This window comes from Euleptes europaea, chromosome 1 (assembly GCF_029931775.1).
Source record: "Euleptes europaea isolate rEulEur1 chromosome 1, rEulEur1.hap1, whole genome shotgun sequence".
NCBI classification, from domain to species: domain Eukaryota; kingdom Metazoa; phylum Chordata; class Lepidosauria; order Squamata; family Sphaerodactylidae; genus Euleptes; species Euleptes europaea.
This window is the reverse complement of record NC_079312.1, coordinates 138253053-138323761: the sequence shown is the minus strand read 5'-3', so window position 1 is coordinate 138323761 and position 70709 is coordinate 138253053. Positions and strand designations below refer to the sequence as shown.

The 70709-nt window shown below is 43.8% G+C and overlaps 4 protein-coding genes across 4 annotated transcripts; 3 read left to right on the top strand and 1 right to left on the bottom strand.

Annotated features, from left to right (window-relative positions):
• Positions 1-2371: 2371 nt before the first annotated feature.
• Positions 2372-3607, top strand: SSTR2 (somatostatin receptor 2). Its single transcript, XM_056861363.1, has one exon. The coding sequence runs from the start codon at positions 2427-2429 to the stop codon at positions 3543-3545; it is 1119 nt and encodes a 372-aa protein (XP_056717341.1). The 5' UTR covers positions 2372-2426; the 3' UTR covers positions 3546-3607.
• Positions 3608-29446: 25839 nt separating this feature from the next.
• Positions 29447-50154, top strand: COG1 (component of oligomeric golgi complex 1). The gene is made up of 14 exons (XM_056848741.1): positions 29447-29776; positions 32161-32405; positions 34439-34620; positions 35406-35576; positions 35694-35850; positions 36807-37017; positions 37773-38549; positions 39088-39234; positions 44987-45148; positions 45756-45883; positions 47084-47192; positions 47575-47684; positions 47781-47859; positions 49997-50154. Exons 1-14 carry the CDS (start codon positions 29447-29449, stop codon positions 50132-50134), a joined length of 2946 nt encoding a protein of 981 aa, XP_056704719.1. The 3' UTR covers positions 50135-50154.
• A 356-nt stretch (positions 50155-50510) lies between these two features.
• FAM104A (family with sequence similarity 104 member A) lies at positions 50511-57026 on the bottom strand. Its single transcript, XM_056858233.1, has 3 exons — positions 56892-57026; positions 51965-52061; positions 50511-51158 (listed from the first exon to the last, which is right to left on the bottom strand). The coding sequence occupies exons 1-3, from the start codon at positions 56936-56938 to the stop codon at positions 50916-50918; spliced, it is 387 nt and encodes a 128-aa protein (XP_056714211.1). The 5' UTR covers positions 56939-57026; the 3' UTR covers positions 50511-50915.
• Positions 57027-62498: 5472 nt separating this feature from the next.
• On the top strand, positions 62499-66500 carry C1H17orf80 (chromosome 1 C17orf80 homolog). The gene is made up of 5 exons (XM_056848729.1): positions 62499-64108; positions 65170-65178; positions 65443-65550; positions 65811-65927; positions 66437-66500. The coding sequence occupies exons 1-5, from the start codon at positions 62611-62613 to the stop codon at positions 66463-66465; spliced, it is 1761 nt and encodes a 586-aa protein (XP_056704707.1). The 5' UTR covers positions 62499-62610; the 3' UTR covers positions 66466-66500.
• Positions 66501-70709: the final 4209 nt, after the last annotated feature.

Genomic DNA, 70709 nt, shown 5'->3' with positions numbered 1-70709 from the left:
CTCTGAAGATGCCTGCCACAGCTGCTGGCGAAACATCAGGAAAGAAAATACCAAGACCACGGTCACACAGCCCGGATAACCTACAAGAACCAATGAACTCTGACCGTGAAAGCCTTCGACAATATCTTTTCCACACCTTTCTCTTGCTTCATTTTGCCCTCTTCCTTTCATGATCTGACATTCCCCACTTCTAATTTCTCTCCCCAACCCTTATTTTCAGTCTCAGTTCCTTCTCATCCATCCAGGTTGAAAACTTAGAACATATTTAATAGTTAGGGCTGCCAGGTGGGTGGTATTGGTGGGCAGTTGCCCACCAATCCACCCAGCCGCTCCAGAGCTGCGGCTGCATGCATGCACGTGTGCGCACACACGATGACGGCACTTCCGGTTTTACTTCCAGAAGCGGCGCATCACCACGGCTGCTTTTGCTGCGGCGATGCGGCGCTTCCAGAAGTAAAACTGGAAGTGCCGTCATTGGGTGCGTGCACCCTCAGCCCCTCCCCCTAAAACCTCCCGCCAATCGGGAGGGAGGACCTGGCAACCCTATTAATAGTAGTATAGCAAACCTTTCTTAATGTTATGAACAGCAGGGAGGAGTTAATATTTCCCCATAATCTATCAGAGTAGTAAAAATACGTTTTCCCTTGCCCCTCCACTCTTTACATGCCTGATAATAAATGTTAATCTGCCTTGGCGGTAACAAATGAGGAACAGAAGTGAGAACTTCTTTATTTATATCCCACCTTTCTCCCCTGGGCGGGGGGGGGGAGCCAAAGGGGCTAACATCGTTCTCCTCTTCTGTGTTTTATCCTCACAACAACCCTGTGAGGTGGTTAGGCTGGCAGTGTGTGACAGGCCCAAGGTCACCCAGCAAGCTTCCATGGCAGAGTGGGAGTTCAGATCTGAGTTTCTCAGATCCTGGTCCAACACTTGAACCACTACATGTTTCGCTTCGACTGCAAATAGCATAAGTGTGTGTGTGTGTGTGTGTGTGTGTGTGTGTGTTTTCTGGAGATAATCTGGACCAAGACATTCCAATTCCTTTCATGTGTGGCCCTGGAACTCCCATGGTCATCCTGAGGCTGGTAGCCAAATTTGAGAGTCCAAGTTTTATTTTATGTCGAGATATGCCTGCCACAAATGTGGATCCTTTTATTATTAGAGATGTGTGATAACAGCCAGCCAACGGATTTGTTTTGTTATGATATTTGTTTTGTATCAGGATCATATGCCAGTGCTGGTTGCTGGCCTGTATAAGCAGTCACAGGATTGGGCTGTTGGACACGCTTTAAGTCAGCGGTGGGGAACCTTTTTTCTGCCAAGGGCCATTTGGATATTTATAACATCATTCGCGGGCCGTACAAAATTATCAACTTAAAAATTAGCTGACCAAGCCCCAAGCAGGCAGCTGCCCCAGATGACCCACACACACATGGGCAAGCGGGCAGGCATCAACCGGTGGCACACTCGCCCACCTGGTGGCACAAGATGGTCTGTTGCACCAGTTGGGCATAGCCGTCCAGCCGCACGCCGGAGTTGCTCCTGCTCCGTATGGTCAGGGCCGGATTCTACAGCCGGTTCCTGCTACCTGCGCCTGCAGGGGTGAAATGAGGACACATTGGCTAGGAACCGCCCCCCCCCCGCCCCGGTGCATTCTGGCCCTGCCTCCTTTAACCCCTCCATTGTCGCCACTTCCACCCCCAGGCCTCCTGTAGTACAGACGGAATACGTTTCTGGGTGGGAAAGGGTTAACACAGTTTCTTGGGCGTTCCTAGCAGCTCCATAGCTAACGACTCTTCTCCAAGGGGGGAAAAAGGTTCCTTTTCTCAGCAAAACAAATTCACACCTGCCTTGAATAGAGGCTATTCCTGTCCATGGGAGGGGGCGGATCACCAGTCTTGGATCCTTCTGAGCTAGAGATCTGCCAGGACCCATGAAGGGCCAGACCAAATGACTTCGCAGGCCTTAAACGGCCCCTGGGCCTGACGTTCCCCAGCCCTGCTTTAAGTACTAACCCAGAGACTAACATAAGGATGCCATTAATCCGCACCTTGCCTTGTGATATCTCCTCTTCTCCTGAAGGTTTTGGTCTCCTCTAGAGTCAGTATACTGTAAGAAATTCCACCTAGCATGACTGTTCTGTTTAAAGGAAAAATCAAGACATCTTGGAGGAGATAGTGGTCTGTGGTGAGGAAAGCTGGTCTCTGCTACAGAAATATTAATTTATGCAGTAAAATGTTTGTTATATACTAAATGTTTGTTATATATAGTGTATTTTTCACTATATGAAGATGAGCTAAGCCTTATTCCCTCTGTATTCTGTATTCCAGATCTTTCTGCTTACCTGGGAACACCCTGAGCCAATTGACATGACCATTTTCTTTGCCTGAAGTGCTTGCTTGGCAAACAGTAACACCAGTTGCACCATGGACCTAAAGTATGAGTTGCTCAACACCACCGTGTTCTGGTTTCCCTCTGCCTCTCAGTTTGACAGCTTCTCCCCAGAGACTCCTACCACGAATGCCTCCATAAACATCACAGGCCACCATTATGACCTGACTAGCAATGCCATACTCACCTTCCTCTACTTTGTGGTTTGCATTGTGGGACTGTGTGGTAACACCCTGGTCATCTATGTCATTCTCCGCTATGCCAAGATGAAGACGATCACCAACATCTACATACTCAACTTAGCGATAGCTGATGAACTGTTCATGTTGGGGTTGCCTTTTTTGGCAATGCAGGTGGCTCTAGTTCACTGGCCCTTCGGGAAAGCCATTTGCCGAGTTGTCATGACAGTGGACGGGATCAATCAGTTCACCAGCATCTTCTGCCTCACCGTAATGAGTGTTGACAGGTACCTTGCTGTGGTGCATCCCATAAAATCTTCCAAGTGGAGGCGGCCAACAACAGCAAAGATGGTCAATGTAGCTGTATGGGTCATTTCCCTTTTGGTCATCATGCCCATCATGATATATGCTGGAGTAGCCCATAACCACGGGAGCACTAGCTGTACCATAATCTGGCCAGATGATTCTGGTGCTTGGTATGCCGCTTTCATAATCTATGCCTTTATTCTCGGCTTCTTGGTGCCCCTTACCATCATCTGCCTTTGTTACCTGTTCATTATAATCAAGGTCAAGTCCTCTGGTATCAGGGTGGGCTCCTCTAAGAGGAAAAGATCAGAGAAGAAGGTTACCAGGATGGTCTCCATTGTGGTTGCTGTTTTCATCTTTTGCTGGCTGCCCTTCTATATCTTTAATGTCTACTCAGTCTCTGTCTCAATTATACCCACGCCAGTTCTCAAGGGCATGTTTGATTTTGTAGTGGGACTCACCTATGCCAATAGCTGTGCTAACCCTATCCTCTATGCCTTCTTGTCCGATAACTTCAAGAAGAGCTTCCAGAATGTTCTCTGCTTGATGAAAGTCAGTGGGATTGACGAAACAGACAGGAGTGACAGCAAGCAGGATAAATCTAGGTTAAATGAAGCCACAGAAACCCAAAGGACACTGCTCAATGGAGACCTCCAGACAAGCATCTGAAAGACTTTTACAGCTGTCCACTCATCTCCTTCCTACTCCTTCATAGAAGACAGCAGCCCACAGCAAGTTCTCTTAATGGAATGGTAATGCATGAGATGGATTGGCTCATGGAGAAGGTTTGCTTCTTAGCCAAGAAAAGACAGCCTTTTGGAGGGATTACGCAAAAGGAGAAGTTAATATGTATGGGTAATCAGAAGCACATACAGGTGTGTATAGACTTGAACATGGTGCAATCATGTATTGAAAGGATCCCTGTGGGCAAATCTACCAGAGCGAATCTGAGATACAAGAGCCCCTCACCGATTTCCCAATAGGTACATGATCTAGAATATTTGAACTAGACTTTTTTAAAAGGATTTAGGTGATACAAATACTAGTGAACCCCCTCTTCCCCCAGTCAGGCTTAGGCCGCAGGTCTGCATTCAAAAACATTACCAAGCTAGGAAAATAGAGACCTGGAAACTCCCTGGTCCCCAATTGCAGGTGCTTTGAAAGTCCAGCTTTATGTGCTTTTGAGTAGGCAAAATGTAAAATTTATACATTGTACATTAAAACTGAAAATCCATATGGGCGTAAGGTGGTGTGTATGTGTAAAGGCAGGAAAAGTAAAATATCCATTGTCTTGCTGACAGACCTGTTAATGAGATAGTACCTTCAGAGTTAGGACTGGAAACTTTCATTGCTTAAATCAATGCAGAAAGTATATAGCATGCCATTGGGGGAGGAAAGGCTGTCTAGCTGTAATTAAATCCTTTATCATCATTTGACAGAGCTGACACATTCTGCCAAGTTCCATCCCCGTTGCAAGGTCTAATGTTTAATTGTTTTCCCATTAAAAGATCTTCTGATAGGGTGTGTATTGTCAAAGCATGAAAGTGAATTTTTAGTAACTAAAATGAGTGAGAGTGATTCACCTTGGATGCGGTTCAAACTTACCTTCACTGTTACAGCCCTGTGCCAGTTTGAAAAGAACTATAGTACTACTTCTTTCATCCCTTACTTTTTTTTTTTTTACCAGAGGTTCACAATCACATGTGGATCATTTGATAGCCAGTGTGGTGTAGTGGTTAAGAGTGGCAGACTCTAATTTGGAGAGCCGAGTTTGATTCCCCACTCCTCCACATGAAGCTTGCTGGGTGACCTTGGGCCAGTCACAGTTTTCTCAGAACTCTCTCAGCCCACGCGGAGGCAGGCAATAGTAAGCCGCCTCCCAATGTCTTTTGCCTTCAAAACCGTACAGGGTCACCATAAGTCAGTGGTGACTTGATGATACTTTCCACCACGTTTCAAATAACAATCACAGATCAAGCATCAGACTTAGAGTACTAAGATTGCCTCTGACAGACAGAGGTAACCACAATTTCTTAAAACAGGAACAAGGCCAGTAAAAAAAAAACCGGCCAGAACAATCAAAGACCCTCCAGGCTGAAACCCCAGTTCATTTAAAGGAAGAGCCTTTGTAATATATGGGAAAGTTTGCTGGAAACTTCCCCCAAGAGGGCCTCTTGCCCCAGCAGACAGGCCTACCATGTTTGTTGACACTGCCATAAGGCATCATGAAGTGGCTGTTTCTGGTGGTAGACTTTTTTTGATGCCGCTAAAGAACAAAAAAGTGTCCTTTAATGGCTAGAATGGATAAATTAGCAACCACAGACCAAGAATCAGAGGGTGCAATTGAATTTTCACCCAGACCTCAAAATATCTCCAGTCCTACCATGGCCTCCCTCTTACTAATGGCACTTCTACCCTTGTTTGGCTGTCAGAGTTCTGGCATTCTTCAAGATGGGATTCCTAACTTGGTCATGGAGTCATAGCTGAATTATGGCTGGTCAGAGAGCTGCATCCATTGTACATTTAACCCCCACATGTATGGGTGGGGTAAAACCATTGACTCTCCTTTCCATTGGACTAATGCCAAGACAGATGTTTATTTGCAAAAGCAGTACAGCTGGGACACTGTGGGGAGAGGTATGAAAAGCCCAAATTAAATAGTTGGGAGTTCTATGCTTGAGATAAAAGCTTGACTTAGCCTAGCTGTGACTGCTACCATAAGTATATTGCTTTAATGCAAGCTGAGCACATCAGATTCTCAGAATGGGCAGTAGGGTTGCCAGAACCTGAGGAGGGCGGGTTTTGGGGAGGGGAGGGACTTCAATGCCATAGAGTCCGATTGCCAAAGCGGCCATTTTCTCCAGGTGAACTGATCTCTTATCAGCTGGAGATCAGTTGTAATAGCAGAAGATCTCCAGCTAGCCCCTGGAGGTTGGCAGTCCTAATGGGAAGACTTATCCCAACCATGTTAAGTACCACTGATATCCATGGGGCTTACTTTCATTGAAACATGAGGCTTGTTTCCTGTAAGGACTTAGTAAACTTTAGTAAGCAGCAAATTGAGTGAACAGTCTAAATGCCACCAAAATATGTGTCCCCTTCCAAAGCAAAACAGTATTTTGGCAGTAAAGAGAAGTCCTACCTCTCTGCTAACTGAGCTTGTTAATATATTATGTTTCAGCAATATGAATGTCAACAATCCACATGGTTGTGATTATCTTGTAAATCTGAGTTCAGGGTCAGAATCTGGCACCTTGTGGGAAGGAAGAATGGGTCTTTAAACCATACAGTCCTTGTCTGATAAAAGTTCAGGATAGAAAAAGGGAAGCAGATGGGTGTTCTAGAAATGAAGGACAGGAGGACACAGTTCCACAGAGCTTGCCAGGTCTCCTCCCCCATTTTCACAGTGTCCTAAGGGTGCTACTTCCTTCTTTCCCTTCTCTATCCATATTCCTGATCACATGTTATTTCTTTGCATTAGTTAATGAAGTTTTGCATTCAGAATGAAGTATACAAATTGAACAAACTTTATGCAAAATTCTCCAGTTTGCTATGCTCATTGTAGTCAGTCTTTTGGTTCCCTGGCTGCATAATCAGGCTTGTGTAATAAAGAGAAATTCTAGTTCCCATAATTATAATGAAACATAAAACATGCCCTATCAAGGAAGGCACAGACTGTTTTGCCCTGTGACGTGTGAACATTATCTCATTGTCTCTGTCCTCTGAATGGGTTGTCCATAAAATTACTTCCACATTTGCTAGTAAGTTTCAGGCTATTTTAGAATAGACTATTAAGTTTTATGGCCTTGGGGATATCAAAATGGCTTTGCTTGTGGAAGGGCATTATTACTTGGTTCCGGGCTACAAGCAACCAATGCCGCTCTGGTCTTGCACTGTGATTTTCACTGTAACTATAGGCTCTTGGAGTCATAAGTAAAGGAAGCTCATAAAAACGATCTGGACAGCTGCCAAGAATTCAGTGCCATATAGTTCTTTTTCATTTATCCAAAATATTTGGATAATTAGAAACCCGGCAAGACAAAATGTCTTTGTTTAGGGCATTTGTTTTCCTTACAAACTCTTCTCATCAGCGCCAGCAATTAGGTTTACATAAATAGTACAGGAGAGGCTCAAAAGTGATCTAAGTCTTAACATGTAAAAACACTCTGTTTTTATTCTACCTGAAGACTTCAATGGTATTTTAGATTCTAATAATGCGTTATGACTAGTGATTCCATTATGCAACATAGGTCTAAAATGCATGGTCACTTAGCCCAGTTCCAGCCCAGTTCCATCCCCGTTCCACCCAGGATCAAATGAACCCACATTACCTGGAATGAGCAGGGACGAAACTATGTGCAAATGGATCCATGTAAACAGAAAATGCGGGTTCCCGCTGAGTAAGCCCTCCCCACACACACACCCCAGCTCCTGGTGATTGGTCCTTTCGAATTGACTAATGGAGGCTTCCCGCCTCCTCTTGTAATTTTAAAAGCATTTTAAGTACTAAAAAACAAAAAAACAGAGCTACCTGAAAGAAGGGGGGGGGGAATCCAAGCCTAGTTTTAAAAAAGACTTGCTTTTTCTCAGAAAAAGCTCCCAAGTAGCAGCAGGCAGGAAGCATTTGAATCCCTGCCACTTCAAACGCTGCATCGCATTTGGTTGTGAGAGATGCCAATCATCTGTGTTTCCCCCTGTTTCTGTTTCTCCCAGAAGAGGAATGGGAAAAGGCGGGTTCATTTCGCTTCGACACAGGGCTGAAAGAAGAGTAAATAAGGTACCGTCCGTTTGCGAAGATTTGATCCTGGGTGAAACTGGGAGGGAACGGGGCTGGAACTGGGCTGGAACTGGGCTGGAACTGGGCTAAGTGACCATGCGTTTTAGACCATAGTCAGCAGCTAGTTTTCAAAAGAAGGCCACTTTGAAGAGATGGCGGGTGGTGGGACCAAGGCCTCACCTGCTGACCCTAAACTGGACTTCCAGCAAGTCTTCGTCATCTCCCACACACCTCTGGTGCCTTCAGATTGCCTGCTAGGGGTCAGCAACACTCCTTTAGAGGCTAGATTGCATCTTGCCTTAAAATCCGATGCAACACCAAATTATTTCTTGCAGACACAGCACCATCGCGGCCGTCTCCTTTAAAAATTGGGAAGTGAAGAACTAGATTTTGTTCACGACCCAATCTCTGTGTAACATTTCACCCTTCATATGGTAGGGCTATATGATTATCACTTTTTGGAGTCACAGAGGACATGTGTCCTTTTGGCCTCTTTATTAAAGGAAGTAAATATTAACTAAGCCTTTGTGAGGATTGTGTAGGATCTGCCTCTGAGAATTACATGGAAGAACAGCATGTTACATTAAGATGAAAAATGACCTTGTGGTAACAGTACTGATAGAGCCAGGTGCCCTTTAATTAGCTTGTGGCTGAACGTTATGGTCATTCTGTTGCTTCAGACTGTCTTTAGGGGCTTAATGTGAAGAGGGTGGCATAGCGGAGTGTATGGTATAAAGGGGGGGGGGAGATTTGCTTCCACACTTCTCTTGTGATTAAAGTACAGTTAACAGAGCCTTGCTCTTCTACTCAGAGATTTGTATATCTTTGAGGAAACATTCCCTTAACCTACTTTTGTTTACAGACTGAAAGATGGGGGACCTCATGCTGTAGGGAGATGACAAAAAGTCCTGCGAAGAATTTCAACCAAGGCCTTCATATTTCCAGACAGAAAATGAATTTTCAAAAAAAAAAACCAGTCGCCACCAGACATCCCCAACTTTCTACAGCCTTCTCATCTATACAGAGTGGCTAAAAATCAATTTTTTAAAAAATTAAAAATCAGATTAAAAAAATTAAATCAGGGTTTTAAAACTATAAATTGAATTTTTAAAAACAAAATGCTGTTTGAGGAAAAATCTGTCTAAAAGAGCTGATATTGTATCGAAATAAAACTTGACTATCTAAAGATGGTTTTCTATTTAAGATATATTATAGTCCAAAGGTTATTCATCATGAAATAAGGATTAGTTTTTAATAATGTAGCATGAAGCTGTGTTTAAATTTTTTGGTAATTAAATTCCATTAATCAGTACACAGTGTGATGCTCTTCCAGAGGTTTCTGTAAGATTATTTTGGGCAGTTTTTCTATCTAGAAGATATTATCACAGATGCTTGGTTTTGCAGTTCTCAAAACTGTGAATTTGTGTCTGCGGACACAAAGACACATGCAAAAATATTATAAAAGAATATAGAGTTGAAAAAAATACCTTAATCCCATTGTTCCTTTGCAAATCTATGTACACAGAAACAATCCCTTACCTCTTAAGTGCTAAGCTTCAAAAAGTTCAACGAACAGAAGATGGTTTGGAGTGGAATAGATCTGCACCAGGAGCTAAGTATGAGGAGGGTGGGGCAAGCAGTAAAAATGAAAATGAAACCTTTTGAGCAGAATACTCCACAAGTCTTAGGATCTTTGTGTGTATAGCCTGAGGTTTATCATATTATTCTCTCCCTGAAGGAGAAAATATATAATGGCAGCAGGCCATAAAAGAGACCCAGTTTGGGAATATTAAGATTATAACAGCAAGAGTCTTTATGTAGAAAACCATGATTTAAATCTAGCCTTACTGACCAGCAATTTAAATCGTGATTTAAATCAATTTAAATGAAATCAAATCCACCCTGCATCAAATCAAATCCACCCTGCTTCTACATGTATCATAATGCCTCTTAATTGTTAGCATTAGAAATATATACTTTAGATAGAAACAGTTCTTTAGGAGCTTTAACCTGCTTATAATAAACACCTTTCTTAATTAGATAGTAGCTTGCTTAAATTACTCCTGTGCTTTCTGCCCTAGTAGTTCACTTAAAATTTAAAGGTGATTGCAGTCTTAAAAAAACCTTCCAGAGGGAATTTTATGTGGGAGAACTTTGTGGATTTTGGAGCCCTCCTGCTATGGTTGCCAGCTCTGGGTTGGGAAATACCTGGAGATTTGGGGGGGCGGAGCCTGAGGAGGGTGGGGTTTGGAGAGGGGAGGGACTTCAATGCCTTGGGATTTTTCACGGAGCTTTGCAACGGTTTCACAGCGGTTTGCGTTGCTGCAAATTTTTGGTTAATCATGGCTGCTCCGATTTTTTTTGGATTGAGCAATAAAAGCCGCATTATAACCGGGGCAAGTCAAACCACTTTTGCGCCGTTCTTTCCTGTTGCTGCGCAGTTTTTGGTTCGGAGCTCCATGAAAAAAACTGCCTTTGTTCCTTGGTTTGGAACAATTGTCCCTGCCCATGCCGGCTAATTTCTCCTCCCCCAAGAACGGCTATTGGCTGGGGGAGTTCCGCACTCGGACAAGAATACCACCCCTTTTGCTGCCTGCCTGCCTGCCTGCCTAGAGTCCTGTCACTTCTCTCCCTCCGTCCTGGAGGCTGGCGGGCGGGCAGGCGGCACGCCTTCTCCGCCCCTTGCCCGGGATGGGCCTTGGAGCTGGGCCCACACCTCCAAGCACAGGGGGACGTGGGACTGACGGCTCCAGGGGCCACGCCATGTGCCACGCCATGTGCGCCTCGCGCTCGGGGTGGTGGTGGTGGCAGCTCGGTCTAGGGCAGCTGGACCCGTGGGGGGATGTTCAAGGGAAGGGGCTGTTGGCCCCTCTACCCCAGCGGGGAGGGGGATTTTTGAGAATTCGGATGGGAAAAATGTGCATCCTGAGAGCAGAAAACCCAAGGCAAAACTCCCTCCCATCACTCTTCTGAAGAGGGGCGGCCAGTCTGCTCTGGGTCTCCCTCCTCTCTCTCGATGCACTGGGGCCGGATCAGGGCCGGTGCGCAAGCCAGGGGCCTTCTTTCCTCTCCCCCCCCCCCCCGCCATGCACACTGGCTGGATAGGGGCCGGCGCGCAAGCCAGGAGCCCTCCTCTCTCTCACGATGCACTGGGGCTGGATCAGGGCCGGCACGCAAGCCAGGGGCCTTCTTTCCTCTCCCCCCCCCCAAAACACTGGCTGGATCAGGGCTGGCTTGCAAGCCAGGAGCCCTCCTCTCTCACGATGCACTGGGGCCGGATCAGAGCCAGCGTGCAAGCCAGGGGCCTCCTTTCCTCTCCCCCCCGCCATGCACACTGGCTGGATCGGGGCTGGCGTGCAAGCCAGGAGCCCTCCTCTCTCTCACAATGCACTGGGGCCGGATCAGGGCCGGTGCACAAGCCAGGGGCCTTCTGGGGGGAACATACTCTGGGAAATTGCTTTAATGCAAGAGGTTTACAGTGGCCATTTATGCACGGGAGGTTTTTCCTTGGATTTGCCGCTCTCTAGATGCACCCTTTTCCCATCCAAATTCTCAGAACTCAACAATCAGCCCCCAAGAAGAGTTTTGAGGATTAGGATGGGGAAAATGTGCATCTAGAGAGCGGCAAATCCAAGGCACACCTCTTGAAGTGGCACAGGTTGGAGCTGCTCCATTCCCACTTTCAGATAAACACTTCTCTGGGCACATGGATGCAATTCCTGCCCCCCCCCCAATCCTGTCTTTCATTAAAGGGCAATGGGTTCCACACCTATAGAAAATAGAGGGAAGCTTTGAGGAAACCGCTGCCTTGCCCCCCCCCCCAATTTGGAATCTGACTGTTCCCAAAGCAGAACAGAGCGAGCGTGGAAGAAAAATGGAGGAGACCAGAGGGACCGGTGCTTGTTTTTTGCGCTGGGGCTGGTGAACCGCAGGAGGTAATCTGCTGGGCGGAGTTAGGGCGGAGCTGGGGGAAGGCATAAACAATGAGCTTGTTGGAAGGGGAGGCCTCCTGCAAAAGGGACAGACCAAACTGTTGTCAAATACAGCGTGCTTTGTTCCCATGAAAAACCAAAACTACATCGACATTGATAGGGATAAATCGCGGCCATGAAAAAAACATTTAAATCGGGGGGTTTTTGGTCCGTGGCAAAAGAGAAGCAAAATCTACCGTGAAAAATGCCCCACAGAGACCAATTGCCAAAGTGGCCATTTTCTCCAGGGGAACTGATCTCTATCGGCTGGAGATCAGTTGTAATAGCGGGAGATCTCCAGCCCCCACCTGGAGGTTGGCAACCCTACCTCCTGCTTTTGGGGCCCACCAACTACGGCCCATTTCTTTAATCAGAAAGGCTGCTGTTCTAAAAAATATTTGCTCGTTATCCCACCCACATATTAAAAAGCCTGAGGTTTTGAAAAAAAAAAATTAGATGGGGTGAACTGATATTCCATGTCGTATGATGGACCCACTTTGGCTACAGCCCTGAGTTTGACAGCAATGTAAGGAGGCAGGTAATGAATGAAAAGCAATAGCCTATGTGACTTAGGGGCCTCAGTCCACTGACAAGCACGGAGGGAAGTAACAGCCTCCTCCTCAGCTCAACAGCGAGCAATAGAATTTCTATCTCTTGAAAGCACATAATGACTGTAAAGGGATTTTGTCACATCCCATAGTTTTAGCTCTCTAGTGTCCCCAAGTTGTATGAAGGGGAATATCACTCCCATTTAATTTTGCAGCATGTTAATCTACCTGAAATGTGACTAAGGGAAAGTCATGTATGTTCACACTGTGTTGGATGTACCAAGAAAAGGAGGGTAGCATATATACTTGACCGCAATGGTTACGGTAATTAATCCTTCTCTGTCTTAACTATGCTTCTCATCAGATTATAGAAGCCTTGAGAGTTTTCTGGGCCTGAAAGAGAAATAGCATAGACATCCTGAGCAATCTGTAAACCTCCCTATTATTTCTTTAATGTTATTCCAGGTAACCCTGGGATTACTTGGAAGCTTATCAGTGGTTCCTTAGTAAGAAAAACAGTAAGTGTGGTCAATTAACTGAATGACAGCTCGTCCACAACTACTGTTTCCTCTCCTGGAAAATGCAATTACATGGGAATATTGCAGGTCCTTTCAGCTTAATGCATAGCAATGGTGAGTGTTCCATATGAGTGGGCTATGCACCCTTCCTAAATTGTATCCCTGAATTACGTGCAGCATACAAGGAGTCCACTGGAGTCGTGCAAGTATTCATTGTCAGCTAAACTGTGTAAGAAAAGGGGTGGTTTTGTTTTAAATTTAGCTGGACTCAAGTTAGCCTCTGGCCCACTCACAGGGTCACTCCTCTGCCTTAGACCCTTCCATTGGTGAAACAGGCTCTTCTTCCAGAAGGCCCTGTACTTAGCGGAGAGGATACAGCCCACAGCCTTTAAGAGTACTGCTGCTACATTAACTATTTTTACCAAGCTCGAGTAAGGTATTCTCTCTTTAAAATCACTACAGTAAACTATCAGTCATCACCAAGAAGAGGGTTGCTATTAACAAAATCAAACACGTCAAAGGATGTGGACGAGTATTAGATATGGCAAACCTTTTTTTAAAAAAGTGTCCCGGTGTTCTTGCTGTGGAATTGCTAGGAAAGCTTATTTCCATCTTCTAGTCCTGCCTAGAACTGACCTGTTTGTTGAGTGGGGAGAGAAGCCACAAGTTGCATCTCCAAATACCTGTCTCTGTAGTGCTAGTCTCTTCCAGGCCCAGCTCCATAACCAACTCTAATCTAGACTAGTCCCATCAAGCCTTATATAGACGTTGCTTCGTCCTCCTTTAACACTGAAGCCTCAATCTCAATAGAGTGATTTCCAGCTGGCCTTTTCCTTCCAGGGGCATGAGCATGAAAGATGTTCTTAGTGACGCTTCAACACTGGCATGAGTGGGATAGTTATCATCCGTTGAAAAAGAAATGAGGTAGTTTTATATGCACTAGCAAAAAAATGGCATGGCGTATCATCCCACTTTCAACACTACTTATGAAGATCAGTGGAGAATAAGGTTCTTGTATGCTTTAGTAGTTGAGTGGCAGGGGAAATTTTAGAATGCGCTGCCTTTTAATGCTACTTAGATGGGGAAAGTTGCAGCTGCCAAAATGTCCTCTTTTATACCACTATTACAGATAACAGGAGCCCAGTCATTTATTGCACCTGGCCAACTTCCTATCTTAGATGAACTGACTGGAGTGCCTAGTTTGCTGGTGGTATTTGTGTAGATTTGTGGCTAGTTATTAATAGGAGTGTGCAGCCAGATATCGCTGACCCAATAACATGCAAGATATTTGGGGCACTGGGTCAGGTCAGCAATTAGCTGACACCGCTGCTTTCTTCCCAATATTCCTTTCCCTAGATTTGACAGCAGAATCTATTTGACAGCAAATAACACAGTATTCGCTTCTCAGAAAGTGTCTTTAGCTGTTTTATCCAGGGAGTGATATATTTATTTCGTGCAATATTATTTTGTGGTCATGCTAAAACATTGTGGGCTAGGGAGTCTATTTGATCCAGTGTGGGTTGAAGGTCCTCCTCTCTGCATGCAGCTGGCTTACCAGCAGGGGAATCTCAGAATGTGTCTGTCATAAGTCCATGTGCAGGACATTATAGCATGTGGAGTGAGTGAACGTTTAAGAGGAAAGCGTTTTTTTGCAGCATTGTAGCACTGAGCCATGACAAAACTGCATTGCCAAATACCTTTTTCCAGGTCAACCAGTTAAAGATACAAGAAGCTGATGCTCTATTATGTCTGATAATGGTTAAATAAAACCTCAAAACAGTTGATAATCTTTTGCATTTTAAATATTAAAGATAATAAAAAGGCTAGCACTGGAAGGCACCCCAATATAGATTTTCCACTTTTGCATTTCCAGGCAGGACATCCTAGAACTTGAAAGCTCTTCCATGAGATGCTACACAAACTGTTTCTTCAAAACCTCCAAAAAGAACTGTCACCTTCAGGGAATATTTTTCCCACTGATGCTGTTAAAGTTAGGAATTTCCTTTAATTATCTAAGTTAAAATTTCCTTCCTCTAGTTTAAAACCCACAGGCTCCTGTTCTACCTTGTTAAGAGACAACCGATCCCATCCTTTTTTGACATTTTAAAACATTTGAAAATCCGACAGTCTGTATCCTACAAATTAGCTGTCCTGTCTTTGAACTAAAACATACCTGTCAGTTCTCACACATTAAAGGCAGTGTACAGTTATGCAGCTATCAAAAGAATTCTAGTAAGGCATACCCAGAAATAGATTTTTTTGTTTCAGAGGGTTTTTAATCTTGCTATGTTTTGAAAGAAAAGGGAACTATAATGTGACCTTCTAAACTGGTATCTTTCTAGACAGGTAGGTAACTACATTTCATTTTTTCAAAACCATGGGCACTATCTGGTTACAAATAAGCACATTAATTTCAGTGGCAGTTAAGCAGAGGCTTAAAGCTTTCTTATTCTCCATAGCAAATTTACCTTCTATGCAGCTGTCAGGGTGAGGACAAGCTAACAATGCCACCATAACAACATTTTCCTGGAAGTGAGCCCCATTGAACAGACTGGAGTAGGATTCTGAGGAGACCTGCTTAGAATTGCTCTTAATGTTGCAAAAGAACCTCTAGGTCATTATTGACCCATGGGATGACGTCACATCACGACGTTTACTAGGCAGACTTTGTTTATGGGGTGGTTTGCCATTGCCTTCCCCAGTCGTCCACACTTTACCCCCAGCAAGCTGGGTACTCATTTTACTGACCTCGGAAGGATGGAAGGCTGAGTCAACCTTGAGCCGGCTATCTGAAGCCGACTTCCGTCGGGATTAACTCAGGTTGTGAGCAGAGCTTTGACTGCAGTACTGCAGTTTACCACTCTGTGTCACGGGGCTCTTATAAAATAACCTCTACTGCTCTGTAAACCAATGCAAATTCTTCTTTCCTAGGGTGAGCTCTGGGAAAAAATGGTTTTGCAAGATTTTGGAGCATTTAACTTCAATAGGGAAAAGATGGATGTTGAAGGGTTTTTTAAAGGTTATGGGAGTTATTTTTAGAGTGGGAAGGTTGAGTAAAGGATTAATGTATGTCCATATAAACTTACATTTGCACTCTGAGAGGACAAAAGAAGTGGGCAACCGATTTGAAGTATAAAGGGATGGCCAAAACTCTTGGCTAAAATGTCATGCATGTCTGTAATGCAAGTTGTCACAATATGTGACTGCTTTTAAAATCTTGTATCTGTTCACCTTCAAGGCAGAGGATGCCTGTCTTCCATTGCTTCTGGTCACTCACTGTATTGATGAGTAAATCACACAGCAACATCACCAGTTCTTGGGTATAGGACAGAAAAATCTGCAGAGTTACTGTTCTATGGTTCTCCAAAACCAGGTATCTGTAGCATTCTGGATTAGCCCCCCCCTCCCCACAATTATGTCTGTTTTACCAAGGTATGAATTATATACTTAGTTTCTGTGTAAAGTGTATTTCAAGTAGCGAATGGATAAGTACCTATTTACTAGACCCAAAACATTGTGCATTTTGGACAGCATCCCTGTTGAACATAAAAAATGCTTGATGGGCATTTGAGAGTGTTCAAAAAGCATGCTCATAAAATGCATGCATGTACATTCACACAGGTGCCAGTTAGTCCTCCCCTACCCAAGCTACACACCTTACCCTTCTAAATAAAAATAATAATAACTGGCTACTGGGATGGCTGTTTGTTTCTTGGCCTCCCAAATAAAATTAGAATTCAGAGAAAACCATAATTCCCATAATCCACAGCAAAAAGTCATGATATCTGAGGTTATAAGTGACATTGTTGTATTTGCAAATTATATTGAAGTGGCTCAGACACTCAGCTATGACTTAGGAAGTCCATGATTGAATCCTATTTAAAATATAGGTAAACCCACCTTTCTAGCATATGAGTTTGCACCCAAGGTGGGGAACATTCTACCTGCAGATGGAGGAACCTAAAAATCCTGCACAAAGGCATGGTACCATCTGTGCCTCTAAACCCATCAAATCTTTCCTGCCTCTCATAGATGCCTGAGCACTCTCTGAACCCTAGTGAGTTCATAGATTCTGCCATGAACTCTCTAGGGTTTAACTTTAGATAATCCACTATAAGTATGTGTTGGAAAATGGATCATTATTGAATAAAACACAGTTTCTAAATACACAAGGAAAATATCCTCCAGCCATGAAAATGATTTTGGAAGACCTTGGCCTGGTACTGATGTCACAAGGATGGGAGGGGTCCCAGAATGGAGGGAAAGGAGCTCCCTGAATTATGTCAAAAGATCCTGCCTTCCCAGCCCTTCTTTTGGATGTGGGTGCCTTATGTTTCTGCACACCAGTTGCCTAAGGTACAAACTGAGAAACGATGCCTTATAGGGTAATGCGAGCAAAAGAAAACCAGTCCCGGACCCTGCATTGAGGATAGGATTGCCAGGTCCCTCTTCACAACTGGCGGGAGGTGTTGGGGCGGAGCCTGAGGGGGCGGGGTTTGGGGAGGGACTTCAATGTCATAGAGTCCAATTGCCAAAGCGGCCATTTTCTCCAGGTGAACGGATCTGTCAGCTGGAGATCGGTTGTAATAGCAGGAGATCTCCAGCTATTACCTGGAAGTTGGCAACCTTACCTGAGGAGGAGATGATTGAAGAAGGAAAAGGAGAAAGAACAGGGATAATGAGATGCCTGTCAGCACCAAGCCTTCTTTTCCGTTAGGCATAAGGTCTAAGAGATAATTATCTATAGTCTTTGTTCACCTCAGCTACTGAGGAGAAATGTGAAGTGAAACAGGTGGCACCACAACAGTGTTCTGGGAAAGAGATATAGGTACAAGTGGAATTCTTTGTGCAACACTTCCCTCTAAGTGTGCACAGAGCACACTGTTAGGCATTGCAGTACACATACTTAATAGTGACATCAGTAGGATGTGGGGGTGCTGCTGGAGCCCTCTTTAAAAACTGAGCGTTTCGTGACTTTCTTCCCCTCCCATTACCATTTAAAGCTGGGTTTTAATTTATACCTTTTAATTTTTTGTTTTTATTATTTTTTATTTTGTAAGCTGCCTGGGGCAGGTTCCTAGAGAGGCAGCATAAAAATGTTCCAAATAAATAAATAAAATGCAGGGAAAGTTTGGAAAGAACAGTTTGCTGGAAAGACAGACACCAGTTGGGTCCCATCCCTGGTTTGAAGAGTTCCTCCATAAATACTCTTCCCCCGTCTGGAAAGCAAGCTTTGTAGCTAGGGATCATGGAATCTAGGTAGAAATGGATGTTGGCAAGTAATTTAAGAATCAAGCCTTGAGCATGAAAATGCTATAAGCTTTTTGAGCAGAGGAAATTTGTTTTGAAGCTTTCCTGCTTGAAAAATCAATATCATCAGTATTGCTAATGTTACAGTATCATGAGCATGAGATACTGTGTCTTATTTGCCTTTTTTCTGAACAGCTGTTCCTCGAGCTTTAGTAAAAATAAGATAAAACACCTCACCCCTTTTGAAAGGACAATGGAGAAGAGACCTGGATGCCTTTGGAAAATGACATCAGTGGGTTCTGTGAACTTGCAAGGAAAGAGGGAAGGTAGGGTACTTGAAACCAGAATGCCCTAGAATCCTCTGAATTGTAATCTCACTTTGCAGAGTCCAGTTCCAGCTGAACACTATGGTGTGTACCTGGTCCTTTGACCTCATGCTACCCCAAAGCACTCAGGGTAGTGAGTTCCCTTCACAGAGGGAAGAATCATTCATTTGGAGTAGGATGCTCTAAATCAAGTCATGGCATCTGCCGACACCTTTTCTGGCACCCAACAAGTGTTTCTAGGAAGTGGGCGTGGCCAGGTAGGACTTTTGCCTGTAAGGCTTCTGATTGGCTGTGCAGATTTTTAAAATGTTGCTTTAGCAGCAGCTGCTACCTTGAAGCACAAGGATTTACACTGTGTTACGGAGGTTAAGCTGTGGCAATCGTTTTGTGGCTGGCTTGGCCTCCTGTGGCCGCCGTTTTATTGCTGTGCCTACCATGCTGTGTCAGAATTCCAAATGGGCCTGCAGGTTTTTGGGGACCCCTGCACTAAAACGATCATGGGCAGTGTGAGGGAGGCTTGTGCTACTTCCACTTTCCCTAGGTACCACACAGAAAATAGTAGAACTTTCAGGTCCACGGGTCCTCAACAAGCGCCCTTCTTGCCAATAGGGTTGCCAAGTCCCTCTTGGCAACAGGTGGGAGGTTTCAGGGGCGGAGCCTGAGGAGGGTGGGGTTTGGGGAGTGGAGGGACTTCAAGCCATAGAGTCCAGTTGCCAAAGCGGCCATTTTCTCCAGGTGAACGGATCTCAATCGGCTGGAGATCATTTGTAATAGCAGGAGATCTCCAGCTAGTACCTGGAGGTTGGCAACCCTACTTGCCAATCATTAGCATCATGTCTAAGGAATTAATAATTATTGATTAGCTACATTTGTCTTATCTAAACTTGAGACAGTGTACCTGCTTTCCACTTGTGGTGCAACAGTAGCCTGTATAGTGGACTTATCTAGAAGGAGCTGGTGGGTGTTTGGGCATAGGTCATGATAAGATTGCATTGCCTTAAAATGTTGCAAAAAGTCTCATGGCGTCTGGCTGGATTGGCACACAAGAACTCAGCATGCAACCCACTTTGGGGAACAGGAGCTTTAATCTTGAGAAATTTGACTGCTTGTGTGTTTTTATATTGCTTTTCACCACAGACTGCATATAAGGGGTGCATACTCTATGACTTGATCAGAGGCAGAGAAATAGACTGTGTGTATCTATGGCAACACGATGTATTATCCCAAAAGGTTTACACACTTCACAAAGCCGCCTTTATTTGCATATGATTCCTGGCATGTTATAGGGCATGGGACAAGATCGACAAAATTTCATCTCTCTGCTTAGTGAATGCTTTATTCTTCATTGCATGCATTTTCAAACACAATTTCCAGCTAGTTCATGAATTGGATCCAGGCTAAATTTTCCATCAGTGGAAATGAACTTTCCTGTCCTCTCATCCCTCCCACTGCAGCCCTCTGAATTTTTGGGTTGGGTTTTATTACCCCCCTTTTTTGGGTGTGTGTGTGTGTGTATTTGTATAGAATATGTCAGTGGACTAAGGTGACCATTTATCTCACAGCTAGAACAACATTCTTTCTGCCACACCAGTACATGTAGGAGATTAATAGAACAACCTTCTGGTATTTGCTTTCTTAGGAATTCTTAATTCTCCTAGGAAAGGAATGGTGTTGCAGCAATGTGCTCCTGCTCCTATCCGTAGACCCTCACTTTCAGGATAACCTTATTCATCTATTGAGTAGTTTACTGGAATACAGAGATCATTTGGGAGAATTTAACATAGTAGAATTTACATTTGAATCATTTGTGTAATAAAAAATGAAGAACATGCCCTCTTCTCCTGCAAAATAAGGCTCAGTTCCTGGACGTATCAGTTCACATAACCCTTTTGGGTACCTGTTTCAAAACGTTCATATGCACAAGTCCATTCCATACCCAGGTTACTGTCATATGTAACTTTCTACACACAAAGAGTAATATGTGTGCTGGCGATCTTCACAGGACTAGTCACTGAATACCAACTGGGCCACAAGTCAGCCTGGTCTGGGGCAAGCCCAGGTCATGTGAAATGGCCCTTAGGGCTGCTTCATGCACCACATACTTTCTGCACAACTTGTGTATTTGTGGCAATTTAAAAAAAAAAAACCTGCTCTTCATGAATATGTGCATTGTTTCCTATACATGACTATTTTAATGAAGAAAAATGTAATTATAAAGAGGCCCTAAGTAACTGATAAGCAATCCTTTTTGAGGGTTGTACCACAGCAGCCTCTGTAACTCCATAAAATACACAATTTGCCATGTCCTAAACATTAAAACAGTTCCCGAGTTTCACAGAAGAACTCCAGGAATTATACTCAGTCTTCCACCTGATACAAACAACATATTACAGTGGACAGGAAGAGAGAGGTCAAGGAGTTCCAATAAACTAATCATACGAAACCATGTTTAAACAAAACCTAGTTAGAATAAAACCAGAAAAGCAGCTTTCAAGCAATATATTCAAATGCCTAAGTAATAGGGTTGCCAGGTCCCTCTTCGCCACTGATGGGAGGTTTTTGGGGTGGAGCCTGAGGATGGTGGGGTTTGGGGAAGGGAGGGACTTCAATGCCAAGTTCAATTGCCAAAGTGACCATTTTCTCCAGTGAACTGATCTCTATCGGCTGGAGATCAGTCGTAATAGAAGGAGAACTTTCACCACACTTCCTAAAGATTAATAATGATGGGCTGATGTTAATTCCAATGAGAAGTTAGTTCTGCAAGGTGAGAGCTACAGAGGAAAACACTCTGTTGTATACCTTCTAACTGCACACTTCAAACAGAAGAGACCCTAGAGAAGCTCCCTGTTTTAACTGCTTGCCTTTCTTCCACTAAGCTTCTTGCACACTGAAACTTGTTTTAATGGCTACATGATCAGCAGGCCACACAGAGAAAGGATCAGACAATGGTCTTTTATCCATGGGTTGGATCTCCCTGCTTGGACCTGGGTTCATCGCACATTAAAGTAACCCGGGTTGGGGGAAACTGTATGCATTGGCTTGAATGATCAGGGACAAAACTGTGTGCTAATCAAACCATGAATACAGAAAAACAGTCTCTCTCAAGCTCAAATCAAGTCCCACCCCTTTAAATGCTGCTCTGTAATTGGCTTACTTCACAGTGCTCCCCATGAGAGAAGATTTCCTTCCCTCCAAACCCAACTGCCGCACAAAAAAGCATTTTAAGAACAAAAAACGGAGCTACCTGAAAGAAGGCGGGGGGGGGGGGATAAATCCAAGCCTCATTTTTAAAAAGCCTTTCTTTTGCTCAGAAAGAGCTCCGAGATAGCAGGAAGCACTTGAATCCCTGCCTCTTTACATACTGCTTTGTGATTGGCTGTGAGACAAGCCAATCTTCTGTTTTCCCTTGTTTAACCATCAGTATGCTGCTTTGAGGAGGGGGTTGGAAAATGGTGGGGCATGATGGTGCGGGGAAGCTCAACTTGAGAACAGAGTATGCACGCTCTGTGACTCCGGAATGAGCCAGGATGAACAGTTTAATTCATGCCAGAAAAGGAATGGGGAAAGCCGGGTTCGTTTTGCGTCAAAACAGTGTTGAGCTTCCAAGGAATGAGATATTGTGCATACTGAAAAATTTGATCCTGGCTGAAACCTGGGAATAAAGGAGGTTAAAGCGACCATGCATAAAACATCAAAAGATGCCCACCAAGCACCTTGGTGTTTGTCTGTTCTAATTCTCTCCAGCTCTAAGCACACTCTATGAATTTACCAGAAAAAAAATCCACTGAATTCTAGTCTAAATTTAACATTAATTGTGCTTGGTCATATTAATATTTCATGTTGCCTCTTCCACTCTTTTCTTCTTAGCCTCTCACTGATTTTTTCTACTTTATATGATAGATTTTCACTGTGGATCCTTGTTTATAATATCATATACCGCCACACCAAGAGCTAGTAATTCTCCACCTATAACCTCAGACTAGCTGATGACACTTTTGTCCAAGACCCACCTTTCCCTTTCGCTTTAGGAGAAAAATGGGAAGAAAAAAAAAAAGGAACCACAGGTCTAGTCTACTGCAGGAATTATACACTGGCTCAAATGACAGTAGTCAAAAGGAAAGCAATATACATATTTTTTACATATCTGGATGGTTTTTTCAGTTGTGGATATGCACTGTGATCTTGTAGGTCTCTAATGTTGGCCTCATTGACAGGGTGTCAAAAACTGCATTTGGAACTGTAGTGTTTAAGTGACACATTCTGCTGTTGATGTTTAAATTTTTCTAAATTGCCTCTGGCCTTGTCAGATTTCCTTGGGGATGTTGATGCCATTTAATTCATCCTGTGTGTACATGAAACAAGAGGCAAGAAGTTGGTATGAAGGTAATATACAGTTTGCAGAACAGCAAAGAGCTACCTTATTACTATAAAAATTTTTATTGTTTAATTAAAGGATTATTACTTTGTCATAAACAACAATAAAACTAAAGCAATTTCCTTTAGGGGGGCTTTAGCAAGACATATTCATACAAATGGATTTTTGGAAATGCATAATATCTACTTCTAGTAATATTCTCCTCAACTTCTGTGTTGCCACTACAAATTTAATAATTCTGCATGATACATTTTTTTCTTGACTATGCAATAGATATTCTATCTTGATGATCATTAGCATTTGATAAAACAGATTGACAGTTCAGATATAAACTTCCTCCTTGGCACATTGTATATGAAACAATGTAACACAGGCACATAAATCTAAGTTATTTCTATTTGCATAGTCACTGATTTAATGGTACTTTATGGTGGCATCTCTCAAAAACTTTGAAATAGTAAAGAAAAGTCCCTATGAACGAATCTAGAAATTAAATTGTGAAAGGTACTCTCCACAATGCATGTGTAATTAGTTTATTACAAATTTGGTCTTTGATCTGAACAAGGTGATATTGGGGGCTGGTTTCTTGGCACCAAATTAAGTTAAGCAGCAAACATTGAGGGGTGGTGGATCAAAGTCCAGCCTAATTATCTCTGCAGAATACCTAAAGCACTCAACTGAACATTGCTGAACTGCTCATAGCTGTGGCATTTTCCCCCTTTATGGTGAACCTGCCTTTGTGCATTTTAAACTCACTGCTCTGTTTGAACCCAGGAGCAAGATGACAATCCATAGAACAGCTCTTTCACTTGACTAAAAATATATCTTGCTAAAGAAACCTTTATTTTACTACTACCATCTTGTCCTGTGATTACACATGACAAAACTTCCTTTGGGCTTCTCTCCAAGCTGAGAAAAGACTGAATTTGTGATATCTAAAAGTACTTTCTCTCACTTACCCTAATACTTATTGGAAAGAAGCACCACAAATATTGATCCATTGGATAGGACAGTCAGACTGAGGTACCAGCTAAACAATAGTTTACTCAGAACTGAAAATGTAAATATTCATACTACCCATATGACATGTACAGACATTTATGTTTCTTGTATGTATTATATGTGTGCTTGCTGTACTATATGCTGTAATAGCTCAAGTTGGTAACACCAGTGTTACAAGGACTTATCTGTACCAGCTTGATTTTACTTTGTTCTTTTTGACTATGTACTTTTACAAGGCGTCCTTGCTGTGAAACTTCCATTCTGCAAGGAAGAATCGTTGTAACCGTCTCTAAAGACTATGAAAGCTGTTTGGGAAAGCCTATGAATGGTGTAAATGAAGTAACATTTTGCAAACAAGAGTCTGATTTTCCAATAAAGTTGTGTGAATCAAAGTAATTTTTTTCATTATAAGAAAGTATGTAACAAGATTGCCTGAATTTTAGTTCAAAAGATGGTTTTGCTAACAATGGTGCAAGTATAATCCTATGCTCCAGTGACATAAATATTACTTTTTCTAGGTCTGGAGTAGCCATTGTACTAAACTGAAATATTACATGGGTTCACAGAAAAACAATGCTCTCCTAATCTGGTTTAATCATTTGGAAGTTGTCTGTATGGAGATTTTTTTCACCAGAGTAGCCAGGTTTATAGCAGGCCTGCATTACATTAAAAATTAAGTTATCATAGCCTGAACTTCAACAGGCAAGAGCCTAATTTATTACCTGCATCAATCCTTTGTTAAAGCAGACAAACTCATGCTGCAATCAATACACCAGTCGATCTCTTGGGTAGTAGGGCCCTCTCCCTTTTTGAGGGACACTGCAACGAACAAAGCCAAGAACAGGATGAATTTGTACAATATAGAAATATATAGACTTTTCCCTTGTCATGCAACAAAATGATAACTTTGACCATATTCCCAATTGTATAGTGGAAGGATTTGAAAAAGGGGTTTGAGGTAAGGGGTAAAAATGTTTTTAGTACACAGATGGAAGAGTGAAGTGTAGGGAATATACATGGAGAATATCCTTGGCTAGTGACTTTGTTCTGAAAATCTAGTTGCATGGGAAATGCAGGTCCCGGGCCTTAATGAAAAACATACAAAGAGCTGTTTTTTGTTTTTAATTTAGTGAAATTCTGCAGTTGAGCAAGTAGTAGTTGTCTTACATTTTATCAATCCCACTCTGTTTGTGTGTGCTAGAAGTTTTCCAATAGATGCAAATTGATAACCCATTGTAAATTAGAGTTTATGGGTGACTTTAGGCTAATCACTTTCTTTTGGTTTAGTTTACCACACAATGCTGTTGTGAGGATAACACAGAGGACTATTACTTTTTTGCTTCTTGAAGGAAGTGGCATAAGAATGTGTTTCCCAGATACAACTCCAAAGAAACTGAGAGGTCCTTAGGAGGGAAGCAGAGGGGGAATAACTCCCTCACTATGTTACTACTCTCTTGCAGTTTATCTTTTACATGTTAAACCTAGTGTGAAAATCCAAGTGTTATACTGCTAGTACTATAATTGCTTTGAATGAAAAGATACATTTACACACACTTGTGCCACACAGCACACAGTGCAAATGCTTCTATTCAACCCTAATAGTCCACGTTAATCCAGAATATGTTGTGTTCTGTTCGTGAGTTGCCACATGTACCGGTATGTGTATTATCTGTGCATATGTTTTCTGAGGATTTCCCTCACAAAAGGTGCAACTATTCATTAAAAAAAAAAAAAAAACCTTTGGTGGTTTAACTTTTCATTCTCTTTTTAAAAGCTTGATACCTAGATTGCTTTGTGAATTTGGGATACAGCAGACTGTACATTTTGTGAGTATTTTCAAATAGCTGAAGTTTTCAAATACCTGATAGTAAAGTAAGTTCCAAAATATATAATATAGTTAACTGGGGTCAGCAGACTTAAGCAGCAGCAGCAGAATCTTACTGTAATTCTTGCTGGCAATTCTCCCACATCAGCCTCAATGTTATCAGCGTTTTCCATGCACTGGTCACTACAGCCCTTCTAATGATATGGAAGAGGGCTGGGGGTTATTTTCAGCCATGCCTGGCAGTTAATGCCCTTGATGTAGGAAAAGCATGAAAGCACATTAAAAAAATGCACTTTCAGTCAGTCGCCATCTCAAAACAATTTGAGTACACACTCACCTCTTTGAATTACTGCAACATTCTCTGATGTAGACTAGAATCCCTACTTCACCTAAAGACATACATTGGATTGGGGGAATATTTATGAATCTTAAGGAGTATCTCCGTTTTCCACATGAGCAATCAACTAGATCATGATGGGTAGCCGTATTACTCTGTCTGTGGCAGTAGAAAAGAGCAAGAATCCAGTAGCACCTTAAAGACTATCAAAATTTCTGGCAGGGTATGAGCTTTTGTGAGTCACAGCTCACTTCTTCAGATACAAATTACCGTTGTAATTTATAATAGCATGCATATGAAAACCATTTCTAAAAAATCGAATGCGCTGGAAAATAACGTAGCTGGTGTGTTTGCCACAAGGAGAAATGCACTGGTGGGGAAGAATGATAAGGTTTTCTGTTATTTAAAAAAACCTGGCCTATGTAAATAATAAAAGTACAGATAACAAAGTCACATCTCTAGATCAATGATTATAAGAAGCTCTGAAGTGAGAACAACTATATAAAGAGAAAGCACACATACATTTGCTGCCATCCTGCTTATTCTGACTATTTGAACGTAATTTAGTATGTGGCATATGCCAACATAAAAAGCGACTTTCCCCATTGGCAGTGCAGTCCTAAAGTTATACCCTTCTACATTCATTGAAGTCAATGGTATTACGTTTTAGGATTGTGTTGCAATCCTAAATAGGATTACCTGGGAATAAGGCCCAGTGAATACAGTTTGACTCACTTCCAACAGTAATTCAAATTGGGTTGCCGAAGAATCTTAACATCCAAAATCTGCAATATTTGAGCTATTTCCTCGAAACTAATCCTGCAAAGATTAATCCAGCTACTCTGCAGTGAATGGCTTGGAAAGTACTTCAAGTGGCACTCTTTGAAGCACTTACATTAACTGAACAAGAGTGAATTTGCCTTCTGCTGATAAAAGAATCAGAGTTTATTAGGTTCCTAAAATCACATTCTCATTACCACGCTTCTATATTTGCATCATAAAAAGTTACCAGTTTCAGTCAGACATCATATAACTAGGAATGGGTACTTGTTACGCAAAAAACTTGTGAGTGGTCAAAGGTATTTTTCCCTTTTCTGATAACATATTCCAAATCAGCATTTGTACTGATGCAATGGTTGGTCCTGTCTGAGAGAGAATCAACCATTGCATTAACACAAATGCTGAACTTTCTAACTCATGAGGTTTCTTCCAGGACATGGACGTGAATGAAACCTGACAATCCAAGCACTTTGCTGCCTCAATCAATATGTGTTAAGCCTTTAGATTACAGGAACTTCAGCAGGAAACTCTGCCAAACAAACAAATAAACTGATACTGCTTCTCTTTTGCTTTCACATAAGGCAGAATAGCTTTCAGGCTATTGACTTATAGTACTTCTTGATTAAGATTCAGTAAGGCTAATAGCTGTTTATCCTTTGAAAACTATGGGAACAGATTCAAAGATGTTTTTGGCTCTCACTATGCTATTTTAAATAACTTAACAGCTGGGGACTGGTGCACCACAGTTGCATTAACAATAGTCCAGCGGGAAGGTTCCTTCTGAAGACTGGTGAACACTTGGACATTTTCTAACTATGAACAAAAGGTCAAATTGTACATGAGGGGCTGCCTCCATACCTGCAACTCTTGCTTGTTTTGATCCACTTTGAATATATAGTTTTGTATTTATATGTTATTTGCTAATATATAAGTGACAATCAATAAAAAGCTATTTAAAATGGTTTCATAAGCATATTTTTCTTTAATCCCCATTTAAATATCCCAGCCTCTTCCTTCCTCCCTCTTCAACATGGCATTTTATAAAAGTTCTTCCCTTTGGCTCTTGATGTGGTCTTCATATATATTTAAGTTTACTATCTTTATGTATTAAACAAATATAAGCGGAAGGCAATTTCAGAGGTGTGTGCATGTGTGCTAATTTTTCATCTAAATTCCTGGAATCACTTTGGGAGGGTTTTTTGCAGAGAGACTAACCAAACAGTTTTGAGTCCTTCTCCACTTAGTGGTTTAGCCAAGCAGTTAGGAATGCAGTTTACGGAGACTGCTTACAGAATGTATAGAGGCAGGAATGTCTCATGGTATGCACATACAGCATTGTTTCTGCTTATCTGTAATGCTTCAAACCTTTGCAAAATGTATATGACTAGAGAGAACAGAGGAGTAAAAATGAGCGAGTATACAATGAGAAGTGATCCCTTTATCATACCGTGTTCAGGTACATTTAGCAGCACCTGTACTTTTTTGTTCTTCACTGACCCAGTCTCTAACATGAACTTTGAAATTTTACCATTTCAATACTAAGAAAAAGCCTATGGTCTGAAAATGTAACCATCTTTATGCATAGAATAAGAGTAATAGATACATCCTTGTCCACTGATTAAAGTTAATAATAATCTCCTGTCAAGTCACTGGAAAAGACAACCATGTTTGGAAAAGTTGAAGGCAGCAGGAAAAGAGGAAGACCCAACAAGAGATGGATGGACTCTATAAAAGAAGCCATGGCCCTCAGTTTGCAAGATCTGAGCAAGGCTGTCAGAGATAGGACATTTTGGAGGACTTTCATTCATAGGGTCGCCATGAGTTGGAAACAACTTGACGGCACTTAACACACACACGCACAGAAACACATTTATAAAAACTGCACACACAGACTAAATAAACCTGCAGCACCTAAAAGGCTAGCAAAATTTTATTTTCATAAGTTGAGCTCACTGTACCAGGCATGTTCGGGGAAACATTTACCTGGCAACATTCGTTTGGTTTATAAGCAGAATTACAAATGGAAGAGTGGTGAGAGAGGACACCTGTTTAGAATCCCGCTATAAATCATAATCTTGTACCACACCCTTTCTGAGGGATTAAAGTCAATACAGTCGTTCACAAGTTTAATGTCTAAGATGCTCTCTAGAGGCAGGGCTAGGATATCAGACTGGTTTCTCTAGGAGTTGGGATTTTAAGTGTTTAAAGCGGGTGCGGGGGAAGAACGACACAGCAAAAACAACAGATAGAAAGTCTACACAGAAGAAACTGTGTGCGTGTGTGTGTGTGTGTATTCTTAATTATGATTTTGTGTGTGTATTCTTAATTATAATAATGTGTGTGCGCGTGTGTGTATTCTTAATTATAAGAGTAATTTTCAAAGTTGTCTCAATTATGAGTACAAATTCTTCTTTTTTGAAGGCAAATCTCATGTAGTAAAATAGAGGCCACCAGCAGGTGGCCTCTATCTTACTGCATGAGATTTGCCTTCAAAAGAGAAGAATTTGTACTCATAACTGAGACAACTTTGAAAATTATTCTTATTCTACACATGAACATGCATATATGTCTTTTGTAGGTCTGTGGTGTACATTTTGTGTTGTCTTCATGCAGTAGCTTATAAAGAATTTCTGCCCTTCATTTAAATGGTTTTCGCTCCTGTACTGGCTACCCGGCCGTTGGCCACCTATTTCTACCGTTGAGGAAAAAAATGGCGCCTTTGAACGGGAGGGGGGGGGGCAACGAGCCTTCCGCCTCGTCACCCGGAAGTTCGTTGCCCTCCTCAAACATGGCGGCCGCGGCACGCCGAGGGCAGCCGAGGAGGGCGGTTCCGGGTGACTGGGGGAAAGGCGGCGGCGGCGATGGCGGCGGCGGCGCTGGACGCCTTGAGGCGGGGCGGCGCGGGAGCGGCCGAGGCGCTCTTCGAGGCCCACACGGCGGCCGAGCTGAGGGCGGCCGAGCGGCAGCTGCGCGCGGGCATCGAGGGGAAGCGCGAGGAGCTGCGGCAGATGGTCGGCGAGCGCTACCGGGACCTCATCGAGGCGGCCGACACCATCGCCCAGATGCGCCTCAGCGCCCAGCGCCTCCTCGAGACCGTGCGGGGCCTCCAGCAGCGGCGGCAGCAGCGGCGGCGCGCGCGGGGACGAGCCGAGCCCGCCCCCTCCCTGGCCCGGGAGGCGGGGGCGCAACAGGTGTGGGGGGGCAGACCCTGGGGGCGTGGCCAGGCTGGATGGGAGGAGACTTCATGGGGGTGGGGCCAATGGGGGGGAGGCTCCCTCCCCAGGCCATCCCCTCTGGCAGAACCTCTGCGGCTTTCCTGCTTGAGGACGAGTAGAAATTCAACCGGTAGAGTTCTCCATAATATTGTTCGAAGGCTTTCACGGTCAGAGTTCATTGGTTCTTGTAGGTTATCCGGGGCTGTGTGACCGTGGTCTTGGTATTTTCTTTCCTGACGTTTCGCCCGCAGCTGTGGCAGGCATCTTCAGAGGAGTCACCCTGAAGGACAGTGTCTCTCCGTGTCAAGCGTGTAGGAAGAGTAATATATAGTCAGAAAGGGGTTGGGTTTGAGCTGAATCATTGTCCTGCAAAAAGTATCAAAGATAATGATTCAGCTCAAACCCAACCCCTTTCTGACTATATATTACTCTTCCTACACGCTTGACACGGAGAGACACTGTCCTTCAGGGTGACTCCTCTGAAGATGCCTGCCACAGCTGCGGGCGAAACGTCAGGAAAGAAAATACCAAGACCACGGTCACACAGCCCCGGATAACCTACAAGAACCAGAGTTCTCCATCTCACTCTGCCTCTATGCTGGGAACGTCTTACACCAGTGTCTTTATTAGTAGAAAAGGGCAAGAGTCCAGTAGCACCTTAAAGACTTAACAAGAATATTTTCTGGTAGGGTATGAGCTTTCGTGAGCCACAGGTTCACAAAAGCTCATACCCTACCAGAAAATATTCTTGTTAGTCTTTAAGGTGCTACTGGACTCTTGCCCTTTTCTACTACTGCAGACAGACTAACACGGCTACCCACTGTGCTTTGTCTTTATCGCCGTCATTGGGGGTTACCGCACTTTGTATTCCCAGCGATGTATTGAGAGATTGAAAATTTTGTAAAAAACATCGCTTTGAAAGGGTTTCTGGATACCACGGCTTATAAATGGTGGGAAGACGTCTTCACAGCTAAAGGGGCCAAACAAAGTGCGAACAGTATTTTTTATAACGTTTTCAAACTCTTAATACATCGGTAGGAATACAAGTGCGGTAACAGCCGTTGTTTATTACAATGATACGCTGTATGTCTTCTATCATGAAAAGCAATACAGAGAATTCCTAGAAGGTCTCCCAGTCCTGTTTAGTTTCAACAGGGTCGCTGAGTCAACGTGTGTGCCATCTAATCATACTCTTATGCTTGCTTGCATACATTCAGGCCTTGAAGACAAAGGAGCTCAGCCCCCCTCCCTAATGGCTGGAATCCTAATGGCTGGTGAGATGAAGGCCAAGACGAGGTGGGGGAGGAGACTGCATAGCATCTCTGTTTTTTATGAACTGCAACTGTCACTCTCGGGTCCCTGAGCAGGCTGGCCGTGGAATAGGGTGGCCAGCCTCCAGGTGGTGGCTGGAGAGCTCCTGAGATTACAACTGATCTCCAAGTGCCTGAAATCAGTTGCCCTGGAGGAAATGGCTGCTTTGGAGGGTGGGCTCCATGGTATTATACCTTCACTCCCCAAACCCCACCCTCCTCGGCCTTCACCCTTAAAATCTCCAGGTATTTCCCAACCCGAAGCTGGCAATCCTACCTTTGAAGTGGGTGCTGAATACAATGGCAGGGGAAAGAGCCAAGAATCTAGAAGCTGCCCATGTAGGCATCTGTCCCCAGACCTTCCGTTCTGCCCTGTAACATCACTTTATCAAGCATAAAGTAGCAGTTAAGAGTGTCAAACTAAGATCTGAGATACCCAGGTTCAATTTCCCACTCTGCCATTGAAGCTTGCAGGGTGATTTTGAGCAGGCACACAATGTCATCTTAGTTTATCTCACAGGGTCATTGATAAAATGGAGGAGGGGAGAATGTTGTAACCTGAGAAAAGTGGGGTATAAATAAATAGTAAGTTGGCTGGCTCCTGACTGGATGACAAAAACAACTAACGTGAGTTATGCACAGTTCCCAGCTACTGTGTTGGGCCTAAACATGTATATGAAAGAATATAATCTTTTGAATTAACCTAAAGAAAAAACAGCCCTTTAAGTAGGGGGAAAATGTGCTCTTAGAAGGGACAGAAGGTTGAGAGCAGTTGAATATAAATGAAAGGATGGTGGAGGAGAGGAAAAATCAGCCTGTTCAAGTTCCGGAGCTCGTACAGAATCCTAGAGAAGGAATTTTGAAAAGAAGCGTAGGATTTTTTAATTGCCTCCCCCATGTTTTTTCCACAGTCAGTTTTATGACCGTGGATAAAGCCGCAAATGCATATTGCCAGTAGTTCTCCCTACGGTGTTTTGAGATCTCGCATGGATAGGAGTCTTCTTGGTCAGGAATGTCTTTTACAGCTTGTGCATGTTTCTCTCCAATCAGATAGTTCTCCCGTCACAGGAAAAATTCTATTCCTTGGCAGCACAGACCCAACTGCTGCTGCAGATCCCTGAGAAAATCTGGAGCGCAATGGAATCTTCCCAGTACTTACAAGCTACACAGTTGTACCTGCTGTGCTGCCACCTCCATGGCATCTTGCAGTTGGATCTGTCTGGCACCCACTACAGCCCTATCCTGGCCCGTTTCCCCATCCTTGCACGCCAAGTGGCAGCAAGTAGCCACTTCCGGTAAGCAGCCCACCAATTTTGCCATTGTTTCTTATCCCGCTGTTGTAATGTCTTTTTTTGAACTGTAGGCTTTCCTGCCTCAAAGAGGGGAAATGGAATGATAGCCATAAAAGATGTATTGGGTAGGGTCCAACAATCAGCTGCTTTCCCCTTCGTTGGCCAGTCCAGTGACTGGAAAACTTTATCCCCAGGGTCACAGAACCCGCAAGTACTAATTGCCTCATGGGTCCAGAGGCTGCAGTGTGGGAGGCGGGAGAGGAAGAAGGGAGTGGTTTCACCCCTCTCTTCACTGAAGCCCACTAACCCATGGGGCTACTGCTACTGTCTCGGAGTTACAAATGGCTGCTGGAGGGAGGAAAAAGCAGGGGAGATCTCCAGTCCTTGCACTGGGTCCAACCCATTGTATCTTCTGGTAGTTAATCTAGAAACTATAGGACTGCAACTGTATCAGTAAGCATAGAACAAGATAGCTAACTCTGATGATGCTAATTTCTACACAGTTCTGAGAATTTCTGATTTCAGATTTCTAGCCCTTAGCATTGCAGAGAATTCCTGAAAAACAACAGTTATAATTCTTAAATACTTTGAAGTACAGTAGTGGTACAGGTGGGATACAGTTCTTTGCTCTTTGGCTCAGAGCAAGATGTTGCTTTGATCAAGTGCCTAAGCTTCCTAACCTATCTGTAAAACCAGAATCTTTGCTGTTTGCACAAAAGGAAGGAGAGACCAAGTTCAGGAACTTAAGCAAACACTTTTTTTTAAAAAAAGTGTTTACTCAAAAGAAATGCATGAACAAATGAGTGCTGCAGGTGCATTGCTCCAAAATGAAAAGCCTATTCCAAGAGTGGATTCTGTGCACATTAGAGTTTCTGCAGTAATACTAACCATTTGCTTTCCCCCTTCCTTGGACAGAAGAGATCTTTGTTGCTATAAACTGGGTTTCTAAATGCACAGGCCTGGGTCCTGGACATGAACCTTTGAACATGGGGAAACATGTATGTAGCCCAGTGCTTGCACACAAGTCATTATGTCACAAGTCATTACAAGCAGTGTCCCTGTTGGGTCATTAGTGCAGATTCTTTTGATAATGCCAGAGGCACAGATTAAAATTCCCCTTAGTGTTGTATGAACATTGTGCATCAAACCTACTAACAAAAGACAATCTTAAAACTGAATCACTATATAATAAACACAAAAGCATAGTAAGGCTGGCTTCTAGCCTTGGATTAGCATCTGGCTATCATAATATGGTGCCTGGGCGCTTTGGCGCATTACATATTAGTAAGACATTCACCTGAATGTCGATTAGATATTGTAGTCGTGTCAAGATGGGTATCTTTTCTTTGACGGTACCAAATAGTGTAGTATGGGGGTTACAGTGTCATTGTAGGATCTAGTACACCTAAGACTGAATCCAGTTCCACCACAGAAGCTCTCTGGGAGCTTTGGCCCAGTCACTCTTTTTCAGCCTAAACTTCTCACAGGGATGTTGTGAGGATAAATTGGAAGTGGGAGAACATGAAATGGAAGAGGGGATTAAAATGTTGTAAAATGGTTTAGGCCCCTGTTGGGTGAAAAGCAGGGTGTAAAGACTTAAATAAAAATCCAAGTATTTTTACACCCTAAGATTAGGAAAATGTGGACAAGTATGTCCTGTTGGCATCTTTCCCCAACCTTTAATGGAATGGCTTTAGTCCTGAAGCATTATAATTTAATGACTTTGGGTATGACACTCACAGAAAAGGTTACATACTTGCTCAGTTTAGGACTTTATTTTGATGTTAGGCAGCCCTAAATGGCAATTTCTCCCCTCTAGTTCTTGCTTTGAACATGCAAGGTTACCTTACACTAAGGCAGACCATGGTCTAGTCTGCTTTCACAAGCAGGAGCTGCTGTTCAGTATTCTAACTGGAGATGCCAGAGATTGAAACTATGATCTTCTGCATACAAAGCTTATGCTCTGACACTGAACGACAGCTTTGAAGTTTAAAGTTCTCCTTTGAGGAATGTGTCTCCTCCTATGTCTCTCACAGGTCCACTATCCTACAAGAGAGTAAGTCACTGTTGAAATCCCGGACTGTTTTGGACCAATCAGTAGCAGAGGCCTTATGTTCAATCATGCTTCTTGAAGACAGCTCTCCACGCCAGGCTCTGGCAGACTTCCTGCTGGCCAGGAAATCTGCAATTCAGCAGCTTTTGAACCAGCCCCATCATGGTAAGCACAAGCATCTTTATCTTACATCAGTGCAAATGTTGTCCATTTCTTTTCCTTACCTTTGTTTTTTTTCTTTCCCCACTGGCTAGTGTGATCAAGGTTTAGCCAATTTTTCAGAGTGCTTTCCTGTTTGTATCACTATCTTGAGGGTAATGTGACAATATCAGGGATGGAATATTGCTTCTATAAAACTATAGCAGCCAGATGAGTATATCTGATGTCCTCAGAGAAGACATTATCAGCAGCTCTGGGTTAACTTAAACTTCTGTAATGTTGATCCTACTTAGTATTCTGGATAATGTATAGATGTTTCCACTTCTAAGGTGAGCTCCTTCCAATTACTAGGGCTAGAGGTAATACAGTAATTGATACCTATTGTTTTAGGAATTTTAAGTAGAAATACTGTATTTATGCCATTAAAGGTTTTTGTATTTACAGTAATTGAATTGGACCTAGATGTGAACTGCTGCTTCATCAGAAATGATTATGAGGGTACAGAGGTTTTTTCCCCCAGCAGCTTTCTTCATGACTGGCTGCATCATCCAGGATTCTTGTATCTAACAGTTACATAAAATGTACATGTTTAGTGTTTTCCCCTACTTTGAAATATTTAAATGCCGAGGGTATGGAAAGACATTAGGTTATCCAGTGATGACTTTCTCTTTGCCAGCAATACTGTGAAAGGCTTATCTGTCCATACCTTTCACAGGAGTGATTCTTAGTTGCTGAATAGGAACGTGGACCTGGCTGCCCCTCGTTAATCCACTATAATTTCTTCTAAACAGATGCAGGCATAAAAGCACAAGTCTGCTCCTTGGTGGAACTCCTAGCCACCACTCTGTATCAAGCGCATGCTCTCTTCTACACCTTGCCAGAGGGGGTGCCCGCAGACCCATCCCTCCCTTCTGGCTTGCTCTTCTTGGCACTGGAGACCATCACAAGCCAGCATCCAGCAGGTGAGCAGCAAGGGAGGCAGAAGCAGAGATACTGCAAAGAGGCATCTACTTGTCCGGTTAGGACACAGTACAGTCCCCAGTGAACCAGTCTTTTCTCTCACTGTACAATTCTCTTAGGTAAAGGCATCTCAGTTTTGAAAGAAGAAACCGTGTTGAGCACCTGGTTCAAATACTTGCCTCCTTCCATAACAGAATTCCAGCCGACCCTCAGAACTCTGGCTCACCCCATTAGCCAGGATTACCTTAGAGATACGCTGCAGAAATGGATCAACATGTGAGTCCGTGAGAACCTTCTCTTTCTGGAGGCATTTGTCATTGTTTCCCAATGAAAAAGCTTGTTGGGTGTTTCCTTGTGGGCGTATGGTCGTGGGAGAAACATAGTGATTGAATATTATGCAGCAGACACCATCTCTGTTTTGCCAGTTGAGTGAATTATAAAAGACTCACATATAGCACAAGCGTATGTGTAGATTTCTAATTATGTTGGAATTTGGTCCTGTACTAGTCATTCTGGCAGGGCAGAGAGAAGGTCTGTCATTTATTGTTACTTGGGTCCCCTAGGCAACCCTAACATACATTGTGTCCTAGTTTTCTGTAGTTACAAGAGAGAGATCAAGACTAAAGTTGACTTTTAAAAACATTACTACCAATGTTGAGCGTCCCCCACCCCACCAACCACTCAAGAAGAGGAGGCTCAAGGCACAGTATTTTTGAACCCCCTTCCCAATGCTCCCATCTGTAGCAAAGATGAAAGGCAAGCACTTCTTTGAATTCCCTGTTCACCCTTCTGCCAATCAAAGGTTCATCAGTACAAAATAAAAACCTGTGAGCGGGCACTTTTCTCAGCTGCAGGCAATTGATATGGGGGGAGGGCATCTTAACCATGTTTTCTGTTGACAGAAGATGCTTCCACCAGCAGAACAGTGGTGGTAACCTTCACCTTCCATTATGTTCCTGGGGGTCCACTGACCCCATAGCAATGATTTCAAGGAGCATAATGGGAGAGTTTGCTTCTGCTTGTATTGCTCTGATCACACTCAGTGGGATTCATCCCATTGTCAAGTGGTTGTAGTAAGATGTCCTTGGGCCTTTTCTCGGCTGACTTGGTTGGTGTTCTTTCCGCCTGTAGTAGGGATGGCAAAACAGGAAGAAATTGTATAGGAAGAAATGGCATTTCAATTGTAAAGGGAGCTGTGCAGTTAGCTACTCACTGACCTGCATTTTTTTCAGGTGTAATGAAGATATCAGAATCGGGATTACAAACTTGCTGGTATATGTGAAGAGCCTGAAAGGTCTGGCCGGCATCCGTGATGCAGTGTGGGAGCTGCTCACCAGTGAATCCATGAGCCAGAACTGGGAGACAGTGTGTTGCCGGCTCCTAGACAAGCACATTTCTTTCTGGGAAGATCTGTTACAACAGCTCTTCTTGGACAGATTACAGGTGAGAAACTGGTAGAGCTTGGCTAGGTATCTGTAGCATTAGGCATTTGGCTCAAATTTATTCTGATTCAAGGAAATTGAATTTCCTGGGAGAAAATAGCTCCTCTGACCAGGACTAAATTAGAACTGTTGGTATTTGGTTTTCTCGTTGGTTATGCTTGTGGTATAAAAGAAACTTGGTTCATAAAAGTAATAACATTGTACATTGTTGGGAGGAACATTTCAGGGAGCATTTTTGGACTGCAGTGGGGAGAAGATGAGAAAGTTGTGCTCTGCTACTGGAAATGTTTCTGTTGCTAGAAATGCTTGGTGGGACAAGCCATTGGGAGGAAATTTGCTTTCTATGAACAACCTGCTTGGCACCCACAGCAAAACCAGCTTCCTGTTTGTCTTGATCCCTCGTTGTTTCTGTACAACTCTTAAGTCATTATGAATGCATTTCTCTCCCTTTGCAGATCTACCTTTCTGCCTGCCTGCCTCTCCTTGCCTTTTTTTTTCCCCCCAGGGAAAGGAACCCTCAGCTACAGTAGCAAGGAATCTTCCATGCTGATCAGCTGTCTGACTGATTAGTCAGCTTCCCTTTTGAGCCACAGCCACAAGAAGAACCTTGGAGGTCAAGGAAGGGGCAGAACTGAAAGGCATTTCTCACAATCCAAAATAGAGCCCCCTTCAGTATTGCTTGCTACCCATAAAGCCATCCCCATGCTTCTACTGTGCCAGCTTCTGTTCTGTGTGTAATGAGCTTTTCTTTTTCAGACTCTGACCAAGGAAGGATTTGATGACATTGCCACCAGCTCTGGGGAGCTCCTTACGCTGGCTGTACAAGAGCTCGAAGCTAAGTTTGGCAGCCCAGCCCACAGCAAACACATCCTATTTGAACAGAACATGGCCTCTTTCTTGTGGTCAGAGAGCCCTAATGACTTGCCGCCTGACGCTGCCTGGATCACTGTGGCAAACCGCAGCCAGTTCACCAAGGGTGGGTTGTCCATGAAAGCTCAGGCTCACAGCCCTTGTGTCCAGAGCTTCTGCAGCACTCTGGATTCTAAACTGAAGGCCAAGCTGGAAGACCTTCTGTCCTACTTGCCCTCAGACTCCACCCTATCCAAGGAAACTCTGAAAATGCAGCCTGGGAACTCTGCCTTTGACAGATATGCTGACACAGGCACGGTGGAGGAGCTGTTGCGCAGCCACTGCGTCTGCTGTGTGGATTACTTGTTGGGCAGCATAAGGAAAGAGCTGCATCGTGCTGAGGGTGTGCTTCAAGGCTTGCACAGCCCCATGCTAAACACTGTACTCTTCATGGCACGGCTCTGCCGGTCGCTGGGGGAGTTGTGCCCACACCTGAAGCAGTGCGTTCTGGGTAAATCAGGCAGCTCAGAGAATGTGACAAGGGAGTTCTGGCCTCTGAAAAAGGTGGGCAAAGGGAAAACTCCAGAAGTGAATCCCATAAAGGCGAAATGGCAAGAGCTGAATGAACGACTGCAGCAGTGCAGCCTGTCTGCCTATCAAATATGGAGCAGCGTTGTTGCTAAAGTGAGTGGCTTCTCCGAGGGATTTTCTTTCCCACGCTGGTTTGCTTTGGTCATTTGGCAGGTTGAACACTGCTGCCTTCCATCTTATAGACAGCACAGTGCCTTATTTTATGTACTGGGACATTGCCCCTGTACTACTGAAATCCGCAATGACAGGACATTGTTTTGACAGGACATGGCATTGGGTAGCAGAACGGGCTGTGGCTAAAGTCAGAACTGTTGACACCCAGTTCTTTTTCCTTGGTATTGGCATCTGTCTCCAACAGGCAAAAACTAGTTATTTTGTAGAGCTACCAATTTGGAGTGTATATAGTAAATTAATGATTTAAAGTTAATTGGAAAAGTCAGTTTAGAGTTGGAAAGCTGTTAATGAGGTCTAGACAGCAAAGCTTGTCAGTCTGTAGAAATTTCAGATTTAGATGTTGGATATGCTTGTGGTTGCTGTGCACAGACTACTTCAGGCACAGAATCTTATTCAGGCATAACTGGCTTGGCTCCAGCACTGTCCTGCTACTGATCTTGTTTGTGTTTCTCGCTAGGTCCTGGTTCAGAATTTCACACAGTCCTTGCTGAAGGATGAAGCTGGGTCCATTCTAGCCACAGCTACCAACTGGGAGGAGATTGAAATTGAGGAGGAGACTGAGAGTGGAAGCAGTATCAAGTCCAAGATACGACTGCCTGTCCAGGTGAGATTAAAGGCAGAGGCAGTTTTTAAATGTACCTAAAATCTACATGAGCTCAGTATTATGAATAAAGGTTAGTCTGTACTGTGTTTACTGTATATATGATGGAAAACTGACATGCAATGTTACCCAATAGCCCTTAAGTAGGCCTATCACTTTCACTACCACAGCAGGGTATTGTGAGCCCGCAGCCCGTTTCCCACCCTGAGGAACAGGAGGGGGAAAAGGCCTCCACACGGGGACAATCTAGGAATGTAGTTATTACTTAGAAAAATGGAGCCTTGCTTACTCACCGAGAGGGTTCCTTCCACTCTGAGGTAGAAGGCCATCTTGCAGCTTGGGTTATTACTGCCTATTGCCAGGGGAGGCAGGACTAATTTTTCTATTTCCTGTCTCCTGGGCAGGAATAGCCCAGGCTTCCAGTTGACTACTAACAAGCTACTTGAGACAGGAGTACAAAAAACTGGTAACATAGATAACAACAGCTAACAGTAGTAACAAGAATACTGAACTGAGTTAACTAACTCCGGAACCTGGAGAACTGATTTAAGCAGACTGGTTTGGACTATTAAGGTCCCTGATGCCGCCCTGGTTATGATTGGGTGTGCAAGATGGCCTTCTACCTCAGAGCGGAAGGAACCCTCTCGGTGAGTAAACAAGGCTCCATTCCCGCTCTGAGGGAAGGCCATCTTGCAGCTTGGGATGTCCAAGAGCTAGGTCCCAGGTGGGAATTGATCCTCCACTTCGATGACATGCTGGAGTATCCTTTTTCCAAAGACCGCATCCGCAGATGCAAGGGTGTTAATTTTGTAATGTCGAACGAAAGTGGAGATCGAGGACCAGGTGGCCGCTTTGCAAATTTCATCTATGGATGCATTGTTATTGTAAGCTACCGTGGTGGCGGCGCTTTGAATGGAATGGGCAATAAGGCCCTCTGGTACTGGTAATTTACATGCCATGTAGGCTTCTGAGATGCACTGTTTAACTGCCCTACCTATCGAGGGCTGAGACATTTTGCAATCTCGGCTTGGAGTTGACATGGATATGAATAATGATTCCGAATTTCTAAAGGAGGCTGTGCGATTGATGTATGTCCCAATAGCCCTACACACATCTAGTGAATGCCACTCTCTTTCGGAGTGATAGGATTCGAGGAGAAAGACGGGAGATGAAGTTCCTTTTGTCTATGGAAAGGTGTATTCACTTTGGGAATGAAGGTGGGATTGGGTCGAAGTACCACCTTATCTTTGTGGAACACGCAGAGATCTTTACGAATGGATAGACTCCCAACTCTGAAATTCTCCTAGCCGAAGTAATGGCTGTGAGAAAGATCACTTTCATAGAAAGAAAGCGAAGTGGGATCTCATTCAAGGGTTCAAAAGGATGCTTGGTTAGGGCTGTAATAACCACGTTAAGTTGCCACGTCGGGAATCTATGGATGACAGGTGGATTTGATTGAGTGACCCCCTTCAGGAACGCCTTGACCTGAGGGTGACCTGATATGGGGATGCTCTCTGGACTGGGCACAGATCAAAAGGTCGTCCAGATAGGGATGCAACTGTATCCCTTCCTTTCGAAGTACTGCCACTAGGGTCACTGAGACTTTTGAAACTACCCTGGGGGTGGACCCCAGGTCGAAGGGGAGGGCCCTGAACTGCAGGTGAAGGTCCATGTAGGCAAATCTCAGGTACTTTAGACGAGCAGAGTAGATTGGTACATGTAGGTATGCCTCTTGTAGGTCTATGGAGGTCATGAATGCCCCATGTTGCAATGCCTCTACAATGGAGGAGAGGGTTTCCATTCTGAAGTGTCTGGTCTGGAAGTACCTGTTTATATACTTCAGGTTCAGAATAGCCCTCCAGTCCCTGTTCTTTTTGGGGACTGTGAAAAATATGGAATAAACACCCATTCGGTGTTCAACAGAGAGTTCCTTTTCGATAGCTTCTATTTGCAACAAGTGGGTAATGGCCTCCATGGTCCTTGCATGCTTGGCTGTAGAGTGAAAAGTTGGGGAAGGTACAAATCGGTCTTTTGGTGTGGTCTTCTATTTGATATCCCTGTTCTAAGACCTGCAGCACCCATGCATCCAGCTGTGAAAGCCTCCATCGTGGGAGGAAGAGCTGCAATCTTCCTCCCACAGGTGCAGTGATGGCGTCACTGATTGCCCGATTTGGGGAATCTATCCCCTTTTCCCCCCGGTATTGCTGATTTTGGAAGGGACGTGAAAATCTGCCTGGTCGGCAAAAGGACTGACGGCTCCCTGACCAGGAAGCCCTTCTTTGATCTTGCCTAAATCTTGGTAAGGCATGATAGGAACGAAAGGACTGCTGGAAAGGTTTGGGATCCTTTCTTGGTGGTTTGGGCGTGATGTGTTTCTTATCCTTTGACTCTATTAACATATTATCTAATTTTTCTCCAAAAAGTTATCCCCCCTGCAGTGGGTAAGCCAGAAGGGGTGTCTTGGCTTTGACGTCAAAAGGCCAGACTCTTAGCCAAAGAGCCCTACGTATGGCTGCGTTAGTGGCAACAGATCTGGCTGAGAAAGAGAGAGCATCCAGTGAGGCATCTGCTAGGAAGGCAGAAGCCTTGAGGACTCTATCAACACCCTCTGTCACTCTCTGATCTGCTCCTAGGAGCAGCTGTGAAAGCTTCTTTGCCCAGGCGTGGGAAGCCCGCGCCATAATTGCTGCTGTGGTATTAGCCTGCAGAGTTAAGGTAGAAGCTTTGTGGACTTTTCTGGATAAAAAATCCATTTTCCGATCTAATGGATCTTTAATGCACCCCATTCCGTCCTCTGCTGGGAGGTCTGGAGATTGCAGGGCAGCCACAGGAGCGTGTACCACTGGTAACTTAAAAAGTTCCATGGCTGCAGAAGACATGTGGTAAAGTTTTTTTAGTAGCTGCAGGAAATTGTCTATTAATGGTGGGTTTATCCCACTCAGTTTTAATCACCTGCTGAAAATATCCAGGCAAGGGAACTGTAGGAGCTGAAGCTTGGGGGTGTGGGGTCCCCTGCTCCTCTGCCGCCTCCCCCTGGCGAGCCAATGGAGCTTCATCGGCCTCAGACCATGCGGAGGGAGAATCTGAGTCACTTTCTCCCTCCGATGCAGCCAGCGTCTCTCCACTGTCAGCCGCCAGTAAAGGAGACAGCTGACTTTCCTCCTCCCCGGCCTCCGCTCTTCTGGCCTTTATAAAGGCCTGGCTGTGCTCCACCCCCCCTAGGCTCCGCCCCGAGACCTTATTAGGGTTGAGGGGCCCTCCTCCATCCCGGCCCTGCTTCCGTGCCTGCCTCCCGGCCGGTGTCTCTCTTCCCCTCCCCCCCCCCGAGGGCTGAGGGGAATCCGCCGGCGCGGGGCGCCCTGGGACTGCCGCGGCCACGCCCGGGCCGCGCCCGCCCGCCCGTCAGCTGCTCTGCGGGAAGGTCCTCCCGGTGGCCTGCGGGGGCGGCAAGACCCCCGTGCACCCCGTGGCTGCCCGGGGTTCCAGCGCCGTCCGTCCATCGGCCCCACCCTCCCTCTCTAGGGTGTCGGTCACCTCTTCCCTCCCGGCCCGCCCCCCGGGCCGGGTCTTCCTCCCGGGTTGCTCCGTCTCCGGCCGCGGCGCCTGCAGGGATAAACATATGGACAGGTAAGGTGTCGACTCCCTGAGTGTCCCCCACCCCCTCCCGAGTCCTCCCCTCCTGTGGTGCCCTAGAGGCCTCGGTGCTCCGTAGTCCCGGACGGACCGGGCGGGGGTCCGTCCCGGGACAGGAACAGTTTTGATTTGTTGATTTACTCTTGGAAAATAGGATTTGGTGCCTTTTGGCCAGACCTGAGGTTTGGTTTCCACCACCGTTTCAGCCTCAATCATTAAGCTCAAGAGCAGAGAGGGCTTTGCAAAGTAAGGGTTGATAATCCTCAGTAGAAAATAAACGAGGAATGTTTCCCTCCACCATTGTAATTTCTGTGTCAGAACTACATTCTCCCTCCTCCCTAATGCTGCCTTCGGAAGAATACACAGAGGCATGGTCATGCACTACAGTATGGGACGGCTGATTACAGTTAGACAAGGCGCACCTTCTGCCTGGCTGCAGCATTCATCTCTACCCCGGTAGAGTCTATGGGAACTCTCAGAATGGGAGGGGGAGTCAGGAGGAGAAGACTGTTTTCGGGTGGCTAAAGCCTGGGCTATCACGGCTGCCACTTTCTCTACTGTGGCTGTTCTCCCTCCCGCTGGCTCGCCTGGGGGAAGGGAGACCTTACCCGTGGCCGATTTCAACCAGGGACAGGAGCTGCAAGCTTGTGGTTCTCCCTCAGTATCCACGAAGGAGGGGAGACTGCTAATGATCGCATCCGCGGCGCCAGCATCGTCGGTCGGGGGCCGCAGTTTTTTCACGCCCTTTTTAGCGTGGGCGCCATTTTGCGTCTTCTTAGAAGCTTTCTTGTGGAGAAGTTGCTCCTCGGCTAGCGCCTCGAGTGCCCCTGGCCGCTCCGAAAGAATGCCGAAGCGGCAAATGGAGTGCGCGCCGGTTGCTGGGACTGCTTGTGATTGCAAGGTGCAATCGTGATCTGCCTCCGGGAGGAAGATGTCCTCCTCTCTGGAGGCTAAAGCGGCAGACCCTTTTGCAGCCGGAGCTTGCATGTTAGGTTAAGAGTTAGAGGAGAAGGACAGTAAGAATTTTTTTTTTTTTTTTTTTTTTAGGTATAGGACTATAGTCGAAGAAGAATAGGAAAGGAGATAGGACCTGTCTAAGCTAGCCTAAGGTATAGAGAAGTCAGAGCTCTACTGACTACGTCCTCTCCCCGGCAAGGCAGGAGAAAAACTGGAAGCCTGGGCTATTCCCGCCCAGGAGACAGGAAATAGAAAAATTAGTCCTGCTTCCCCTGGCAATAGGCGGTAATAACCCAAGCTGCAAGATTGGCCTTCCCTCAGAGCAGGAATGTATGTGCCACCTATCCAGAGACCTGCATGAGGCGGCTTACAACTAATAACTAATTTATCTTAGCCTATAGTAAAGACCAGAGGGGCAGCGTGGATCATCACCTGGAAGTGGCATCACACCCTCTCTAAATTCCACCATCCCCAGGCACCCCCTCCTCAAAATCTCCTGCCATTTGCCGAGGCAGTGTTGGAAACCCTACCATGTGCCCAAACCCCCCAATGTCCTCCTGGATTCCAAAGTCCCCTAAGTTGTACACTGTGACTTGCACGTTCTCCCTTCTTATCATGCCACCAAAAAAGAAAGGGCAGTTATTGGGACCCAATACCTACTTCATGTTGTGTCTCAGAAATGTATAGGCTTTCATTGTAGAATGGTTACGGGTGGGTTTTAGCAAGAGACGTATTATACAGCAGGAGGGGGCATCAACTTGGAAATCCCACCCTACCTTGCAAAATCTCTATTTCTCAAAGCTGCCAGGAACTTTAGACTGTTCCTCTACCCCTTCCTTCCTTCCATTTAATATAGCTGTTGCTAGCTGCTTTCAGCATCCTGTTTCTTCTGCAGCATTATCAAGCCATTTTAGAGGTTTATTATTTTCTTTTGGTTATTTTTTTCCCTTCCTGTCTGTGGAGATCCCGAGTAGGTAGCATCCCCTATCTTTTCTGTGGGTACTGCTTCTCCTGCCTATACAAGGGCTAGCCAGTTTGCTGTTAGATACAGTGATGAGGGGTTGATGAACATTGTTATCAAATAAATGTGGGACTAGGTAAAACAAACCCTCTTCCTTCCCAAATGTGTAACATTTCCACCTGTGTCGTTTGATATTATTTGCAGCCATCCTGGAGTGTCCAAGCTCTTCTCTTCAGCCTGTGCCAAGAAGTCAGTCGAGTTGGTGGTCATACCCTTCCAAAGGTCATCTTGCAAGAACTACTGAAGACTTGTATGACTGAAATATTAGCTGGCTATGAAAAATTATCAGAAGGGAAACAAGAAAAGGTGTGTGGCTGTCAGCTACCATACTGCTGGATCAGTGTGTTTTGGAACAAAGCTAGGTTTGAAAAGCTGGGAAATGAAAGCATGAATTGCTGAAAGTAAAACTACTATGATGCCACCCCCTTCAGTTTTAATGGGTTGTAGGTTTAGTTCTAAGGAGTCTGGGCCATTTTGTGGAGAAAAGACTTGGGACCTTTGATTACCTTGGACAGTTATGTCACAGGTTTCTATTGCTGTTTGTGTGTCTAGTTTCTCAGCAGTTTCACACCAAATAATGTTTAATTCACTAATTCATTGTATGTTGTGAGGTCTTCATTCTGTGGTGGAAAGGAAAGCTGGACAGTGTTGTAAAAGCATGAAAATAATTTCTTCTGGATGAGACCAACCTAGGATTATGTCCATTGTAAAGATATGTTAGAAGCAAGGGCTGGTCAGACTGGGTGTTTATGAAGGGCTATTTACCATCTGCTTTGACCTGGACAGCCCGATCTCATCCGATGAGATTTAAAGTGGTTGTTAAACTTTCCCTTCCAAACAGTGTGTGATTGGGAAACCAGGCATTTGCTAATGCATATATTGAGATTACATCTCTTTGCCCTTGTCTCTGCAGAAAGAAGGAGTGTTGCCAATCACCCAGAACAGGGCTTTACAACTCTTGTATGATCTTCGGTATCTGAACATAGTGCTGACAACAAAGACTGAAGATATGAAAAGCAGCAGAAACAAGCAAGATTCAAGGTGGAGTACACTTGCAAGGGTTGAGCAGGGTTTTTTCTATGGTTGCAACTCTCCACAATGTGGCTGCATCTTTATTGGGTGGGGGGGAGAGAAACAAGACTGAATTCTTACCTGTTCTGCTCTGATATCATTGTGCATACATTTGCTGGCAAAAGGGAGTGAGGCTAAAAGAAAAGCATTGCTAGAAACATCCCAATTCCAGTGGGCTAGCCATGTTAGTCTGTTGCAGCAAAACAAGAGTTGCCTGGAAATCTGAAATATTTTAGCCCTGTTCATGCCTGGTTTAGCCACTGCTTTGTAGCCTTAACTGTTGACCCACTAAGGACTAATCTACCTGTAATATATTTCAGTGTGAAGATAACCAAGCCAGCCTGGCTAAAGGGATTGTATTTGCTCCATCCTTCACCTCTTCTCACAACACTAACACCTTTCTGATTTTGTGTAGCATACGGATTTAATTCTTTCTTTTTTCCGCGAACTAACTGGTATTGACAGGAAATGTGGATAACTGCAAAGTTTCAAGGCTATAAGCAAGGTGGCTGTTTCTCCTTTCAAAACAACAATTTATAGCTATAAGAATTAAAGCGTCGCGGATTTAATTCTTATAACTATAAATTGTTGTTTTGAAAGGAGAAACAGCCACCTTGCTTATATCCTTGAAACTTTGCAGTTATCCACATTTCCTGTCAATACCAGTTAGTTCATACAAATGGTGCTAAAATAGGTCATCTATGGGTAGTATCTGGTAATCTCCCATCCCTCTTTTACAGTAATGGGTGACAAGACTCCAGCCACTGCTAGGAAGTGCAGCAGCATGCCGAGTAACAAGAAAAGTCACAGTAGCTTTCAGGAAAGGTTGCTCCAGGGCACCTTGTTACAAACAGGATAAGAATACATGTTGAAACATGTGAATAACTAGAGCTCTGGCTAGTAGGACATCAGCTCAAAAGTAACTGAAGGTTAGGATGTAGTTTTAAATAGTGGGATGCATTTCACTACATTAAGGAATTGAGCAATAGCTGGTTATCTGACTGCAGTGTTTAGTTTCCAGGTATTGTGTAATGGAACTAACATTAAACACCTGTTTTTTGTGTTTTAACTTTAGTCTCAATGTAACACGCTTAAAGCATTGCCCTATTCAATAGCAGATTTTGTCTATGATTCAGGATTGCAAACAGGACAGTTTCCTTCTCATTTCAGAATTGAGAAACAGACAGACTTTCTGGAAAGCTACATAGATCCCTTTGACTTGGATGTCTTCACCCCACACTTAAACAGCAACCTTAACCGCCTTGTGCAGCGAACCTCTGTAAGTTTCAAAGAAGCATCCTGTCAATACGATATAAAATATTGTACAATCTGTTTGGTTAATGTAGACATACCACACAGTTTTAGACTGGCTTCAGGCATGCAGGCTTAACAAGACTTGGTATGATGACAGGATAATCAATGGCTTGTAGCCTACCATTCCACCAAGCAAAAAGGATACCACCCACTAGTGGCTAACTGGGGTGATATGGAAGCATTGGTTTTACACAAGTATTTCAAAGTAAGCACAGATGTCCATGAAAGAGGATTCACGTGTTTAAGAGGTAGCACAAGGCACAAACATAATCTAGAAATACTTGATTGAATACTTGGTAGTTAAATATCCTGTTATCCAAACAAGTCAACTTCTTCCTGTCCTCTAGGTCTTATTTGGCTTATTAATTGGGGCAGAGAACCAGTACACTAGCCGAAGCAGTCCTCCAACTTCTCAAGAGTTACACAACACCCTACCTCTAGCATCTAGTCAGATCAGGTAAGTGATTCCTGCTACAGTCAATAGAAAGTACTCCTTCGAAACAAAGCAGCTGGGAGTGGAAAGTATAGTTATTACAGTTTTTGTTTCTTCAAGGTTTGGGCTCTTGCCACTCAGCATGTCAACCTCTCGGAAGACTAAGTCAGTTCTGAGAAATTCTGAACATAAAGCTCAGGTTGGTGTATAGTTCTAACTCATTTTTTTATATTGTCGAAGGCTTTCACTGTCAGAGTTCATTGGTTATTGTAGGTTATCCGGGCTGTGTAACCGTGGGCTTGGAATTTTCTTTCCTGATGTTTCGCCAGCAACTGTGGCAGGCATCTTCAGAGTAGTAACACTGAAGGACAGTGTCTCTCATTTTTTATATTCGCTTGCCCAATGGTGCCAGAGGCATTAAATCATCTACATTTTTATTTTACTCCTTTTCTCCCCAATGAGAACCTACAGTGGATTACAACATTCTCCCCTTCTCTGTTTTATCCTCACAACCCTGTGAGGTAGTTTGGCTGAGTGTGTGCAACTGGGCCAGTCACCAGCAAGCTTCCATGGCAGATTGGTTAAATGAACCTGGGTCTCCCACATCCTAGTCCCAACAGTAACCACTATACCATGCTGGCTCTTAAAATAATTCCCAGGGAACAAAGGAGATATAAATTCTAAGATCAGGGGTTGCTAATAGAATTCCCTTTGAAGAGGCCCAAAATAACATTTTAAAACTATTTTCTAGTATTGGAGGGTAATTTACCAGTGATAACTAAACTAAATGGGTTGACAAAGAGTAAATTTCAAGAATAGAATCAGCTGTTAGTACAGAGTTGTACATCAACAGTTCTGAACCTACCTTCAGGCTTTATACCTTGCATTTAAAAGTAGTTATAAAGGAATGTTAAAGGGGTGTCAATCTAACTGTCTTGTACCCTTCATTCCAGTATGATGCTGCCCAGTAACTCCAGAAGAAGCCTTTGTTGGGGTATCATTTTTTTGTGAACTGAGTGGTTTTTCCTTTGTTTGTAGATTTGTCTTTTGCATTTGTGAAAAGCTGTTGCTGTGCTAGATAGAGCCTCTTTCATTTAGGCTAGAGAATCCAGTAGCTTTCTGCCAAGCTGGTAGTTGAGAAACTGAATGCTGCAGTAGCACTGGCTACACTTCTCACTGTGTGTTACCGTGTACCCAATATTGCTGCAAAGTGCTGAAGGGCATGGACTGATTGGTTGGGAGATAGCTGGTAAATCGCCTGTGTTAAAGGCAAAAGAATCCAACACTCTACATATTTACATAGGAAAATAATAATTGCATCCCTCTTCTACAACTGGAATTTCCAACATAGGTTAACTTTACACAGCAACAGCAGTCAATCTTCTATATGCATAAACCATACATGTAATCTCCATGGAGACAAATTAGTAGTCTAAAACAAAACTGATGAAATCAACATTAATTTCCACTCATGTAGAATCTATTGAAAAATGTTAGTTTAAAAAATACACTATGCTGCACCAGAAAAGTTAATTTTGGGTTGTTGGTCATATGCAGTTACCTACTGCTGACTCTTACCCTAAGTCCTCTTCTATGGATACAGTCTCTGTTTGCCTAGCTTTCATGGCTTTTAAAGTGCCGGTTGTGCACTTTTTCTTGGTGGAAGCTTGATTTTTAGGTGTGTATGAAAATATGACATTTGACTATTTTGCTAGCTAATTAATGGTTTTATAAGGGAGTGGTTTGCTTCTGTTTTTATGCTGTGGTTATGATTTATTATACTAATGATTTTTTTAATGTGAACTGCTTTGGACTACATTTTTAAGAACACTTTGGATAAACTGGAAGTAGCTAGAAGTTGGCCCAGGCTAGCCTGATCTCGTCAGATCTCAGAAGCTAAGCAGGGTCAGCCCTGGTTAGTATTTGGATGGGAGACCACCAAGGAATACCGGGGTTGCTGTGCAGAGGAAGGCACTGGCAAACCACCTCTGTTAGTCTCTTGCCATGAAAACTCCAAAAAGGGGTCGCCATAAGTTGACTGCGACTTGATGGCACTTCACACACACACACAGCTAGAAGTCTGGCTACTTCAGAGTGACTGACATCCAGCATGGGGTTAAAAAGGAGATACTGTCCCTTCCCAAGGTCTTCTGTCAACTTGGGGGAAGCTAGGTGAGATCTACCAGGGCCCAGAAACAACCCCATGCCTGGTCCCTGCTGACTGGAGACCTGGCAGGGCAGGCCCACCTAGCTCCTAACCAAACATCTGTTTGCACTCCAGATTAAAAATAGTAACACTAGATAGGCTATTGACTTTCTTTTGTTAAACATAACAGATTCCAGCTCCAGCCCTTACAAGAGCAGAAGAGATGTTCCGGCCTGGGTTCCTGTTCAAACAGCTTGCCTCAGAAGAGGAAGATACATCAGCACCATCATTGTTTAAGCTTGGCTGGCTCTCTAGCATGACCAAGTGATCTAATAAAGTGTGAACTATGATGCTCTTGGCACTGCAAAATAACCTTCAAGGCTGATAGCTGCTACTCTGCAACTCCAGTTAAGCCAAATTAATTATCTGTAGGTTCTATGGTGTAGGTAATTTGAAGTTACTGCCAAGTTCTGTTCTTAGAATGCTATATGAATTCACAAACACCAAATCAACCCAGATTTTGTACATAAGCAAAATAATGGTTCCTATGTAGAATGGTTACAGCAAAGAAATAAAGCAGTTACATTTCTATTCTGGTTTCAGTATAGCTACCTCTTTGTCTACAGCTTCTGGCCTTCAAAAAGGTTACTAATGTTTCTAACAGCCTTAATATACTCTCATTCTTTAAAAAGATTAATTTACCATAAAAACATATTCACTATTTATTGAAATTAAAAAAGACTTATAAAACTGAACACAAATGTTTGAAAGGTTTTACATAAAGCATCAGTTACTAATTAACAGATTAAGAAGTCAGACTGGACTAATTATGCACTCCTATAATACACAGGTGGATTATCAGACATCTTGATGTCAAGGAAATCCACCCTTCCCCCATCCAAAGAATCCTATAAAAATTGCTCCAAAGCCCCTTTTGCATTGCAATAGTGCAGCAACCACAAGTAAACAATAGCCTGTTAACCTGTTATTCCAAATACAGACTGAGAAGGCAACAGGCATTTTGTGCAATTTTAACAAACTTTTAAGTTGAAATATCCCATCACACAGTGCTGTCCCCCTTCACAGAAGGCAGGGGACTGCTGGGCTCATCATGTTGCCGGACGGCCCCTGCTCTGTAAGCTGTGGAAGTGTGCTTCCTTCAGGATCTGGTTGATGTGAAAGTAAGGACCCTGGCATAGTGCAGATTGCTCATGGACAGACTGCGGAGGGGTCACAGGACTTGATCCTGGCATGATCTGAAGGAGGCTTGTTTCTGGCCCACTACCTCTGTCGGGACTGCTTATGCTGCTACTGCTGCAGCTACTGCTGCAGCCACTCTCACTGCTGGAGGACTGTGGAACAAAAGATTCACAGGAGAAACCAATTAGCCTGCTCCTCTCACATATATCCAATAACTGACAAGTCACACGTTCCATTGTAAACATGTACTGGGAGGGAAAAATCAACTTGCAGTTGCTATATTATCCAACTGTACTAAAAACCCACAGGATGCATTTCTCAAGAGGACAGAATTCCATTCCATAATAAATTCCAGATCTTTTGTTGAGTCTTGACACTCAGTTGCCTAGATTTAGTAAGAACATTACCAAAAAATACAAACTGATAACAAAATTCTAATCTATAGCAGCTGTTTCAAGTTCTGCCCATCTGCTTAATGTCCACACCAATGCATTCTACGTTTCAAGGAGAATTGCAGAACAATAATTATGTACATATTATGAAGTGTTTACCAGTTAACATGTAGCTATCAAGTTCTGGGATGTCATGTATCAAGATAAATAGATGGCAGTTTTGTAGCCCTGTCCTGCCTTTACCCTTCCATAAAAATGCTGTTGTTGTGGGAAGTGGCCTATTCCATCAACTATTAGTAACCAGATGTATGAAGATGGTGACAACTTCTTATTTTGTAGATAATATTCATTTTGTTTTAGTGATTTCTTATTGTGATCTGGATTTAAGTTCAATTATGAGTTACTACAAGAACTATTTGGGTAAGGAATAGAAAGTAAATGTTTCAAGCAAACATCTTTCAGAATTTATTTTCATAAGACTGAATTAACTGCTCCCTATGTACTCATTATTATACAAAATTCCCAAACCAATACCAGCTGAGCACTGAACTGGATTGCAGCCTTACCTCAGTATCCCAGGAGTCCTGAAAAATAGTATTTTGGCTACTGCGTTTTGTTTGAGGGATATGTCCATCCTCCTCTGCACCATTTCGCCTTCTTTTCCTGCAAAAAAATAATTGAGATGTTAGTATAGCTTGTAAACCTATATGGAAGCTGGCAATGTGGAAAAGCACCCCAGAAAATATCTTTCCTTCAAACTGACAGAATCTCAACTCAAGGACTTTAATCTGAACAGATAGCAGGATGCAAGACTCCAACAAAGCTCTGGTTAGTCAATACTAGAAGAGAAACTAAAAACATCCCATTTGTTTTACAACACAAGGATTACAAGCACCAAGTGGAAAACAGGATCCTTGGCAGAAAAGGCCATTTGACACCTCAAGGGCAGCAGGAAGACATTAACACAGGTTTCCTCAGATAGTCCCTTGAGTTCCACACACCTTTTGCCTCATATACAATGACCCATCCTGACCTGGATGGCCAGGCTAGCCTGATCTTGTCAAATCTCGGAAGGGGTCAGCCCTGGTTGGATGGGAGACCACCAAGGAAGCCCAGGGTTGCTTTACAGAGGCCGGAAATGGCAAACCACCTCGGTTCATCTCTTGCCTTGTTCCTCTATGTCCAGTTATCCCCCACTGGAACGGGTCCAAGCTAAATTTATCAGAGCAATACTCCAAGTACCATCATGTGTATCGAATTCCTGGGTACGTTTGGAGACCAGGATGTTAAAGATGGAAGCTAGGATTGGTCTCTCCTCCATTTATCTCTGGCTGAAAGTGCTGGGGGCAACTGAAGGCCTTCTGCCATTACTCGTTGGTGATGATTTTAAATCCAGATGGTGGTAACAGACAGAGGAGAGTCACTTTCTGTTAGAGCACAACGGTGACCAACCAAAGCAATTAGTTAGGCAGAATCTCTTTGATATTGAGCACCAAAATGAGCTTGTGAGCTCTCCGGCGTTTTTGGCCCCAATCAGCAACAGATATGTGTTAGCGCCTGCAGAATACCTGGCATTCTTGGAAACAAACAAACGAAGAAGGGCTTTTTCATTGGCCAGAAGTGCTGCCCTACCTTCAGCAATTCTAGAAGCCAGATTCAAAAGATTATCTAGTTTAGAATGGGAGTGTCGGGTGAAGTCGAGTCTATTGCGCACGTTTTCTTCAGATGCTCTTTTTATGAGGAAGCAAGACTTAGGCTAATTTCCCCTCTCCCTAATCTAACAAAGGACAGCTCTGAGGAAGGGAGGCTGAGGAATCTCCTATGGGAAGGGTCAGCCCAGACGATGAAACAAGTAGCTTAATTCTGTGCTACAATATACAAGATTAGTCAGATAAAGCAGGGGCTTGGCAATCTAACCTAAAATGGAGAATGTTATTTTAATCTGAGGTTTTTAGCTAATTTATCTATTTAAGAATTATATATCCTATAGTTTTAGATACTGTATCTTTTAATTCTACTTTGTAATCGATATGAATATTTTAATAGCTTTACCGTATTAATAAATCTGAGTCACCTTCATCTCTTGCCTTGAAAATCCTATGGGGTCACCATATGTCAGATAAGACATGATGGCACTTTCCATCCACCGCAATGACCTTTTGTATCTCACTCGCAATGGCCATTCTGGACATAACAATCCTCTGCCCAAAAGGGCCATTTGCCCATATTCTGGGAACCACCAAGCCATTAAGCTAAAACCTAACACCTGCCCTGGTTGGGCATCTCATTAATATTCAGGTACTCCTTTTTTCATAGGTTATCCCAGTTGGCCAGTCACAGCCTGGATCTTGAACCCCACACCAACATGGTCTCAGGTCATCACTTGCACCTAAATCCACGAATGGGCAGCCCATGTTTATACCTTTGGTCCAACAGGTTCACAACAGCTAGATTTACACCCAAGCTGACCAATGGCCAGGCATCACTACTGAAGCAAAGGTAAAATCAGATTCATAAGAGGTGCTGGGCATGTGCCCCAATTTTGTAGATGGTCTTCCAAACCATCTTCCACACCAATATGAACACACTAGGACCCTCTTCAAGATCAAGAAACGTATTATGCACTTTCTTCTCCCCTGCCTGTTGTTTCCAGCTGTCCTGTTTTTCACTGACAGCTGGCTTCCTCCTCTGCTCCCCCCCAGGTTTAACTCTGTCTCTGGGAAAAATGCTCCCTAGTTTCAATTAGTAATTTGGTTTTCAGTTGCTATTATTGACAGGACTGCAATTAGTTTCATGCATTTTTACACTGATGTCCTGATGCATCAGTCTGGTTAATAACATTACTTGCTTATTAAGTATGCTGTCGCACCTCCACCTTCTCCCTACCCCAAAGATTTACTCCATCAGAACTGACAGCTGTGTAGACACAGACAAAAGATTCCATAATTTACCCATGTGTCATTTGCTTAAGTCTGTACATGTGTGAAAAGGAAACACCCTTACTGTGGCAGACTGTGCCCAGGGACCGATTTCAGTGGAGCAGTAAGAGATGCTACTTGTATTTTTGTTAAAGTATGCTGACTTAACGCACACATTGTAAATATTGCTTCTAACTTGCGTAACAGTTGTTTCTCCTTCATTTGCCCACTACTAAGAAAGAATTCAGATGTGAAACTGAAAAGAAAACATCAAAAGAACCTGCTCCATCTTCTGCCTAATAAGAGAGCTCCTCTTACATCTCTCAACTTCCATTCCTTAATGAAACAGATGAAGGAAATCCCCTTAAAGTAAACCATCTTCAAATTAGCGCAGCAAATCTCTTTTAGACTGTCCAAGGGTCTGAATGCAATGCCTAAGAGTACTCTAAGTCTCAGCCATTTCTAAAAATAAAACAGTGTTCCAAAAGACATCTGGCTATATTAAAGATAAGCAATTGCATTTTTCACACTCATGTCCTTCAAACAGATCAGAAAGCTATTTATTTTACTTCTCCAACTGCGTCAGAAGTTAAAAACCAGCCAAGTTTGTAGATGTTAAGTTTATTTTAGTTTCAAACTAAAAAAAGAACTTTTCTGGGAGAGTGTTTTATTTTTGAATAAACACACCCTGGGCAGCATAGATATCCTCACTTTGTCTGACAGGCTTGTCCCTGGCATCAAGAAAACAAAAATAACCTTCACCTTATACCTGTTCTGTATATTGTTTTGTCGGCTTCTAATTAAGAAGTGTCCTGACCTAGATAGCCCAGGCTAGCCTGATTTCAGAAGCTAAGCAGAGTCGACCCTGACAAGTATTTTGATGGGAGACTTCCAAGGAATACCAGGATTGTGATGTAGAGGCAGGCAACATCTGAATATCTCTTGCCTTGAAAACCCCATCAGGAGTTGCCATAAGTCAGATGTGACTTGACCGCAAAATAATAAGTGCCATTCCATACTAAAATTATTGGTCTAAACTCTACGAAAAAGTTAAACACCTGTTTGAATAATCTCCAGTTACCTGATGTTTCAGTTTTTGGATACATTGTCCCATGCTTTTATGACTTCACTGCTACACCAGAAGGTATGGGGATAATATTACATGGCATCATTTTGTAAATGAAAAGGGCCAACTAAAACATTTTCTTTATTAACAGTATTACAACAATATTGAATAAACCTTATAAGTCTTATTACAATGCCATGTGTAAAACCTATACTAGTGGTAGTGGCAAAGTCCTACCATAGGCTTAAAGCAATATATTACAAGTCTCCTGGGAATAGTGAGGTACAAAGAATTAAATGGTGGTTGGAAGTGAACTGCCAGGTTTTTAAAGAGGAAGGGAAAGAGCACTCAACAACAGGATATGAATAACTGGACCTGGTATACAGAGCTGAAATGCTGCACAATTATTGTGTTGAAACCCTTTCTGATCCATGGAAGCGAATCTCCAGTTTAAACCTTACTTCAGCCATCAGGCTATCTGTATTTATCTAGTAAGCTTTTACACCACCTTCCTCCGAGGAGATCTGGACATCATAGAGCTTTCTGTCCTTCATTCATAACAACTGTGAGGTAGGCTAGGTTGACAGTAAAGGCCAGGTCTGAAATCACCCAGTGAGCTTCCATGGCAGGGTGGGGATACAAACCTGGGTCTCCCAGATCTTAATTCAACACTCTTAGCTCCTACTCTACACTGGCTCTCTGTTTGGAGCTTAGTCTTTTATGTACAATGGGATAACATTGGCCTGATTTACAAGGCTGTTGTAATGGGGCATTTGAGATACTGAATGTGAACCGCTCAGAACGGTACTTATAATTAACGCTACTTAAGTACTTATTATTCTAAATTTCATGGGTGTGTGTGGAGAGGCAGCACAGGACATGTAAAAATTAAAACAGAGGAAACACGTCTGGCAAAGTAGGCGTGCAAGGCACACGACGCAGCATACTTGCTAAAGCTCAGCAGGTCCGGCCATAATATAAACCCATAATAAATTAATATTTTCAATTAAAAGTTATTATAAAATATATATATTCAAATATTATTCTAAGCTTAATGTTTAACTAACAGTTATGATTAAAGCTTATTTTCAAATTCTCTACAAAAAAATTTCGAATCTTGGGTTCCCTGCACCGAACAAAAATGTCCTAGTGGTCCCTGGTCCAAAAAAAGGCTGGGAACCACTGCTGTAACTGGAGATGCCAAGGACTGAACCTGGGACCTTCTGCATGCCAAGCAGCTGCTCCACCACTACACCACGCTGCCTCTCCATCGAAGCATCAACTAGAATAAAAATCGAGTTTAAGGCACCACAAGGTCTCCTGTTTGTGGTTATGAGCACCCTTCTCTGACCCGCCAGACCCCCAGGTTGCCTCCCCACCCCCACCACCACCACCACCACCAACCTGCCTCTCCTTCCAGACCTGCAGGCCACTCGCCCCTCCCACCCCGCGCCTTACGTTCGAAGCGTCCTTCGCTCGGCCACCGTATTCCTCCCCCACCCCCCTTACCTCTGTCTTGCTCCCCGCTCGCTCGCCAGCGCTCCCCGGCAACTCATGGCCTCGTCAAGCCGGCTGTCTCAGACCGAAAGCCGTGAGGACAGCAGGCCTCGCGCTTGCGCTCCCAAACAATTCCTCCCCCTTTCCTCAGTCGCCGCTTCCGGTGTGGGACCCTCTCGCGCAGGCGCATCCCTCCCCTCCCAGTCTTGTTGGGCCGCCTCGGACGCACGCGCGCTTGGGCTCCCTGCTACGCAGGCGCACTGTGACTACAGTCGGAGAAGCGGGCCCATTGGTCGCCTCTCACTGGGTGTGCGCATGCGTGAAGGTCAGAGGCGCGTTGACGTAATAGCCATCCAAGAACCGGACTAATCTCGTGCAGGCTGACTTGGGAGTCAATTGCAAAAGCGGGCCGCGTGGCCACAGTCGCAAGCCCCCACTGCACTCAACTGGCATTGATTTCCTAGTCGAGGTGCTTTGCTTCTTCAAGTCTTTTGTCATTAGCCGGTTGTTGTAAACCGCTGTCAGCGTGTGCCGGCTGCCTATCAATGGTCGCCATCTGAAATGTGATCATGGCCCAGGGTGGCCATGGTCAACCTTCATCGCAACGCCCCACGTGATATCAGCGGTGGGTGACATGGCTGGGTTCCCGCAGGCCACTGAAACAGCCTTTCTGTGCAATGGAAGCTATATTACAAGGGGGTCAGTAATCATCCACCTCAGCCCCCGCCTCCAATCTGCAATACAAGGATTTACAGAAGTAGAAAAGAGCAAGAGTCCAGTCGCACCTTAAAGACTAACAAAAATATTTTCTGGCTCTTGCTCTTTTCTGCTACTGCAGACAGACTAGCACGGCTACCCACTGGGAATTAATTCAGCGGGTGTGAGTCGATCTATGAATGAATGGGAAAGATTTCCAAAAGTATTTTTGTTAGTCTTTAAGGTGCGACTGGACTCTTGCCCTTTTCTCCTACTGCAGACAGACTAACACGGCTACCCACTGGGAATTAATTCAGCGGGTGTGAGTCGATCTATGAATGAATGGGAAAGATTTCCAAAAGTATTTTTGTTAAGTCTTTAAGGTGCGACTGGACTCTTGCCCTTTTCTACTACTGCAGACACGGCTGCCCACTGTGAAGCATTTACAGAGTCTCCACAAACCTCTTTCTCCTTCTCGATCTCTTTTTCCCGCAGTGCTAGTGCATTCCTCTAACTCCCCTCCCACCACCTCCGCTTAGAAGCACGGGACTCAGAATATTTCTCTCCTAGTCCAAGAAGCGCGGAGAGATTTTTTTGGGGTTTTTTTTTGTTTGTTTGTTTTTTAACAGCTCAAAAACACTCACATTTGCTTCACAAATGCCACTCCCGGGGTGGGGAGGGGGGTGTTACTTCGCTGCCAAATGTCTGCAACGATGAACTTCCGGGTTTCCACCCCAGCTTCTATGAGCTGTCGCTCTGGTTGCTGCTAGATGGCCCCCTCCGACTCTATGATTGCACGATTCTACCGAAGCACGGCATGGTGTCAAAAGCAACCAGCAAATCCGGATTGCAGACCAAGGCGCCGTCAGTCTTAAAGCGAGGTTCGCATGCGCGCACACCCGTATCCTGTAGGTAGCTTTACAACGTCGTGTTGATTTATTTTTTTTCCTTGTAAAATAATCTTTTGTAGTCCGTTTTGTCCTAGACGAAAAACTCTCATGTCAGCATCCACAAGGGAAAAGGACATTCGGTTGCTTGCACGCTTTTCTTCCCGATTTGCTGCGTCACACTTCTTCCATGACACACAGAATGAGACCATGTGATAAACGATGCTTTGCAGGGGCCGTGCGGAGCAGTTCCCGATTTATTTTTATTTTTTTTTTTTAAAAAAAATCTTACATCCACTTTCGATTGTTGTGGGGCTGAAACGGACTAAATACAGCCTTATAGCGACAGTCGAGGCATGTTATGCCCATAATGAAAAGAAGTGCGGTTGCTGCAATTGTAGCGTTAGACTTTTAGCTGCTAATCAAGGTACGGGGAGAAGGATGGGCGGGGTGGAGTTTCCACCAGCCTCGTTGTAGCGAGTCAGGATTTTCGTGGGAAGGCAGAAACCAATCACTAAGCAACTCCTCTCATCTCCCCTATCAGCCACCCTTGGATGGAAGGGTTCCCCCCCCCCTCTAGGAATGGGACAAAAATTTCTTGTAATCTGTCTTGCCTATAGTAGTAGAAAAGGGCAAGAGTCCAGTGGCACCTTAAAGACGAACAAGAATATTTTCTGGTAGGGTGTGAGCTTTCGGGAGCCACAGCTCACTTCTTCAGACAAGAGTCCAGTGGCACCTTAAAGACGAACAAGAATATTTTCTGGTAGGGTGTGAGCTTTCGGGAGCCACAGCTCACTTCTTCAGACAAGAGTCCAGTGGCACCTTAAAGACTAACAAGAATATTTTCTGGTAGGGTATGAGCTTTCGGGAGCCACAGCTCACTTCTTCAGACAAGAGTCCAGTGGCACCTTAAAGACTAACAAGAATATTTTCTGGTAGGGTGTGAGCTTTCGGGAGCCACAGCTCACTTCTTCAGAAAAGAGTCCAGTAGCACCTTAAAGACTAACAAAAATATTTTCTGGCAGGGTGTGAGCTTTCGGGAGCCACAGTTCACTTCTTCAGACAAGAGTCCAGTGGCACCTTAAAGACGAACAAGAATATTTTCTGGTAGGGTATGAGCTTTCGGGAGCCACAGCTCACTTCTTCAGACAAGAGTCCAGTGGCACCTTAAAGACGAACAAGAATATTTTCTGGTAGGGTGTGAGCTTTCGGGAGCCACAGCTCACTTCTTCAGACAAGAGTCCAGTGGCACCTTAAAGACTAACAAGAATATTTTCTGGTAGGGTGTGAGCTTTCGGGAGCCACAGCTCACTTCTTCAGACAAGAGTCCAGTGGCACCTTAAAGACTAACAAGAATATTTTCTGGTAGGGTGTGAGCTTTCGGGAGCCACAGCTCACTTCTTCAGAAAAGAGTCCAGTAGCACCTTAAAGACTAACAAAAATATTTTCTGGCAGGGTGTGAGCTTTCGGGAGCCACAGTTCACTTCTTCAGACAAGAGTCCAGTGGCACCTTAAAGACGAACAAGAATATTTTCTGGTAGGGTATGAGCTTTCGGGAGCCACAGCTCACTTCTTCAGACAAGAGTCCAGTGGCACCTTAAAGACGAACAAGAATATTTTCTGGTAGGGTGTGAGCTTTCGGGAGCCACAGCTCACTTCTTCAGACAAGAGTCCAGTGGCACCTTAAAGACTAACAAGAATATTTTCTGGTAGGGTGTGAGCTTTCGGGAGCCACAGCTCACTTCTTCAGACAAGAGTCCAGTAGCACCTTAAAGACTAACAAAAATATTTTCTGGTAGGGTATGAGCTTTCGGGAGCCACAGCTCACTTCTTCACAAAAGAGTCCAGTAGCACCTTAAAGACTAACAAAAATATTTTCTGGCAGGGTATGAGCTTTCATGAGCCACAGCTCACTTCTTCAGACAAGAGTCCAGTAGCACTTTAAAGACTAACAAGAATATTTTCTGGTAGGGTGTGAGCTTTCGGGAGCCACAGCTCACTTCTTCAGACAAGAGTCCAGTAGCACCTTAAAGACTAACAAGAATATTTTCTGGTAGGGTGTGAGCTTTCAGGAGCCACAGTTCACTTCTTCAGACAAGAGTCCAGTAGCACCTTAAAGACTAACAAGAATATTTTCTGGTAGGGTATGAGCTTTCGTGAGCCGCAGGCTCACGAAAGCTCATACCCTACCAGAAAATATTCTTGTTAGTCTTTAAGGTGCCACTGGACTCTTGCCCTTTTCTACTACTGCAGACAGCCTAACATGGCTCCCACTGTGAATTGTCTTGCCTATAGTATGGGTTATCTTTGCAGATGGTTTCCAAGAGCAATTCAGACAGGTTCCCAATTAACGGTTGCGAAGTTTGTGTTGGGAAACGCCTGGGGATTTTGGGGATGGAGAATGGGGAGAGCAGGGTTCGGAGAGGGGAAGAACCTCAGTGAGGTGTAATACCATAGCCTCCAGCCTCCAAAGCGGCAAATTTTCTCCAGAGAAACTGATCTCTGTGCTAGAGTTGCCAGTGTCCAGGTGATGGGCGATCGCCCAGAATTACAACTGGTCTCCAGGTTGCAGAGATCACTTTCCCTAGAGAAAATTGCTGCTTTGGAAGGTGGACTCTATGTAGGGTTGCCAACTGCCAGGTAGTAGCAGGAGATCTGCTAATTCAACTGATCGCCAGCCGATAGAGATCAGATCACCTGGAGAAAAATGGCCGCTTTGGCAATTGAACTCTATGGCATTGAAGTCCCTCCCCGAACCCCGCCCTCTTCAGGCTCTGCCCCCAAAATCTCTATGGCATTATGCTCCAGTGAGGTCCCTCCCCTCCCAAAACACCACTTTCCCTGGGCTCCACCCGCAAAACCTCCAGGCATTCCCCAACCCAGAGCTGGCAACCCTACCAGTGTAGCCTGGAAAGCAGTTGTAATTCTGAAAGAACTCCAGGCCCCACCTGTGGGATGGACACCCCGACTGGAGATTATTTGTAATTCCAGATCTCCAGGCCGTACTTGGAGGTTGGCAACCCTGCAAAGCATCCACATTTGATAGTCTTCAGTAGTATCTTATAACTGGGGAAGATGCACACTTTTAATGCAGAGCTGAGCTAGAATTGTTGTACTTTGAAAAATCTCTCATCCGTTTTTATCTTTCAAGTGTCCTCACAACTTCCGGGTACCATAGCTGTGATACTATGTGTGTAAAATGCCATCAAGTTGCAGCCAATTATTGGCGACCCCAGGTAGGGGCTTTCAAGGCAAGTGAGAAGCAAAGGTCGTTTGCCATTGCCTTCCTCTGCAGAGTCTTCCTTGGAAGTCTCCCAGGTACCAACCCTGTTTAGCTTCCAAGATACGACGAGATCAGGCTAAACCATGCCACCTTCCCTTCCAGCTGTAATATTGACTAAAGGCACAAAAATATGAATGTTACATGCACACTTACCTGACATTAAGCCTTATAGAGCACAGTGTGACTTACTCCAGTGTAAATGTGCACAGGTTTGTGCTGTAAGGTGCAAATCCTCATGATTTTTACAGATAGGCCACAAAAACTTGCTAGCAAAATGCAGATCACACCTGCACAGACTTCATAGTAGAAGTCACAGACCCGAAGCTTCAATATATTGTCGAAGGCTTTCACGGTCAGAGTTCATTGGTTCTTGTAGGTTATCCGGGCTGTGTAACCGTGGTCTTGGAATTTTCTTTCCTGACGTTTCGCCAGCAACTGTGGCAGGCATCTTCAGAGTAGTAATACTATGTTGTTCCATGGTGCAAACGAGGCATGGATCCTTGTGATTTTTTTTCTTTTTTAGGAAAGCAACAAAACTCCACTATCATGATGCAGCACTCACTTGTGTGCAAAGACTACAATTTTGAAAAGATATCTAGTACCTGTGGATGTTTCCTTCCCCCATTTTTTTCAGTTTTATCCTCACCTCCCTGTGAGGTAGGCTAGACTGAGAGGTTGTCTAGGGAACTTCAGAACTAATTGCAGATTTGAATCTGCACCTCCCTCCTTCTAATCCAAAACTGTAACCACTAAATAACACTGTTTGCAATAAACCTACAGTGGTTCTCATTCCTCATATGGATGCTCTTTTTGTAACAAAATCTGCCATTTCCATGGTGTCTTATTTTTCTTTTCAGACAGAAAAATGACAAGTATCTCTGCAGTAGTAGAAATCTGTCCTTACTGTAAAAAGCCATTTAAGCGTCTCAAATCCCACTTGCCCCATTGTAAGATGGCAGGAGATGCATTGTCGGCTGTCAACTCCAGCGAAGTTTCTTCTGTCCCAGTGACTGGTAATTCTGCCACACCTGAATGTCTGAATACTAAGAAGAAGGGGCAGATCAAAAGTACAGAAATGGCTTCCAAAAAAGAAAATAAGAAAATCAAACCTAAGCTGATAAGGAATGAAGGCAAAGTAAAATCAAATTCTGTAGAACCAATTGAAATGGCTGGATTAGCACCTGTCAGCAATCAGCTTACACCAAGGCCAGATGAAGATATACAACAGCGAATTAAACACTCCGCTGAAAAGTCACAGAAAAGAGAAAATGGCACACCAAGAGCCCCAGGAGAAGACCTAGCACATGCACAGGAAGCAGAGATAGTACTTTCAAAAACAACGCTTTCAAAAAAGCCCCCCAGAGTACAGAAAAGCAGAAGTAAAATTACCTCTGATGAAGAGAAAAGTGTGTCTGGTATCATTCAAGAACCATTGACTCAGACCGGTAAATCCACTTCCAAATATCCTGGACAGCTAATTAAAGAGACATCTGCAAAACAGGGACAACCTAAGGAAGGATCTGCAAAGCAGAGTGTATCTGCATGGGTGGATTCCTCCATGGATGATCTTCAAGCCATTCCTCAGGGAGTTAATGACAAAGTAGAACTAGTGATTGATAATCATCATGTGAGAGTACTGAGGAAGAGATGTGATACTTCTGTTCAGAATAGCCCATTAAATAAAGGTGCCATTGGCAACAACAAGATGGGACACCAGCCTGTGGAATCATTCTCAGCCAGTGCTGAGATCCCATTGGCCACTGAGAAGCCAATTATCACGGGAAAAGAGAACAGAAAGAGAGTTTTAGGTCTTGAGCTTGAAGGGGACACTTTGAATGGAGAGACAGGAAATGCTGTGAGTACATTTAAAGATTCTGATGACCGTTTTCTGAACAGCCACAGAACGGTTGCTGATGTTCCTGTTCAGCTGGCTTCAGGAGTAAAAAGTATGATGGATGAAAATCAGTCATCAGTAATTTCTCATAAAGAGTCTCTGGTTTATCACAATCCCAAATTGAATCCCTACCTCACATTTACAGAAACTCTTCAAATAAGAGGTAATGATGACATATCTAACTGCTACCTAACTTCTTTAGAAAAGGATATTACTTTAGATTCTGGGACCTTTGGGATAACCAGAGGCAACAGCTCAGGGTTATCTTTGAAACCACCCTCAGTTCATATGTTAGAAATGACTGCTGCCCAAAGGTCATCATCTCCCAAGAGAGGCTTACCGCCAGGTTCTTTGGGACTGGAGTGGTTTCCAGAACTGTATCCTAATTATCAGAGCGTATTTTCGAGGAAGCAGAACCAGTGGGACACCAGAATCTCAAAAACCGAAGTTACCATTCTCCCTCATGAAGGTAAAAATGGGTTGTTTTCAATCACTGGTTTCTAAGAGGGAACACTGTGTACTGCTACCCAAGGAGCCAGTTTGTTGGGAGTGTGTGTAGGAAGATCAAGTGTGTGCGCGTGTGCAGTGAACAGTTTTGCTGCAGTCTGATTGTTCTCTGAGACATTTTGGCTTTTTATTTACCAGAGCAGGTCTACGCTTATAAGAGTCATGTATCAAAATCCTCATATGGCCAAGGGCTGCTTCTCTTTCTTTCTCTCCATAAATTTATTTTTAAAATAACCCCAGGATTACTGCTTGTTCAGCTCAGGATTCCCAGGAGCCTTTTCAGTAGGTCCTTGCCACCACCAACTGATTTTTCTGATTCCTTTAGTTCAAGTATATGTATAAGATGAGTCTCTGTTGCATTTGTATTTAAGGTTGCCAATGGGCCTGGAGAAAAATGTCTCATTCCCTTAATAGGGGCTTAATTGGATGTTATTTACCTACATTCTATGAGCAGCTTCCGGTGTCCACTTCTGCACATTAAGTCTCTATTAAAAGGAAGACATTTTTCTCCAGGCCCATTGAAAGTCCTGTAGGTGTTGCTCATGGGACACTACGAGCATCTCAGAGAAGTGTTTTACCCCCCCACTTCCATTAATTGTTTGGGAGTCACACTTCTAACTCTTTAAAACCAGTGGGCTTATATACCTTATAAAGCTATATCCTTTTCTTACCAGTTGAACAGTTCTAGCTTCCTCCAAAGAATCCTTGAGCTGAAATTTGGTGAGGGTGCTGATCCCTCGGAGAACTGTTAAAACCAGAGCTCCCTGGGAGAAAGAATGGCTATTAAAACAAATTTAAGTTTGTATCATAGACATGCTGAATCTGTCCAAATGTAGGCAGGGGTGTTTTCTCCTGAGTAGGTTCACTGGCTGGCAGAGCTCCATCTGCCCACTTAAAACAGAGCTCTTTTCAATAAGCAGATCCACTGGATTTCCTGTGGCTGATGAGAGCTCTTCTTGCTGCCAGTAGATTGGCTTGTGAGGAAACACCGCACCCTGTAACTTGCTCATGAGCAATTTGTAGGGGAGGGCAGTTGGCTGCTTGAAGTAGAGCTTTTTCCATTCAGCAGATCGGATGTAGTTCATACATTATATACAACTTCATAGGGAAGTGGGCTACTCTTCATGAGGAGCCCACTGTCTTTCAACCAAACTCAGAGGTAGAGCTTGTGACTTTTTTTCAGGATGCCATGTAAATTACACCACCTTTACTTAAGATTTAGGAAAGCAAATTTAGTGGGGCCAAAAAAAAAGTGAATGTGTTGGAAGCAAAAGTCTAGCTATTTCTGTCTCCTAGTTCCGCTGGCAGAAAGGTCCTTGATGGATGCAAAGCTTCGAGATTTGCCTGCTTGGCTGGCTACTTGCAAGCCATTTCCCCGGGGCATGCTGAGAGCAACATGCAGAGGTGAGACTGAGTAGTCTTTCAGTCCTGTCTAGAGATGGACGAGGGTTCTATTGCTGCAGCAGTAAGTTGGACGAGCAATTAAGGTTGACTGAGCAGTCCTGGTTTGCCTTTTACTTGCAGCTATTGTAATGTTACATTTACTGATTGTCTATGCCACTTTGATATGCCTGAAAAGCAGTCGAGAAATCTCATAAATGAAATAAATGATTTTTAACACACGTGCTTACAAACAAACCATTTCAATCTTTCTTCTTAAACAGCCTGGAATGGATATTACAACCGATACATCAATGTGAAAAAGGGTGGAGTGGCTGGGATCTCTATGCTACTGCTCGGCTACTGTGTCCTCAGCTATGCTTGGAGCTACAAACACATTAGTAAGGCTTTCTCCCTGGCATTTCTCTTTTTCTCCCAAGAAATTGTGTTTGGGTGCTAGAAGACGAAGGCCTTGCGCATGCTGCTCTCAGGATTTTCCATTCCCAGTACTTGGGGCATGAGGTCCTCAGGAAAGCAATTGTGCAAACACATCTGCGACTCTGGAATAAAGATTCTTAATTTTTAATTGTTAGGTTAATCCCTGTTTAAGTTAGGAGAGGTTCAAGAGGTTGCAGTTGACCCTGGGGCCTCATTCTGCTGATACTGAGCCTACAATGACCACACTGCTCTCTGTCCCCATCCCAAAATGTGGAAAGACAACAGAATGAATTCTTGGAAGACTTTTGCTTAATATATATGTTCTGCGACAATGAAGTCTCATTTATATACTTTTTAATAGATTTGGACAGCAGAGATGGGGGGAGGTCTTAAGTAAAGTTGAAATGCCATAATTCTTTCACTGTGTATAACAAGTGTCACCCTTCTGTTTGTTTTCTTTCCCTAACCACAGAACAGAATCGCTGGCGCAAATACCACTGATGAGGGTGAAAGAATGCGAGGCAGAAGGCATGGTTGTGTTCAGACTGACCAAGGATGTTGCTAGGGGTTTGTTCCAGCAACAACAAGAGACATTGAAGGATGCTGCAGGGCAGCTTTTTTACTAAGGCATACACATTCAGCATTTCTATTTAGTAGCTGCTTTGGACGCTGCAGTGAAGTAGGACAGTTGTCACTCATGGTCTGTTGGCCTGAAAAGCGACGCATGCAGAAAATGCTGCTGTATGTAGTACCAAGATGCTTCCAAATGCCTTTTGACTGCTATTAAAGAGACATCCTCCTCTCTTCCTTTATATCTGGAGTATGTGAAGACAAGTCCAACTGTTTTTTTGGGGGAGAATGCTTGGCTCTTTCATAGACAGTTCTGTGAAGAAGGTGTAAATGAGGGCCTAACTGGAGGATCCATTTATGAGTTTGCCCTGAGTCATGCCAACCTGGGAGTTCTGTGCTTGGAACTTAATTCCCAAGCATCTGGGCCCCCAATTTGGATTAGTATCATGGATGCTATTCCATTTTCTTTATTTGAAGCAGCCCTAGGGAACAGCTATTTGCCCTGCTGAGGAAACTTATGGATATCCTACCTATACGTATAGGTTTCCCCAGTGCAGCAAATAGTGGCTACTTGGGGCAGTGCCAAGTCATGAAAATGGCATGTAGGGAAGGCGTAAGCTGCCTCTCCCCATCCTCCCAATCCACATCAGGCTCTCATGTACCTAGGAAATAAGGTCTGAACATGGAACTCCTAGAGCAGGCCAATAGAAAGAGGGAATACCTCTAAACTGAACCTACAAGTGCTAGAGAATCGATCATGTGCATCTACTCTAAACTTGCTTTACCATTTACTTCTCGGAGTGACTGTGTTCTAATGTGTAGTAAGAGGTGATTTCTGTGGGTCCCTTTGTGTAACATGGTATTAAATATGTTGTCTTGACTTTTAGTATCAGCTCACAATGTGGGTGTTTTATTCCCGAAGCACAGTGATAGGTATGAAAAGCCATTAAACTTGCAAGCTCTGGGTTGAATCTAGCCAGGTTTCCCACACAATCTCTCCTAATTCCTCTGTTTATACAGCCCAACTCCACATGGCAGTTATCCATGCAGGTCCCATGATCTTCAGCATACCCTTTTTGGTGGTCAAAGGGACCCCCTCTTTTCTTTTTCATCAATGGAAAGGGATCTCCCCTCCCCACGTGAATAATGACATAATATCAGCATTAATTAAAATTTTATAGGTAGAAAAAGTTACACGCAGGTTAGCAGAGATTGCAGGTTAGCAATCTCTGTCTTGACTCTGCTAATTTAGAAGACGATAAGAACATAAGAAAGGCCATGCTGGATCAGACCAAGGTCCATCAAGTCCAGCAGTCTGTTCACACAGTGGCCAACAAGGTGCCTCTAGGAAGCCCACAAACAAGACAACTGAAGCAGCATTTTCCTGCCTGTGTTCCAAAGCACCTAATATAGTAGGCATGCTCCTCTGATCCTGGAGAGAATATGTATGCATCCACTAGTACTAGGATCCATTTTGACTAGTAGCTATGAATACCCCTCTCCTCCACAAACATATCCACTCCCTTCTTAGAGCCTTCCAAGTTGGCAGCCATCAACACATCCTGGGGCAGGGAGTTCCAGAATTTAACTATGTGTTGTGTGAAGAAATACTTCCTTAGATCTCTTTTGAATCTCTCAGCCTCCAGCTTCAGCAGATGACCCCGCATTCTGGTATTATGAGGGAGAAAAGCTTCTCCATGTTCACTCTCTCCATACCATGCATAATTTTATAGACATCTATCATGTCTCCCCTTAACCGCCTTCTTTCCAAGCTAAACAGCCCTAAGCGTCTTAACCGCTCCTCATAGGGCAGTTGCTCTAGTCCCCTAATCATGTTGGTTGCTCTTTTCTGTACCTTCAAGCATTGCAATTTCCTTTTTTAGGTGTGGTGACGAGAACTGTACACAGTATTCCAAGTGTGGTCTCACCATAGATTTGTTCAAGGGCAATATGATATCAGCAGTTTTATTCTCTATTCCTTGTGTAATTATGGCCAGCATGGAATTTGACTTTTTCACAGCAGCCACACACTGGGTTAAAATTTTCATCGAGCTGTCCACTACCACCCCAAGATCCATTTCTTGGTCTGTCACTGCCAGCACAGATCCCATCAGTGTATATATGAAGTTGGGAATTTTTGCCCCAATATGCATCACTTTACACTTGCTCACATTGAATAGCATTTGCCATTTTGATGCCCACTCCTCCAGTTTGGAGAGATCCTTTTGGAGCTCTTCACAGTCTGATTTTGTTTTAACCACCCTAAATAATTTGGTGTCATCTGCAAACTTGGCCACTTCACTGTTTACCCCCATCTCCAGATCATTGTTGAATAGGTTGAGAAGCACGTCCCTACTCAGATCCCTGAGGGACCCCACTACTGACCTTCCTCCATTGTAAGAACTGACCATTTATTCCTACTCTCTGCTTCCTATTTTTCAGCCAGCTCTCAACCCATAAGAGGACCTGTCCTCTTATCCCATGACTATGAGGTTTGCTTAGCAGGGCTTGCCTTTCTATGTGCTTGCCAATTCTATCTTTAATAATGCTTTCCATCAGTTTACCTGGAACAAATGTTAAGCTAACTGGCCTGTAATTTTGTGGGTCCCTCCTGGAAACCTTTTATAAATGGGCGTTACACTGGCCATTCTCCAGTCCTCTGGTACAGAGGCTGATCTAAGGCACATGTTACATATCATCATCAGAAGTTTAGCCATTTCCCATTTGAGTTCTTAAAGAACTCTAGGATGAATAGCATCCGGTCCTGGTGACTTGGCAGTTTGCAGTTTGTCTAGATGTTCTAGAACTTTCTGCCTTGTTACCACTTTTTGCCCCCGTTCCCCATTCTTCCCTCCCCAAAACATCTGTTCAGGAAAAGGTATTTGCCTTATATCTTCAGCAGTGAAGACAGATGAGAAGAATTCATTTAGTTTCTCAGCAATTGTTTTATCCTCCCTTAGTGTTCCTTTACTCCCATTGTTATCCAATGGTTCAACCGCTTCCCTAGCTGGTTTCCTGCTCCTAATGTACTTAAATAATTTCTTATTGTTGGTCTTGATGTGTTTAGCGATATGTCCCTCAAAATCTTTTTTTGTATCTCTAATTGCTTGCTTGCATTTCTATTGTGCAAGTTTATGTTTGCTTTTATTTGCCTCCCTTGGGCAAGTCTTCCAGTTTCTGAAGGAAGCCTTTTTTTCTCTAGTAGCTTCCTTCATCTTATCCATTAGCCATGGCAGTGACCTCTTGGACTTTATACTACCTTTCATAACCTGTGGCATACAATCTAGCTAAGCCTCTAGTATTGAGAACCCGAGTAACCCCCAAGCTTTTCACAGCTATTTAACCCTCCTAACTGTTCCTTTCTACTTTCTTTTTACCAGGTTCCTCATTTTAGAAAAGTTCCCTTTTTTAAAGTTAAAGTCTCCCATTATTACTACTTCATCACTTTTGCCTGCTTCCCTGATTTCATTCTCCATCTCTAGATCACCCTGAGCCTTTTGGTCAGGGGGGCGATAGAACGTCCTCAATACTAAATTACCTTTGGGGCCCAGAATTGTCACCCACAAGGATTCTGTGGACAAGTCTGCCCTTGTTATGGCTTATAGTTTAATAGACACTATGCCCTCCTTGATGTACATAGCAACCCCCCACCCCAATACTCCCTTCTCTGTCTCTATAGAGATTGTATCCAGGAACTCTATAGAGTTTGTATCCAGGAATGACTGTATCCTTCTGGTTCTTTCCCTTCCACCAGGTTTCTGGAGTAGACTCAACCAATGCACATTGAACAGATATCCCAAACTATTCAATAGTTGCCATAGAAATGACCTTTAGAATGTACTAAAGCTGAGCAGGCCAACGTTAATAATGCTTTGTTCCATTTCTGGAAGAAGAAATCCATACCATTAACTAGGTCAGATGCCCTTTGGGTAAAATCTTCTCTGTGCAGGCAAAAGAGAGATGCTGATTTAAATCAAAGCTGACTCTTTTGTACCTGTCACACCACATTTATTTTCCACTTTAGAACTCAGTAGTTGTGGAAACCTCACACCTGCAATTAATTGCTGGGCCTATAATAGAGATAACTTACTATTAGCACTTTGAGTTGCAGGAGGTGTATTTTTACTACATTTTTCATGTTCCTGTGCAACTAATTCATGCTCTTGCAATATAAT

Coding starts and splice junctions, on each gene's coding strand:
- COG1 (XM_056848741.1), top strand. CDS start 29,447: ATGGCGGCGGCGGCGCTGGACGCCTTGAGGCGGGGCGGCGCGGGAGCG. Junction 29,777..32,160: donor GGGAGGCGGGGGCGCAACAG/GTGTGGGGGGGC, acceptor CTCTCCAATCAG/ATAGTTCTCCCGTCACAGGA. Junction 38,550..39,087: donor GGAGCAGCGTTGTTGCTAAA/GTGAGTGGCTTC, acceptor GTTTCTCGCTAG/GTCCTGGTTCAGAATTTCAC.
- C1H17orf80 (XM_056848729.1), top strand. CDS start 62,611: ATGACAAGTATCTCTGCAGTAGTAGAAATCTGTCCTTACTGTAAAAAG. Junction 65,551..65,810: donor GCTGAGAGCAACATGCAGAG/GTGAGACTGAGT, acceptor CTTCTTAAACAG/CCTGGAATGGATATTACAAC. Junction 65,928..66,436: donor TTGGAGCTACAAACACATTA/GTAAGGCTTTCT, acceptor CCCTAACCACAG/AACAGAATCGCTGGCGCAAA.
- SSTR2 (XM_056861363.1), top strand. CDS start 2,427: ATGGACCTAAAGTATGAGTTGCTCAACACCACCGTGTTCTGGTTTCCC.
- FAM104A (XM_056858233.1), bottom strand. CDS start 56,938: ATGAGTTGCCGGGGAGCGCTGGCGAGCGAGCGGGGAGCAAGACAGAG. Junction 52,062..56,891: donor GAGCGGGGAGCAAGACAGAG/GTAAGGGGGGTG, acceptor ATTTTTTTGCAG/GAAAAGAAGGCGAAATGGTG. Junction 51,159..51,964: donor AGGACTCCTGGGATACTGAG/GTAAGGCTGCAA, acceptor TTTGTTCCACAG/TCCTCCAGCAGTGAGAGTGG.